At 36.6% G+C, this 68,836-nt stretch overlaps 1 protein-coding gene across 5 annotated transcripts; it reads left to right on the top strand.

Moving 5' to 3' along the window:
* Positions 1-8,108: 8,108 nt before the first annotated feature.
* On the top strand, positions 8,109-38,537 carry POSTN (periostin; the record flags this gene model as incomplete). Of its 5 annotated transcripts, none has more annotated exons than XM_082278081.1 (24): positions 8,109-8,230; positions 9,716-9,814; positions 13,766-13,830; positions 15,082-15,239; positions 15,838-16,002; positions 16,840-16,986; positions 17,876-18,017; positions 18,649-18,861; positions 19,043-19,177; positions 20,646-20,794; positions 21,287-21,423; positions 22,139-22,269; positions 23,840-23,970; positions 24,138-24,240; positions 24,614-24,681; positions 25,240-25,285; positions 27,415-27,462; positions 30,605-30,700; positions 31,343-31,432; positions 32,989-33,066; positions 33,475-33,555; positions 35,693-35,779; positions 37,821-37,862; positions 38,394-38,537. In XM_082278081.1, the coding sequence occupies 24 exons, from the start codon at positions 8,109-8,111 to the stop codon at positions 38,423-38,425; spliced, it is 2,565 nt and encodes an 854-aa protein (XP_082134207.1). The 5 variants fall into 5 exon arrangements, with proteins under 5 accessions (XP_082134207.1, XP_082134206.1, XP_082134208.1 ...); XM_082278080.1 differs by having other exon boundaries at positions 38,385-38,537; XM_082278082.1 differs by lacking the exon at positions 35,693-35,779 and having other exon boundaries at positions 38,385-38,537.
* Between the last annotated feature and the right edge of the window lie 30,299 nt (positions 38,538-68,836).

Below are 68,836 nucleotides of genomic sequence, written 5' to 3'. Positions count from 1 at the left end.
CAATCTGGTATAAATTTCTAAGTACAACTGAAAAGGAAAATCAATTCCTCAAAAAAATGTGTCTGCTTTTGCAATAATTATCTTCAGGGAAGATATAGCATCCAAGATTTATGGTACAGTATTTAGGCTTATACTTTACTATTTTGTGATACAAGAAATCATAAAACTTACCTTTTTCAGATACAGAATAATCAAACAGTAATTCTGTTCATTAGCATAACAAATCCAGTAATTTTACACACAGATCTTTCCATGAGCTTTCAATTAACCTGATTTTTATTTTGCTGAATCTCTGATCTTCTGTGGACATGGATGCTTGTTTTATTCCATGGTTTTTACTTCTAAAAACCAGTATTACAGTCCAGTTCCTATTAATTCATCTTTAATGAAATAAGAGCTTATCTGATAGTGAAATCCTTGCTCGTAATAAATGCTGCGTGCTAAACGAGTAAGCTGTGTTATTGAAAGATTTATCAGGTGAGCTCTGAATTTACCTATTGCATTTTATCTCACTGGTTTGACACCAGTGTCGATGCCAGCCCACACCAATGAGCTGTGTTATCTAATTACAATTTCTAGTGTTCTATAAACACCACAAAATAGATAAGACTCACTGCAAGTTGTGGTCCTAACGACATGAAAAGTGACCACTCCAATGATTTACTCTTGGTTCTTCACAATGCATTCATGAATTCATTAAGTATAGAAGTGAGGCTGATTTCAAAAGATGGATCTGTAAGCAATAAGCTTATTTTGTGAAGCTATGGGCTGTTCTCTGTAATTGTGGAAAAAAAAATGTTCTCTCATATTGATTCAGCTTGATTCTGAATAAAATAATCCCTCCCCTCCAGTGACTAAGATAAATAAGGTGTTTCGAAAGCCATTGGATTTTATTGCTGCGGTAACTCACCAGATCAGTGAAATTATAATTGTGCGCCTGACATTACACATAAAGGTTTAATTTTCCCTCCAAAATACAATACTGATATCCTTAATCTTTTTCTCAAACCTCTACCCATGTCAAGGAGAAAATCAATTTTCTTTTGATTTTGTTTGTGTAATTTTGCCTTGTAAATCATGATCTTTAAACTGAACAAAGTTTCAGTTTAATAATAAAAGCTACAGTAGATGTCACTTCTTATGAAAAGTCACATATTCTAGAAAGGACTGAAAATAAAACTGATGTGCAAATGTTCAAAAACTGCATCCAAATACACATAGTACGGATCGAATCTGACTGTCCATGCTTTGAAAATTCTAAAATGCAATAAATGTACTCACATGATTTGATGAATTGAAATCTGAAAGTCATATCCATCTACTAGTGCAACACTCATTTTCTTTAAGTGCGAATCTATATGAAATCCAGTTAAAAACAGGTTTGATTTTCTTTAAGCTGGTTTGTACGATCTGCTTTAGAAAGGTGACCTTACCCATGTTTTCATGCCATATTAGCTCTTCAGAAGTCAACCTGTGTATTTTTAAGTATTCATGGTGAAGAGAGTCATGTTTTTTGTCATAGAAACATTTACCTTTTGGCCTTATCACACTGTATATGAAAACTAAAGTCTGGCCACATTTGAGGTCTTATTCACTGTCCTTTGTTTCATGCACATTGCAGGGTCTCACTGGCATAAGACAATGCCTCAGCACCAAGTTCAATAAATAGCAGAGCTATTTATTGGACTTATTAAGTGAATGCATAATTTTTTAAAAACCCAAAATACTTCAATTCCTGGAGGAGGTACTTTGTTTCCTAGAAAAGTTAACATGTCTTAAGCTTCTCCAACTCAAAGTAACTACTTTTCGTAGTGAATATTTATATGGAGAATCCCTGATTTAGAACCCATACTGGTTTTTTCCCCCATATTTACAATACTGTAGCTTAATCACATACTAAGAAGGTTCTAAAATTTGTGCCAGGTACTATAGCTGTTTGTAGGAAAGAGACACCAGACAATTGCCCTGTCTCCAGACAGGATACATAGGAATGGAAATGGCAAGAAGGAAGGCAGTGTGTCTTGTCATGTCTGGAATTGGTTCCCTGACTTTCATTTCAGCTCTGGGAAGTAAACACAAACTTGAGTTTCAGACAAATAGAGAGCCTCATATTTTACACCATGTGAGAATCCAGGGTCAAATCCCTCCGTGCTCAGTTTGAGGGGAAGCTGTCACTGTCCAGTAACTCTGCAAACTCAAGATTTTAATCTGTGTTCTATAGTCACCCCTGGAAACAGAATTATAGTAATTTTTGAAATTTATTTTTCAATTATTATTTTTATCTATTTTAATATTTATCACTATTTTATCAGTGATCAATTTTGCATTCAGTTCACATTGCTTTCACTTAAAAAATTATCTGAACAAGAAGTAATTTTAGATTTTGCTAACAATATTGATGATTCTGTTTCCTGAAATCTCTGAGAATCTGACAGAAAATTCTCAAAAAACTTCACGTAGTTGCCTAGACTACTTCTCTTTTCCCACATTCAGCTGACACTACTACATTCTTTACTTAACAAAAGCTCTATTTTGGTATAGCATGTGCACTTGAAACTTGAGAAAAATAATCAATCATCATGAACAATAATTTAATGTCAAATCAATTTCCCTTCCATACATACATACACAAGCTCAACCTGAGCAAGTTAATCTTTGAAGTTTCACTACACCTCAATTTTGGTAATTCTTATTTTCACATCTTCCAGAATGCCATCTTTCTTGTGTTTAACTATATAAAACCTGAAGGTATTTGTTTCTCTTGGAGCCACTCCAAAGTGGTTTTATATTATACTTAATGAAAAGCAAAAGCAGGTCTTTTATTATTATAGTCTTATTGATCAAAGCCCTAACTTAAAAGATCTCTTTCATCATAAATAGTGATTATTCCCATGTTTTTCACACAACACACCCACCACACCACCTCAACCATAAATTCCAGCATCTTTCTAGGTTTTGATTGATGCCCTTGTATGTTCTAGGTTTTGAAGTCTGCCTGTTACAGGAAAGACTCATGACATTAAGGATTATACAGTCTGTAAATAGCAAGAAGCTTAGAATTTTGCCTTAAGTTGACAGTAGCCATCACAAGATTCAAATCAGATGAAACAGCTACCATTTGTGTAGTATATATATCCTGGGCACCACTCCTTAACGTTCATGACAATACAGACACTGCACTAAATCACCTTCTGATTAACTAAAAGTATGGTAAATTTTACCTGCACTAGAGTAGTTTAAATGACCTTTGAAATCTCTAAAAGCTTTCCAGCAGAGTAAATAAGCCTTAAATAGGGCCATTTAGGATGTATATTACTGACAATTTGCTGTCATTTCAATCTCAACCAAAAAAATACCGTTCGCAAGGCAGGTTCACTTACTAAATAATCTGGATGGCACTGGCAGACTCACAGGATTTTTGTTCGTTTGCTTGTCTGTGCTTTTTCCTCTAAGCAGTAGAGAATAGAGGGTGTAGACACACAGTGTAGCTCATTACCATACCGTCTCATTCCAGGGCAACCCTGAAAGATCAATGGGGCCCAACACAAACGCCCTTGTAGCTTCTACCGTGTCTTTGGGACTCTGTACTACATTCTCCTGCTGCCTGAATCGCTTCTTAACCCCTATTGATTCTTCCTCTCAGCTCTTATCTCCGTGTTGGACTGACACTTGCCACGCGCTTTACAAGCACAACAAGTCGAGAATGAGTTGGATTTTATCGCAGGCTGCCTTGTCAGATGTGCTCATTCTCTAAGGAAGAAAACAACTGCCTATGGCAACAGCATCACCTGCTGCTGGATGAGAAATCAACATTCCCTTTTCCTGAGGGGTTAGGCTAATCCTTATTTAATTTTTCAGGGTAACTGAGCTGAATATGCAGATCAGGATTGAGAAACCAGAACATATGATTCATGCTTTACTGCAACATTTTATAAAATTTTGCCATGTTCACATTGCAATTCTTATGTTTGGATTTCTAGTGTCACTTTGACACAGAGAAAGCAGAATATTTTTATGTTTGGGGCTGTAGATTTTTCCCAAAACACATAAGAAGGATCAGTCCAAAGAATGAAAAACTTTTGAGAGATTTATTAGAAGCAATCCCTTCCTGGGTTTGTAAATCACCTTTAAATATGGTTTTGTAAATAAAAACAAAGCCACAAATTGCCATACAAGATATTCTAAGTCCTAGTTTAGAACAACATCTAGGAACATTACACTTTAAATTTAATCATTATGCATAAAAATGATAGAATAATTTCATAATATACAAAAACTGGAGTAGGTACATGATATTTTAAAATTTAGTAATATTTCTTCTTCCATCAGAATTTGACTATAAAATACCACTTTCTAAGAGATCAGGTTGATTTTACAGCTCCTTTTGACTTGCTTAAAACCAGATACCTACAGCTTCCGAGGATATCCAAAGATGGATGTTTCCTTACAATATAGAAGGAACCAAAGTATTGATTAGTATCTTCAGCTCTGAATCACCAGAATGACAACTTTGAGTCTTCCTTTCTTCCTTTCTCCATTTCTTCTTTTCTAAATTCAGATGGCTACGAGCTATCTTCGTGTTTCTCCATCTGGCAATGCTTTCTGTGATTTAATTCCCATTTATGTATATATATACATGTTATGTCACGCACTCACTGGGTGATGTCATAGGGAAAATCATATGAAATTATTTTGACAAACCCCTTAGTGCTGCTAAAACTTGGAAAGACAGAGTAATGTACAGAATAAGTTTAGTTATTAAAAAAAGGTGGAAATATGAGGAGGAAAAAATATTTGACAATGTATGCCAAATGAAATTTAAAATGTAAAACAAAATTAATTTCTATTCAGGAGCAGAATCCTTTTTCTTAAGTCCTGCAGTAAATGACCAGAGAGAATTAAATCCAGAATTAGTACTGGCTTCTTTTGAACGATATTGCTATTCTGTTGAGATTTCATTTTTATGGATTGGTTACAAATTCCTAATAGATAGATGCTTCTGTTGCTTCAATTTAATGCAAAAGCAGTTATTCACAATCCTAAATATTTGAATACAAGGAATTTGTATCATATAGGTAAACTAATCCTGTTTAAGAATAATAAAATGTATTGCTTATGATACAATAAATTCTTAGTGTAATCACTTAACACAGGTTTCAGAAAATGACTTTACAGATTTCTCTCCACTAGAGGTCTCTAGAGAAATGCAATAAACTGTTCAGAATAGCAGATACCTTAGACTTAGCTTCTTGACATTATTTACATTTCCTGGAAGATGAAAATCAACAATTGTTCTATTCTTATACCAGGTATTTCTTTGGATATGCTCCTTCTGTTGTGGATAATAAAGATTTCTATAACTACAATAATAATTCAAATCCATGAGGTGTGTTAATCTATTTTATAATTAGATATTTAACATTTATAAGTAGAACTTCAGCATCACATCACTTAGGAAATAAAATAGCACAAAGCATTTAGTTGGAGGAAGGAAAAAACTAAGGTGGCAGCTTGGTGGGGTAGCCAATCTCTTAAATTAACAACAAATTAAAATAAATAAAGTAGCAATGGGCACAAGTGAACAAAATGTTCGTTAACCAGAACAGTACTTTAGTAGGCAAATTATAAAATGGTTACTCTGGTGTGCAGCTCAGTGTGCCATTATATCACAAGCAAAATAGATCTTGACTCCAATATTGGTTTATATATCTAGTTTAACATAAACATACATGAAGAATAAGATTCATGTAGTTGGATTGTTTTGTCTTCTGTATGCTTTTAATTTTGTTTTGTTATTACTAGTATTTCAATTAAAAGTGTGACATTTTCCTTGGCTTGATATTTTCAAAAAACTAATTTCCACTAAAAGGTAAGCTTTGTACATTTCAAGATCTATGCACTTATACACCACTCACCAGAACAACTCATTCAGGAATTTAGATATTTTTTCAGAAAATGAAGCTTATATTCATTATTTTATTTCCTTATGCTACTTTATTTCCATGAACTTCATATCTACATTTACTATTTTTTGCTAAAGCTTGCCTCATTAAATATAATGATGTCACTAGGCTTGTTATTAGGTGTTGAATTATAGCGTGCTGTACTCAATGCAGAGAACAAACAGAATTCTCTGCGACTTGAGGTAGGGTAACTAATCAGAAAGCTGGAAAAATATAGAAAGAAAAATGGTTGTCCTGCTGAGATTGCTCCATCTTTAGCTGTGGTGGATAGCTCTGTAAACAAGAACTCAATGGATGCAGCAGCATTAATTTCTACATATTTTTTGATGCTATATGGTAAGTGTGGAAGAGAAGAACCTGAGCTATGCTGAGAGGCCAGAGATGAGGGAGGGGCTCCTGAGAAGAACAGGTTGCTGGGACAGTTCTGGGACTCTGAAGTTTTTCAGATTAATTTTACAGTGTATCTTCTGATTTTTTCACCTTTAAATTGAGAACTGCAAAGACTACTCAACTAAGGCCATCTAGCAGCTTGAATTATCACAGCTAGGCACTTAAGAGGTGATATTTCTCAGAGTATTTCTTGCTGCGAAGACCAGAAAGAGATAAAAAGCTCTGAGAGGAATTAGAGCACTGCACTGATATTCTCCTAAAGCTGGTAATATGAAATCACAGAGCTCACCTATCACCTCCATCAGTGGATCTGTCAGTGAGGCTTCAGGCATGGAGTTTACACATCAAGAGGGGCTGACACTTCCATGAGCTATCTTGAGCTTTTTGCAAGTTTGATATGTAGAGGTCATGATAGAAGAGAAGCCCACATACCATTTAACAAAATGTCCCTGCTCTTAATCTTAGAAACCATGAAGGGTTATGGATACATAAGGCAAGACCTTACCTTTAAAATATCAAGTCATCTATGCGTAGCTATAACCACCTTTACCTACAATAATATATACAGAATAGTCACTGTCTGTGTCTGCTGCTCTTTGCCCCATTTGTGCCTGTTCTGTAGCGATAGGTTGGTCCCACTGGTGTGTCAGTCCTGCATCCGTTCCTAGATATTCACCTCACTACTTGCTCCGGTTTGAGAGAGAAACTCAGAGAAGTACAGCCATGAGAACTCACCTTATGTTAATAAAGATCTGAAATAGTCTATGGATTTTCCCTTGAAATTGCATTCATACGCAAACACATCTATATAAATGGCAGAATATTTTCCTTGACATGAAAATTTCAAACTCCTGTGTTGCAGTCCAAACATCAACTGCCCCTTAAGGCTATCACTTCATAGGAGGCTTGAGCCTGCCACTTCTGCCTCAGTTTCCTCAGTTACAGCTCAGAATTACACTTTCCTTTTGAAGAGGCTTTGAAGGACTGACTAACAAGCACAGAGAGGTACACGTTCAAATTTTCAGATACTCTGTGATTTGGATATGACATGTAATCATATATTACATAAAGCTCTGAATAAAAGCCTTATGTAATAGTGCTTGTTAGTACTTTTACATAATAAAGTACTTCTTTAATTAGAATTAAAATGAATATTTAAACTAGTACTGTGTTTGATTGAGCAACTACTTCATAATCAGAATGTGTGTTAATACAGCTTTTTTTTCTCAAGACAAAAATGCTATTCCAGGTTATTGGCAGCTGTACTTGAAACTTTCATCAGCTTCACTGGTTAAACAGCTCATAGCTGATAACTGTGAGGACATGGAAAACAAAGGAAAGCAATGCAGTTCTTATGGGAACAGACATCTTCCTTTGGTTTTGAATAAAACCACGTGCAATGATCATGACCTCTGGATGCCTCAGTGCTATAAATACTAAACCATAAGTCAAAGTCTAAACTTCTCAAACTCTCTCTGTTGTCATGTCAGCAGAATAAAAGGTTAAGCCTCTGTAATAAGAAGAATTAATCAGTTGGGGATTAAAAGAAATTATTTATATGGCTAATGTATGGTACTGATTTAGGTTACTGAAGCTGGCAGCAAAAGCTGCTGTTCTAAGGGGGGTGGTACAAGGTTTCAGGTTGATCCTGTGGTTCCCTCCCACCACCTTCTAACATGTATATAAACTGTCAGCTCTCCAGACCCTCTGCCAGTTCTCTCTTCTAGACTTGCCAGAAGCAACAGAGGACTAAAGATGAAGATCTTTTTCCTATTCACATTTTTGACTTTTTTGTTGTCTGCTTTTGAACAAGCAGCTGCTTATGCTCACTATGACAAGATTTTAACTCATAGTCGAATAAGGGCACGCGACCAGGGGTAAGTAACTGGCTTTTATTTCTAATTTAAAAGGAAGCTTGTTAAACTTTATTCTCCCTTTTCTTCTAGCATTATATTACATGTAATTTTTCACTATGAATTTTTACTGTCATTCAAATGGAGCTTTCTTTTTAAATTCATTTTACAATAATTGTTCCTGAATAAAAAGCTTTTTGGGAGTTTTAAAAGGAGACAGAATACTGTTAAACTTCATAAAATGGAAAGGATCTAAAGATATCTAAAATAACCACTTCTGAATGGATAAAATATGATTCAGAATCACCAAAATTAATTTCAGTTCATAAGTATTGTAATGGGATGTCAGAAAAGTTTAATGTGCGTTTTCAAACTTTTAGAGAGTTGAGAGCTATCCCACAGTATTTGCTCTCTTTATTCCATCCTGATGAAAATCATGAGCTCTATTTACATGTTTTCTAACATGGGAATATATACTGGGAGCCCTTTGTAAAACTTCTGTTCCCACTAGAGCAATGCAGCAAGCTGCTCAGCAGGGCTTCCAAAAGACAATGCTCACAAGCCAGGCTGCTTGGAGACATAATTTGAACAGCTGGTGCCAGGGAAACACATGTGCCTAAAGATATTTTCCTCTAGTCTTAAGCAAAAAACATTCTGTGAATAAGAATTGTTTACTATCCTGTCTTCCCACTGCCTGCTACACACACACACTTTTCAATATTTTTTTAGCTTTTCAAATAAAAAAGCTCACCGGCTTCCCAGTGATGTAAAGTATATATTCTAAGTCCTGAAGTGATGAATTTTTTAATTGCAGAAGTATAAAAATTAATGATGAAATGCCCTTGCCCCGTGGAATTTAACCATAAGAAATTCCTCTTCTGTACACCACCACGCTAAGGAACACGTATTCCTCATCTGAAGTCTGTGACTCCTTTTATTTACATGCCAATTTACCCTTTGGTCCCCAGTAATTCCCAGAATGTTTATTTAGGTGCCTGCGGTACTCCAAATGGTTGGCAATCAAAATAGCTGATTGATTTACAGAAGACAGGGCTTCCTTCTACATGAAGAACAAGGCACTTTTTTTTCCCCATCTCCCCATGACCTTCAGCTGCACAGATGTGTAAAAGACAAAACCTTTAAAGAAAAGGGCCTGATGGTATTCACTGGTCCCTGGTGGCTGGTAATTCACTTTGCAGGGGGAAGGGAGAAATGGATACCGAGACTTGACTGGGCACAGCTAGTGATCACTGCCCACAGAGACACAGGGTCAAACCAGAATGAGGGGGAAGATTCTGTCTCTGTGGGGAGGGTGGGCTTGCCGAGGAATCCAGCTGGGCAGTCCCAAGAGCTTGCACTGTGACTACTTCAAAGCACACCTGTCCCAGGAACTGAAGCCAGATGTTAATTTCTTACTCAACAGGAAGAGTATTTGCTGCTATTTCATGTAGAATTTTTTGAAAGATGTACAAAAACTTCTTTTTAAAATGTTTCTCACTGCACCCATAGCCCAAACGTCTGTGCTCTTCAGCAAGTTATGGGAACAAAAAAGAAATACTTCAGCACTTGCAGAAATTGGTACCAGCAAGCCATCTGTGGAAAGAAAGCGTAAGTATGCTCTGCTTCCAAACTATTCTCCATTGATTAAGATAATAAAATGCACAATTAGAAAACTCCTTTTCTCACAGACAAGCTAACTTGTTATGGTTTATACTAGAAACTTTACTTCTCCTCCAGGTGGCATTGCTATACTGACTTCCCCTTTCCTTCTCCGGGCATGCTGCAAGTCATCCAAAATATTTCACCTTTCAGTGAAGTCTGCCATACCACTGACAACTTTGGCACTAAATTTTATTCTACCGCAGACACATTGGGAAGAAGGGTGTTTCCTGAAAATGCTTAGACTGGAACTTGGATATTCTCACAGGCAGTTCTGGAAAACAACCTACTCCTGTGGTTTTATTCCTAGATAGATGTCATGTCTTCCTATGAGAGAAAGTCTGCTCTCAGAATGAATCTGAGGGAATTCATTGCGTTGCCAAGCTCCAGAAGCAAAATGCATTGAGCAATGATAGATACCTTCATGTGTTAGGAAAAATAGTTTGAAGCAATAGGCAGTTTAGATTCATCAAACTGAAGTCACATGAAGATTTTGTTCTTTTCATGACTAGAATTTAGAGGAATGTAAGTTGCAAAACATTTTACAAATCCTGTGCAAGGTCCCAAGAAGTTTAATACAGACAACCAGTGGAAGACATTGAGCAGTGGGGCTGTGGATTTGGTCGTGGGAGTATACATAAAATTATCACCTGCCCTTTCCCTTCCATTTTAACCCCCCTACCATTGTACAAGCATTCTCAGGCAAGGCTAGAGCAGGAAAAGAATGTGGATGAGAATAAGTTGAGCCATAGAACTCCGAGGGTTGTTTAAGGGGTTTTTGTGGTTATAATTGAGCATCTGTTATAACTTAGTCTTAGCTGTTAATGAGTTTTATACTCTGCATACTAAAACCAGAAATGCACACAAGACTAAAGAGATTACTCCAAAAAGAATGCTAATCCGAAGGACAACAGCTCTTCTCATGTCAGTATCTCAATATTAACAAGTCATCCCTAACTTATATCTATAAAATGTTGAATGTTTTAATTATGGACAATTCCTGTCCACTGCTATAAGTTTACAATGGGAATGTAACTTACAAATTTCCTAAAATCAGCATTTGTTGGACCGAAAGTCTTTCCACTGTTTCTCAGCAGTATTTTATTTCCATGCCAGCAAGAAGTAGAAACAGATGAGTCACAGAGCTGATTTGAATAAACTGAAAACTGTCTCTCTTAGCCAAGAATAACAAGGATTAAGGTAGTGTTGTTCAGTCTTTTTCCTTTGGAATATACTCCTTTGGATGAGATCAGGACAACTGTGTACTAAAAAAAAAAAGACAATAACAACAAAAAAAAAATCCCAAGACAAATAAAGATATAAACCCCACCAAAATGTCAAGAATGCAACATTGTTTCTCATTTGAAAAATTGCTTGCTTTCTTATTTGGCCACAGGCTTATATTGAACTAGTAAGGATACGTATGGGGATAATTTCTGGTCTGGTCTGAGGTCGTACTGCCCCTGTGTGCTGTGCCTGCACATGGGTGGCACTGAGGAACTGCACCTTGCCCCGAATTTTATCTGGTTCTAACCTTCTTGTGGGATGTTGTTCTATACAAACCTTTTTACTCCCATCCCATCTTTCTTACATTGTGAGCACAGCAAACTAACTTAACTGCAAAAAACTGTAAGGGAATATGAGTACTTTAAGTAGGAACTTGATAATTGAAAAGAAGCCTGGGCTGTGCATAACAAGATACGTGGTAAAAAAAGGCACTGATCTTGTAATGCTCGGCTGAAAAAGCATTTTCTTCTTAACTATGTTCTTCAGCCAATTTTCTGTCTTTTATTAATTGTATCATGTTTGGATACGGTATGAGGATTAAACTTGCCATGTCTTACTCTATGCTTATAACTCAGCTGCCTCTTTCCTTTTTCCAAAATCTAATTAAACTGCAATATTTCATAGCTTCCCATGGGATGAGGGAGAAAGATTTTCTGTTCCAGGGAAGGAAAAAATATTTTCTCATGACAAAGCAGTTCACACAGTTGGGAGAACACTTTGATTCCTATTCGGCTACATTTTTTTTTTTTTCAATCAGATAATCAGATTGTTATGTTTTTATTATTAGCTTCTGGCAAGGATGCAAGAAGAACTTGGTTTATTATTAGGTAAAAGGTTTATTATTAGCTTAAGAATCTGTAGCCTAAATTTTGTGCTATTCATGCATTCCAGAGAAATAGCCATTCAGTGAATTTCTTTAAAGAAAGAGATGTACTAAAAAGAACTATACAAATACTTTGTATTTGGCTTCTCAGTTGAAAATATGCACATAGCAGAAGGGTGAATATGTCATGTATGTATATGCATATGAGGAAATGGAGACAAAATATTTTCATAGGATGGAGAAATAGAAGAGTGTGTTTTAAAAAGAAATCTTTAATCTTCCCCACCTCAAAAAGAGATTGGTCTCTTTTACAGAATGATAATCCTCACTTTTTAAATCATGCTGTTTATTATTATTTTTCCTCCAGTCTACTTTATTTTAAAATCTCTTGAAGTACTTTGGATGTTGAAGATATGAAGTCCAATTTTTCATTTGAATAAGCTGTTCATTTTAATGTGGTTGTGGTTAACTTTTTGTCATCTTCAGATTATGAAAAATGAGAGAAGTGTACTCAGCTGCCACCAAAGATTCTGCAAATTAAAAGCTGGACTGTGGTGGTTAAAAACCCAGTAAAAACCTTCAAGGAATTAGTGTTCAGAACTTTTGAACTGCCAATATCAGCAGCACCTATAAAAATAAATCTATTATGTAAAACAGTGATGTCATTATAGTGTACCATATACAGTACAGCGTACCATAATTTAGAAAATAATATATGAAGTTTAATGTATTAAATTTCTCCCAAGGAGCCAGAATACCTCTGTGATAACTTTAGTGAATTTCCATTTCCATGTAAGAAAGGAGAATTCAAACAGGTCTATGGTAGAACTTCATTTCTGTCTATTAATTAAGAAGACATTATATCTTATAAGAAACACAATGTTAAAATGATCATTACATTATAGAATTACCATTCAGCCCTGGTTTGCTGTTATGTGTAGCTTACGTGTATTTGAGAATGCGAGTATTTTACTGGCATAATTATATAACATTTTCTGAGCCCTGGCAATGCTAAAGTCTCTGTATGCTGTAATGACATGCCTTTTTAACTGTGGTTTTGATTTCTTGTATTCTGGTTTTCATCCATGCTACATTTGCCAGTGAACTTACCCTTGTGTCCATCCATCCAGTCTTCAGTGACTTCCTTCTCCGTAACCAGTTTTATGTCTGCTCTTAATTAATTCTCTCCCTCATTCCTGAGCTTCTTCACATTCTTCCTTGAAAAACAGAGGCTCTCTTATCCAATTTTTTTTCACCATACAATACACAGGACCTTCTCCTAAATACTTGTTAATTCCTATAACCAGTAAGTAGGTGACCTCATGTAGTTCTGTCACTTTAACTTCGATTCCATTCATTTAAATTTGTCTTTTTCATTTACAATTCTTCTGCCAGGATTTTATTTTAATGTCCTCATAGGTTTTTTCCTCTTTCTTCAATGTCATATAGTCTGTTCAATACAGAATAGAAAAATTAATGGTTTTCAACTGCTGTTCTAGTCACATCATCTTTTAGTAACTCTATATGAGTACAATATGCTCACCCATGTTCCCTCCCAACACTTAAATTTAATGATCGCAGTCATTCTTTAAATTCAAAAGCTTTACATTTAGTAAAATATGACCAATTTGTAACCAACACAAAAAAGGCTGAATGACAAAAAAAGGATGAATCTGGAGAGTATGCACTTAGCAATGAAAAAAAGATAATGAAAATTAAATTAGACTTAGCTAAAATTAGTATACTTCTCTGGTATATTATTTAATTGTTCTTTTGTCTATATCCCACAGGACTGTCTTATATGAGTGCTGTCCTGGCTATATGAAGATGGAGGGTATGAGAGGGTGCCCTGCAGGTATGAGCTTATTTTCTTATGGATAAGTCGGCATATGGAAAGAAGTATAAATACAGCAGAGTTTCAAAGGTGGTCATGATGAGAAACAATTGCCTCTTTTTAAGAAGTACTGCCTAAGAGTGCACAGCTTCATTTGCATACAGCAAACACAGTCAAAAATCAGCCAGCACTGAATTTGATCGTAGAGTTTAGGTTGAATTTCCCAGCTCTTTCCAGATTCTGGATTGGTGAGAATTGATAGTGTCTTCAGTTCCCAAAGCTGCCAAAGAAGAACTTTAATTCCTATTCCCATCATATCCAAGACTAGTCTAAAGCATGCCACTGTGGTCAGAAAGCCAGGACACAAGGTGGACCATATCTAAATTTTGTATTTTCTTTCTTCTGAAAAAACTTGAATCTAATTTACTTAAAGAATCTTATAGAGTTTATCAAAGAAGGAGTGAAAATGAAGACAAAAATTCTTCATCTCTCTTATTCATGCTATTCTGCTTTGTATAAATAAAACTAATTGCTGCAGGAAAAAGTAGTATAAGAAAGAATACGTTTCATAGTTTTTGATCTGAAATATCTGAAATAATCCTTTTATGTTCAATAATGCAGAGTTCAGTTTGTTTAGATGAATTAATCTCCCTTCAGATGTTTACATTAGGATGAGATCAGTCATACTCTTGAATGGCCTGTCCTTCTCCATAACCATAAAACGAGCCAAGAACCATTAGATTGCATGCAAATGTCCCACTTCTAGATGCCTAAAGTTAGGAGAGGTGAATGCTGTTCTCATGTAGCCATGTTTTAACTGTGAGACTCTGGCCACTCTTACTCTTGGGAGGAATCAGTATACGTATAAACCAGACACTGGAAGAAGAGCAAGAGGCCTCACGAAAAGAACTCTGGTCCATCATGACTGAATGAGACTCACTCCATTGAAATTTTTGTGATTAAACATGGATAGCCTCCCATTTCATGTTGGGTTGGTACAAAATACAACAGGTCTTCTAAAAGAAACTTTACAATATTCAGTATTGTTTGATCTAATTTTTCATTAAGAAAGACACAAAAATTAATAGCAAGCAGATATGTTTAGATGATTTTTGAGTATGTTGACAATGGAATTTTTAATCTAAACATTGTTTAATACTGACTTAAACAGTTTCAGAACTATTCTGCATCCAAAAGACACAAAGTAAATTTGACTGTGATAAACTGGGGGGCTGAGGAATTTACAGTATTCTTACCTCATGTTTCTTTTAGTTGCTCCTATTGATCATGTATATGGTACACTTGGTATTGTGGGAGCTACCTCCACACAGCAGTACTCTGACATATCAAAGCTGAGAGAAGAGATTGAGGGACGAGGATCATTCACTTTCTTTGCACCAAGCAATGAAGCCTGGGACCAGTTAGATTCAGTAAGTGTGTGTGTGTGTGTGTGCGTGTGCACGTGCATGAGTTAAACATTTTAGCTGAAGCAGCTAATGTGGGATAGATTGGAAACAATGCAGAGATTTTAGACATAAAAGGACATAACAGAAGTTATAATGAAAAAATCGGCATGTTTAACATACATTTCTGAAGCTGGAGAGGCTGGGTTTACTTTTAGGAGTACTAAGCAACTGTAATTGCTTCTTATTTAAGCACTTGCATGACACATATTAGCATTGTTAATTTTATTAACACAGTTTTGGGGAAACTTCCAGCAGCTGCATGATGTATGGCTGTACACTGTCAGTAATTCAGGTGTCCTTCTTTTAGCAATGATTTTAGTTAAATAAACACTGAATTAAAGTTCCTCCAATGATGCCTGTGATGAAGCCTCATCTTCCATTTGTGAGCAAATCAGACTTAAAGATCATTTAAGTAGATCCCGATTTATAGGCATCAAAGTCGTCTTCCCTAACAGATGTTGAATATGTTGGAAGCATATACTAAGGTAAAACAATAACTACATCTTTCTGAGGGGAAGAATGTGTTGAAGCTTCTAATTAATTAAATTCCTCTCTTCTTCAGGAAATTCACAGGAATTTGGTTGACAATGTAAATATTGAACTGTATAATGCTCTCCACCACCACATGTTAAACAAGCGCATGTTGACAAAAGATCTTAAGAATGGTATGACCCTGGTGTCTATGTACAATGGCCAGAAATTGCTTATTAACCATTATCCTAATGGGGTAAGTCTCTTCTCTTTTTTCCCCCCTAATATATTTATTTAGTTGTAGCCTTTACTTCCTTTATTTCCTTTTATAACTAAGAAAACATATTCTTGAAAATTTAACATCTACCAAGTCAGTTGCCACTGACAAAAATAAATATTTTCTTGAAGAACTTCTGCCTGCTGTGTAGACTAATCACTAAGAAAGAATAAGAAAACATTGTGCTGTTTGCTGTTTAGAAATCAAAGTTCAAATGAAAATTAACTTTCTTCATAAAAGACAAAGACTTTTGTGGTCAAAATACATGATCATCATAAATTTGACAAAAAAATCGAAACATTTTCATCGTTTTTCTAAATAATATTAAAGCAGGTTTTTTATTTAAATTTGAGTGCATGGTAGGAGCGCTGAAGATTGTAGGAAACACAAACGTCCATTATTTGGCTAGAAAAAAATTATTTTTATAAATGCTAGACACCTCCGAGTTAAGTCACTCATCTTTGTTTTCTTAAATGCATAAAAATGTTTGTGTTTGTCTACAGGTTGCATCACCAAAACCAATATAATCACTGTATTAGCCAGATAAGCAAAACCAAATCAGAATAATTGCAGTATGAAATTAAACATGAATACGAAATCAATGTAACCTGAATAAATCTGCTGCTATCTTTCCAGAAGCTTAGTCAAACTTACAAATCCTACAAGGCTTTACTTCAAATTTAAAAAAAAACAACTGAAATAACAACAGTGAATACACCATGTACAGTACCTACATTGCCAGTCTGTGAAAGTGAGGTTCCAAGCTTATGATCAAAGTAATATTTAATCTTCTACTAATTGATTCTTCAAATATAGGTTGTTACTGTTAACTGTGCCAGGATCATCTATGGCAACCAGATTGCTACCAATGGTGTTGTCCATGTCGTCGATCGTGTCCTGACTGCTGTTGGAAATACCATTCAAGATTTCATTGAAGCTGAGGAAGATCTTTCATCATTTAGAGTAAGCGGACAAAAATAAAAACTCTTCTCTGTTTATTTAAGGAGGGTTTTTCATTCCTTTTCTATTTGTTTGTGACACCTGGAAGTAAGAAGGGTTAGCTCAGTAAGAGAGAGAAATAAATTAAATTAAGAGAGCCAGCTAATATTGCAAATCTAGTTATATAAAAAGGCAACATCAATAGAACAGAATGTGTCCCTGTGCATAAAAAGTGTCTTCTCTTCCAGCACTGAGCCAGTGAAACATGAGCAGGAAGTTACAGTGTCTGGTGCTAGATAAATAACAACAATTTCAAAATGGATGATAGAAAATGGTAAAGACACCAAATTTCAGAACCTGACTCATAGCAAGTTTTAGAGCACCAGTAGACTCACATAAGAAGTTTTTCTTGCACAGAGGAAGTATAATTAGAAACTCACCAAATTTCTAATTTTTCCATCTTCTGAAAAATGTGTCTGCCCGGTGTAATGGGATTTCATGCTCTAAATTTAAAAAATACGCCGTTGGTTTGCAAATAACTGTTGTCCTTTTCCGTCTTCCATCTCCTCAATAAATGCAAAAAGGTATTTTAAATCCAGAGGCATAAAGGTGGAAAAGATCCTCTGAATCCCTCAAATCCAGCTAATGACAGTTACAGGCAACCACAGCATTTAACCTTTTTAAGAAAAATCATAATGTAAAAACCAATCCTTTCTAGTCTTCAGTTGAAAAAGAAAATTCCTCTGTCGATTAAATTTTTCATCTTTCTATAAAATTCATGATCTTTCTTTTTATAACACTGTGATCTCAGTCTAGCATTCAAGTATCTGTGGGCATGAGGTGAAACTAGACAGATAATGTGTTTTAGTAATATTTCAAATAATCAGCATTAAAATAAACAATTGTTTTTTAGGCTCCTGCCATTACATCAGGTGTCATGGATATTCTTGGAAGACCTGGTCATTACACACTCTTTGCTCCTACTAATGAAGCTTTTGAGAGACTTCCAAGAGGAGTTTTAGAAAGAATCATGGGTGACAAGGTGGCTTCTGAAGGTATTTGAACTTTTTTGCAAATGAGAAATATGTATGAGTGGATCAGGAGGTAGAAACTACATTATCCTTATTGCTCTGGAATTAAGCACCTCTACTTTCATGTGTATAGGAGGAGTTATTTCTTCTGTGTTTAATTTTTCCACTTGCCTAAGGATAGAAAGTCATTGAAAACTTAGTCTCCAAACCAGCTTACAGGGAACTATGAAATACAGGCACAGTGACTTTCTAATAGTTCAGCTGCACAGGTCTGATAGACATTCCTGTCTCTAGAAGTTCAGGGTTATCTGAATATGAGATTATCTCACCCCTTTGCATAGCCTATGGAGTTTTGTACTCAGAGGACCTTTTGGAGTGTATCGTATGCAATCACCAGCAGATTGTAGCATAACCTATATAGCTTTCATAATACAAGGGATGCCAAATAGTTTTGACAGTAAGTGTTAGTTAGGGGCCTACAGTATCATTAAATTTCAATAAAGTATCTGGGAGTAAAAATATGCTAGCTAAGCTAGAATAATATTAAAACTAGAGTAGCTGTAATAATTTATTCCACACCCGTGTGTGAGGCATACGTATACAAATACGTGTCCTAACACCTGCATCTATTAAATTCCTGTTCTTTTTTCTGCAGCTCTCGTGAAGTTCCATATATTAAACACTCTCCAGTGTTCCGAAGCCATCACAGGTGGAGCTGTCTATGAAACCTTGGAAGGAAACACTGTTGAAGTTGGTTGTGATGGTGAAAGTCTGACTGTGAATGGAGTGAAAATGGTGAAACGCAAAGATATTGTGACAAGCAATGGCATTATCCACCTGATTGATCAAGTGCTAATTCCTGATTCTGGTCAGTGATATGTATTAAAAACTTGTTACACTGAAGATATTTCTTATCCTGAAATATCTGAAGATATTTTCCTTACCCAGATTCCTTCAGATATATAGTTCTGGATAAGCACAAAGAATCCAAATCAGGAATAGGAAGATATTGCGTGTTAAAACACCTTTTCTTATTTCTTTATTTGCAGCCAAACAAGTCATTGAGCTTGGAGGTGCCCAGCAGACTACTTTTACGGACCTGGTGGCACAGCTAGGTCTGACCTCTTCTCTAAGGCCAGAAGGCCAATACACTCTCCTGGCACCTCTGAATGGTGCTTTCTCCGGTTAGTAGCCCTAAAAGATTGTCAAAATAAATGAGAATGTGTGATACCCTGACAGTTTTCCAAATAACTCCCAGTACCTCTTTTAAGTCTCACTGCAAGAGCACCATAGACAAATGGAATTACTTCATCCTTTCAAATTACATACCTCATAGAAAGACAAAACAAGCCTAACCACCAGATTGCACAGCTTTTTTTCAGTAATATCATTTGCTAATGGAAATAGTAACACTTAAATAAGGTACAAAATATGAACAGATAAATTGTGGGAATGTAAATATATTAATGAACTGCCAGTTAACTGACTTAATCTTTACATTACTTCCATTAGATTCAAAACTTATTTATTCTCAGAAAATGTATGCAGTGGTTTAATTCCAGCCAACACCTAAGTACCAAACATCCACTTGATCACTCCCCTCTTTTCCCCACTCTGGGATGGGGAGGAAAATCAGGGAAAAAGAAAAATAAGAAAACCTCATAGGTTTAGAAAAGAACAATTTGGTAAGTGTAACAAAGTAGAATAATAATATTAATAATACTGATGTTACTAATAGCAATAATAATAATAACAGATAATTTAAACCTAAGAGAAACAGGTAATGCATGATAAAATTGTGCACTACCAACTGACCAATGCCCAGCCAGTGACTGGCATCTCCTGGCCAGCTTCCCCCGGTTTATATACTGGGCATGACATTCTATGGTATGGAATATTCCTTTGGAGAGTTTGGGTGGTATGGAATATCCCTTTGGTGAGCTTGGGTCACCTGTCCTGGCCATTCTCCCTCCCAGCCTCTCGTGCACCTGCCCATGGCAGAGCATGAGACAATGAGATGTCCTTGGCTTAGGGTGAGCACTGCTCAGCAACAACCAAAACATCAGCGTGTTATCAACATTATCCTCATACTGAACCCAAAACATATCACTGTAGGACATAGTTAGGACGAAAATTGACTCTATCCCAGCCAAACCCAGGAAATACAAGAAAGTTAGTATTTCCCAGTACATTAAAGCAGAGAGAAACTGATACAAATATACCGTAAAACAGGTGCTTGTATATTTGCAGAGGTGACCTCATGGGCATCTTGCCTTTCCCCAAAGAATTAGAATGTTGTCTCATCACCATAGCAGAAAATTTGGATAGATTTTAAGGTGTGCATGCAGAAAGTACAAGTTATAATACAAACTACAGCAGTAACTCAGAAGATGGCACAGGCCCACATATCAATCATCAGACATATTAGTTATAGTAATTAATCATGGCTATGTCAAAAGTTCTTGACTGAATTTGAGGAATGGTCACACGCAAGAGCTACAAAACAATTCATCTTCAGTATAACCAAACCTGTCCATGCTTTAACTGAAGCATTTCAAAGAGAGATTCAGTATTTCCAGAGTCTTTTAACTTTATTTGAATAAAAATTTACTATATAGATTACTATATATTAATATCTAAATGGCTTTGCAGATGACACCCTAAGGCTGGATCAACGTCTTCTCAAAACAATCCTGCAGAATCACATTATAAAAGTGAAAGTTGGGCTCAATGAACTGTACAATGGACAAGAGCTGGAAACAATTGGAGGAAAACTACTTAGAGTCTTTGTGTATCGCACAGTAAGTGAATGAGTCTTTCTAAAAATATGCATGCAACTATGAAAATGGACAATCAATAAAAGGCAAAGCTGAATGAAAGCCACAATATTTACCATTACGAGAGTCTAGCAAAAAATCCTTAAACTTTTAAGATAACAAAAAATGAAAATCTGATCATTATCAATCTGAGCTTTCTTTGCAAGGAAAGCTCTTTGGGAAAATGCAACACAATTTCAAATTGGGCACTCAGTCGATTACAAATTTTTAAAGCTAATTTTTAGAACATTTTTAAAACATTAGAAAAGTTTTTGAGAACATTCTCAGGGGAAACACAAAAAAAATCAAGTTTGGGAATATTTGCACCATGCTATTTTATTCTAGATTTTGCTACTTTTGCTTTCTCAAGCAATGGCAAATTTCCTGGCAAGAACACATGATTTGACTGTAGGAAATACATATGGTTGTTATTTTTAACATTGTGTAAACAGCTACACTTGTTTCTCTTTCAATAAGGCTGTATGTATTGAAAATTCATGCATGGTCAGAGGAAGCAAAGAAGGAAGAAATGGTTTTATTCACATCTTAAGACAGATCATCAATCCAGCAGAAAAGACATTGCATGAAATGCTGAGAAATGATAAGCGTTTTAGGTGAGTAGCAGTTTTCACAGAACTGAGATTTTCCTGCAGAGGGTAACTGTATATACATCACAGCTGGTCTGAGAAAAAGTTTTGGACTGTGAGTCTGTGAGTTGTTGGGGTTTGGAGAGCAGGGAGGACAGAGAAGGGTTTATTACCTACACAAATAACATAAAAGGAAAAAAAATGTGGGGGAAGAAAAAGTGTCCTCCAGCTGTATGCAGAAAAGGCCTCCACACTCTATACTAGGATGGGTTTTTATGGCACAAAGGGTTATAAGACACAAGAATGAGAGGAGTAAGAGGACAGAAGGAATTGAATGATATATCCAGAGCTATAAATGCAGTGGACGCAGGATTGCATGCCTTTCCAGAACTTATTTCTGCCTCTTTCCTGCAAGTATCTCAACACTCCTACAGCAAGAACTAACCCTGGCATCCTCTTTTCATCTGTTTGATCTGCAGGGGTTTTTATTTGATTAATCCTGCTCTGATCCAGGCTCCCAATATTTTTTTTTTGCATAGTTTTTCCTCTGTCTGCTAATTTTAAGACTGTATTTTCCCTTTTTTTTCCTTTTTTTTTTTTTTCTCATTTTCCTTTTCCACAATCTTTTTTTCTGGGAAAGAGTGAAAGTGTTTGAAAATTGAGGGACTAAGTACCTGGACCCAATTATAGTTACCACATTTCAACAAAATGTATTTGCGGTTTGTCTCTTTGCTGTAAACAGCATTTTCCTCAGTCTGGTGAAAGCTGCAGATTTGGATGATGTTCTGTCATGGCCTGGACAATGGACTCTGTTTGTGCCAACCAATGATGCTTTTAAAGGTTTGACTGATGATGACAAGGACATACTGATAAGTAAGTAACATAAGAACACTGAAATTATAAGCAAAGTAAAATTGATTGGAATGGAGACTAATGTGCCTTTCACACAAAAGCTGTCTACTGAAGAAGTTCACCTTTTACATAGAGCAGGTCATAGGAATTCCCTAAATTGTCTATATGCCCTTCTTGGGCATAGAGAAAATATCTTTTTGGAAAGAAGAATCTAATCTGATTTTTAAATTTAAATGTCACTGCTCAATATCTTATTCAATGGTGTTACTTCCTTTGATTATTTTTGTCTTCAATTCAGAACTTGAAGTTGCCCAGGGCCAATGCCAAATAGAATTAATTCTGTCTTTAAGAAGACAATTTTATTTGACATTCTGGTTTTCAAGGGGCTTTATGCCCCTTTTCTATCATTGTGACTCAGTTACTTAATATTTTCTTGGCCCTCACAATTTTTTTTTGCAGCAGAATGTCTAATTTTTTAGTGCCAGATTATGTTCTAGAATTCTGCCTTGGTTTTCTAAGTTATGATGTTGCGTTCTCCATAAAGATTAAACCTTAACGTATATAACATTTTTAAAAAATATAAAGAAATACTTTGTTTATCTGTAAGAAAGATACAAACCAAAGATTATTTTAACCAGTAGCTCTAGTGGCATGTTTACGAAAGGAATTGATAGTTTTTGGAAAAATCTTTGGAGTGGCCATGTTTAGGCTTTGTATGTAATTTAATGCTATCTATGAGTGACCCAGTCACAAAATATCAGTGCTAATTTTACTAGGAAGAAAAAGATCATTTAATTGCACTTCAGTAGTGAAATAAATGGCAGTACTATCAGTGATCAGAGCAAAACACAGGAAAAAAAAAGGAAAATGTTCACTGAAAGAGACATCAGGAAAAGAATATGACCAGACAGGATCTCCCTTGCAGTTTCATCAAGGCTGGAACTCCTAAAAACAACCAACATCAGTGTGCAATTCTAGTATTAAACTTAGAATGGTCAATATTCCATGTAATGGCAAACAGACATGTTTTAAAGCTGCTCTCCTTGGTACCCTTTCTCCTCAGATATTATGGGTTTTTCTGCAGCCCACCCTATGATTGTCAGCCTCCATAGACCCAGAGAGACCTATCAGGATATTAGCTTGGGCTAGAGGATACATTTCTTTTTTAAGACAGTCTTGAAAACATTGGATTTTTTTTCTTTTCATCCCAAATAGGAATTTCAAATTTTGAAATATGGAAATCATCCCTAAAATAAGGTGGTTTCCCCCTTTGCCAACTTCTTCAAGCTGCTTCTGTCCTCTGTAAGAACAGACAAAGCCAGCATTTCTAATTGCTCCATTGACCCCTTTTATGTTCTTTTCCATAAGATTTCTCATAGGATCTTTGTGATTATGTTCTGACCTTTTTGTCATATAGTTGGGCTTTTTCCCTTTGTCATAATTTTAACAAATACAATTTTTATGTGTTTGTGGTATTTTCATACATATTATGTTTCATTCTAGCTCAAGTCTATGTGAACCCTTACAATTCCCACAAAGAACTATCCCCTACCACTTAATTTTTATTCCTACTTTTTTTATTTTTACATAGGAGACAAAAATGCTCTCAGGAATATTCTTCTTTACCACTTGACACAAGGAGTTTTCATTGGAAGTGGCTTTGAGCCTGGTGTAACAAATATTCTTAAAACCATCCAAGGAGGCAAACTGTACTTGAAAACAGTTAAGTATAGAAAATGTCTCCCTGCTACAGCCTTGTAACAGAGATTTGATGTTCTGTGTCTATCCACATCATAGAATGGCATGCATTTCTCCAGATGTTATAATAGGGTTTGGGGTTATTTTCTAATGTCCCTCATAACTCGGGTTCTCTTTTGATCCTTTACCAGGTGAATGATACTCTTCTGGTTAATGAACTGAAATCAAGAGAATCCGATCTCATGGCAACAAATGGTGTCATTCATGTCATTGACAAACTCCTATATCCAGCAGGTATTATTCCATGAAATTTATACCCACTGTCTTAAATCTGTTTACATGCTGTGTAACCGCAATAACCTTAAGAAGTTAATTAATTTAAAGATACAATTCTTAGGTGGAATTTGAAACAGAAAATTTACCTCACTGCTCATTTTGTGGAAGAACCTTGCTTGAAACCTTGCCAAGATTTTGAAATGTTATGAAAGTAAAGTATAGGAAAGACAAGAGTAGCCATAGCCTACCTTTTCCGCTGCTATGGAATAATATATATTGAGTACACACTTGTGTGAGTGTTTGAGAATGATTGTATCTCCTGATCACTGTAAATGAAAGTAAAATGCATACAGTTGTATATGTCCTCTTACATGCCTGCTTCTTTTGTCAGAACTGCCTGTTGGAAATGATCAGCTGCTCACAATACTGAAGAAGTTGATTAAGTACATTCAAATTAAGGTACTCTTTCAGTAATTATCCCTCTGTCTTTCTGGCAGGGTGTGTGAAACTGAGCACTTCATAAGTCATAAGTGATTCTCTGATCCTTGCTTTCTTCAGCAGACAACACATTCAATAGCTCCCAGTTACCCAAATATAATCGTGAATGATACCCTGCACTCAACAGTTAGAATTTAGGTTTTTCAGTGCCAAATAATTGTAGAATATTTGCATTTGGATAACTTCAGTGCGGACTGGCCCAAATCTGCTCTTTGGTTCAATTTATCACTCTTGGAAAACAAATCACTTATTTGAAAAAAACACTGAGTGACTAAATTCTTATGTCATTAAAGCCAGAAGCATCAATAGCCTGTGAAGAAAAGTAGGCATTCTTATCTGTCTCAGTTATCCTCTTGAGATTACATTTTCCCTCAACAACGAATGAGAGAACCTAGACAAGTAGCATCACCTAACTTTTAGGTCAGTGAAGCAGTAAATCCTACCCACACTCACTAGGAAACTATAAGGCAAGTGGTATTTCTTTTAAAGTTTAAGTAAATTGCTTTTCTGTTTTTATAGTTTGTTCGTGACAGTACCTTCAAAGAGATTCCACTGACATTTTACAGTAAGTTCATTGTAAATACTTCCAGATGGGTTTGATATTGCTTTTTAGTGTTGCCAATTCCAATTTGGAATTGTACATCTCTTTTTCAATAAGGAAGAAAGCAATTTCTGGGAAAGTAAGATGTACCCATGAAGAAAAGGAAGAGAAAGACTCAAAGTAGAATATTTCTGGCTGCTGTGCTACTGTATTTTTCCCTTTCCAGATGTGTGACTGGAAAGTAACCCTGAAGTAAGCTGTTCAAACTCTTGGGTTAGGCAAGATACATATGGAAAAGATTGTTTTTCAGTTCTTAGCCAAGGTTCAGGGCTCAGTGCATAGCAGAGCTGTATTCTCTCTCTCTCTAAGATGTAGCATTGTACTGTACTCACTCTCCAAGATGCAGCATTGACTGTGCACTGAGATACTTTCTTTTTCATAAATATTTCCAGAGGGACAGAATGTCCCTCTTCTGCCTGTTTCCCTTATGTGCAAATATGAGGCTTTTATGAGAGACAGTTGATCAGAATGTTTTCTCTTTAGGGAGTAAATGTAAAAAAAGACCCCTTTAGCTCCCTTGCAGCCTCTCTCAGAGTATGCATTTAGTTTCTGAACATAGAATACGTGTTGAAACAATCTGTTAGAAGACAAAGGTCCTGCTGTAACTCAGTGAGGCAGTATGAATTTAGACAATTTTTTAAATTCCTATGAAGTTCTACCCGTATTTCACAGTAGAAATGGAAACCATCCCATCAGACTTTTGAAAATTGGGAATGGACACACTGAAGTTAAAAAACCCTTGGAACAAAAAACTGAATAATTCACCTTGATGACAAGTTGAACATGAGTCAACAGTGCCCCAGCAGCCAAAAGAGCCAACCCTGTCCTGGGGTGCATCAGGCACAGCATTGCCGGCCGGGCAAGGCAGGGCATTGTCCTGCTCTGCTCTGCACTGGGGCAGCCTCACCTCAAGTGCTGGGGGCAGATTTGGGAGTCAGTTTTGGGCCCAGTGTCCAAATGAGGGTGACCAACATGGTGAAAGGTGCTGAGGTCAAGACTTATGAGGAGCTTATGAGGTCACTTGGCTTGTTCATTTTGGATAAGAGAAGGCTGAGGGGTGACTTCATTGCTGAGCAGTGACCCCATTGCTGCCTATGCCTTCCCCAAGAAGGGGAGTGGAGGGGGATGTGCTGGTTTCCTTTATGGTGACCAATGACAGGACACGAGGAAATGGAGTGAAGCTGCTTTGGGAAAAGTTCAGGCTGGACATTAGAAAAAGATTCTTCACCTAGAGGGTGGTCAGTGACTGGAACAAGCTCCTCAGGAAAATGGTCACAGCATCAAGCCTGACAGAGTTTAAGGAGCTTCTGGACAACACTCTTGGTCATATGGCTTAGTCTTAGGTAGTCCTTTGAGAAGAAGGAAGGTGGACTTGATGATCCCTATGCATCTTTTCCAGCTTGAGAAATTCTATGATTCTACCTCCCATGGCCAGTGAGAGTAGCACAAGAAGCAGTGTAAAAATGAAGCAAGAGAGGTCAATGTGGACATCAAGAAAGCTGTAGCCATAGATTTAAGTACAGGACTAGGAAGGCTGGAATTTTTATCAGTGAGGGCTTCTCCACCAGTGAATGGACATGAGTCAAATAACTGAGTTGTTCCATGAATACTTGCGTCTGTCCTAGGTGTAGAGGGACAACTTGACCTCCCAAGGTCATACATTCTGTGATGTTCTATCTATAGTTCTGAATGCCAGAAGGTTTCCTGTGTTTGCCAGATCAGCTCCCTAATGAAAAGGCCAATGCTCAGATATAAGGTATGTCAGGGAGTTGTGCAAACCTTGGTGTGGGTAATTGTACAAGCCCTCACTCTTATGTACTATACACCATGGCAGGTCCCGTGACCCATGGGTTTCGTGAGGCTCAAAGGGAAATAGCATATCAGCAGATTCTGCCTGCAGGTGACCTGAGTGTTTCACCATTCCATAACCAGAACCAATATTCATACTCTAGATCTTTTCGAGCTGCTTTTCCACCCATTAATATCTATGATACTATCCACATCCTTATGAGCAGACCAAATCTAACTGATCGTTGCCACAAAGAAATTGTAAGAATGGAATGTACTGCATATTCCATTTTCTATATTTTCAGAAATTAACATAATTGAAAGCAACGTCCAGCCTATCGTCACAAAGGAAGGTAAATGAGGCCTGTGGTCTATATATATTTCTGCATATGTTCATATGCATATTCAGAATATATATTAAATATATTTCTTTAATGGGATGCACTTTGTACATAGCAACTCCAGGATGCTAAGCACTTTGCTGGAAAAGCAAAGATACAAATATTGCAATTAGAACTGACTGAAACATTTTGTATTAAAAGATTACCCACAGTTGTTCTCCCCAAATGAGTTTTCTCCTTTTTCTACAGGCTTTTAAAATTTTTTTAAATAATTTTTTTCAAAACATTTATTACCTTTTTTTTTCAATTAAGACATTTCCATTTTTTTTTAATTAAAACATATATTTTAAAAACTGAAGTAGATATATTTCTCATACTTTGAAGAAGAATTGGTTCATTTTTCTATCATTTTCAATCAGTTCTAACTACCAATATCTGTTGGATGCCTGAAAAGGATATCTAGCCAAACTTTGTTTTTTAATTTCTTGAGACAGAAGCATGATTTAAAGATTAGTGCTGGGGCTGAAGAGAACAAAATGTGGATGGGACTGCTAAAATCACTTGTGATTTATAACTTAACTAAAACTGATGAGATCCAGCTTCCCATTGAAATAAAAATGCTGAAAGGGAACTTGTTTGAGCTCAACTGAGAAAGGCAATTAAAAATTTCATGCAAAGAATTTTATCCAGATTGCTTAATCAGTATTTCTGAGAGGACTTTCTTCCAGAAGAAGTAACAAATGCTTATCTTGTCAGGAGCTTGACTGCGCTTCATCCCATTTAGAATTAGACGGCATTTAACATATATGCTGATCTTTGTTGCCTAGTCTCCATCATTAAATCAGATCCACAGTGCAATATAAATGGATAGATTATTTCATATGGTGATTCATCCAAGCTATTTTAGAAATCTTCCTATGGTGAGGATGAATCACTCTCTGAAAGTACTCCTCCCCTGTTAAACCCAAAGAGAGAGAGTATACAGGCTAGGTGATGTACAGGATGTTTAGAAGTTGAAAATTAACTGAAACAAAATTGTCTTTTAAAGAAAAAGTGAAATGTCTGAGCACTTGTATAGTCAAATGTAGAACTATATTTTATTCACCAAATAGAGTAAAAATAACTTTAGACATTAGTGAGTACTGAAGGGTTAGTCCTTTCCATTTCCAGTACAGTATTTCTGCTTTGGGACACATTCCAGGGAGTGATCTCTGGCCAGTGAAGCCTTTCTGTTGATGATTGATTCAGATATAGACCCAATAAAGCCAATTCTGGCCCTTCTGAGCTTTCTCAGTAATAGTAGCAAGTGGCAGATCCCATCAGAACCACATAAATCCACAACTGTCTGTAAATAAATGCTGGCAAAGTTACATGTTAATTTTTTTGCCAGGAAGTTCTACCAGATCATGATGGGAAGGAGATTTCCATTAAAAAAAAAAAATTACACCTCTCCTCGCCAAGTGTAGAGGGGAATATGTGCCTTTTCCTTTCTCATTGTTTTCTACTTGTGTTGAGTTTCCATTGTTCATACATAGGCATGTATGGGATCTAAAAGATTAAACAGATTTGAAGAGTTAAGTCTGTCTGAAACCCAAATCTTAACAGGTTAAATATTCAAAGGATTGATCCTAGACTAAGCGATATATCTGGCTGCACCTTCACTTTTTTGGTTTGCATACATCTGCTGTACCAGTCACATGGAAAGGTACAGTTTTTGAGAAATGTAAAAATAAAGTATTTATAAACTTTCATAAATACACCTTTTACATTAATTCATTTGTATTCTTCACTTGTATCAATGTAAATTGATATTTAATGGATTCTCAACATAAGTTTAAAACAGAAGCAAGGGAATGAGTCTTCTAAGATGGTTTCTTTAAAATATTTATAAATGGTTTTCATCCAGACCTGTTAGAAAATAAAAGAAGAGATGGCTTGTTCAGCTGTTTAGAACTCAGAGTAGATAAATAGAGGTCTATAAAAACAGAGAATCTTTATGATCCCATCATATCATCTCCTCTGCAGCAAATAAATAAATTATTTACCTCTAAATTCTAATTTATGCAATCATTTGCTATTGCAAATGAAAAAAAAAGTGCATTTTTTTTTTTTTTGCTATTAAACTTAGCCTAAACTGGCTGTTTTCAACAATTCACATGAGGCACACATGTTTAAAAGCTGTTGTTAAATTCTGATCAGTAATTATGGAAAAAAAACCCCATGCATAATCAAGTTCTACAAAAATTCATATAAAGATATTTAAGGGATTTTTAAGGAAAGTATAAAAGATGGATTATGCTAAGTCTCTGTCTCTGAATAATGATTAAAGGAAGTTTGTTTTACAGCAGCTTTGTAAGTAGAAGGAGTGCCATGGCACTCCTTAGAGAAGAACCATGTTATTACTGCTAATTGATGTATGTTCCTAATTTATCCAGTATCTCCTGCTTTAGATACATTTAGATACATTTGGATTAGTTTAATCAACATGACTTCACTCATGATAATGATAGCCAGTAATGCTGATAAATACCCTTACAGACATTCCAGCTGACCTCAGAAATCTGTTTTTTGGGGTTTTTTTTTAAGCTGCGCAATCACTAGCCAAGTCTTAAATACAATGGGGGGGAAAAAAAAGCCACATAAAAAACCTCAAAGCAAAAAATAAAGAAACTCCAAAACAACAATTAAAATAACCTCCAAAACAACAAAAATAAAAATAATTTAAAAAATAAAAGGTCTCACTATGTAGATTGCATGCTGATCACCAGTGGAGCAATAGCTATAAGATACCTGCAAAGATGCAGAGCAGCCTTCTTACCAATATATATAGAAAAAGGCTGAGGATCTGGTTTATTGCCTGAAACTAGTCAAAAAACATTAAAAATATCATATACACAAAACTGAAAAATTAAATTTTATTATATTAAAAAATATAAAGAGTTACTGTACAATAGGATCTATATTTGAGATCATGTGTGAGGAAACAAAGGATTGTACAATGCTGCCACAAATAACCTCTCAGATTTAAACATTGATTACAATCATCTGGTTTATCTAGAGTAGGGGGAGAAAATGCAAGCTTCATCTCACCCCCATGCAATACTATAACTATTTTATGACTATTTGTAACGTGTTGTTTTTTCCTATGTCACAGACCCATCTATCACACAGCTCACTAAATTTATTGAAGGGGAACCTGAGTTCAAAATAGTCAGGGAAGGGGAGACAATAACTAAAGTGATTCATGGAGGTTGGTATGCTTTCAGCAACTCAATTTGTATTTGCTTAAATTGGAAGCATTCGCTATTCCCCGTCAATTTCTACTTTATCTGGGTGATTCATGTTAGACAGCTGTTCTGCTTTTAACAAAACTTTTGTGAAGTGCTGTAATTTTATTGCATCATTTATTTTTTAATTCTCATGCATTTCAAAATGTTTTTTTTCCTTAGTTGTGTTCCATAGCTATAGACATGACAGTTTTAGAAATACTCTGCATGCTGACATAACATATGTCTCAGTTAAGAATTATTTGGTCATTGTTGTCCTGCTATCAAATATGTAGTATATGATTCTGTGAATAAAAGGCTAATTTGTCAGAAAGCGAGGTAAACCTTGCCTTCTCTTTGCTAAGGGCATCGAGATGTTCACATCTAGGATGTTTTTAAAGGAAAAATCACACGTGATCATCCAAAATTTTGGGTAGAATTTTTTGAGTAGAAGAGTGATCATCCAAAATTTTGAGTAGAATTAGTTCCTGGTCTCTGAACACTTTTATTTTTCATAAGATATTCTATGGTATCTCCTTGTATGCTTCAGTCAGTTTCCACATCTCAAAAAGAACCCTTGAAAGTTCATTACTTGATTAATGTCTTCAATTTAAAAATCCTTGTAGAACCAATTATTAAAACATATACCAAAATCATTGATGGACGGCCTGTGGAAGTGACAGAGAAAAAAGTAACAGAAGAAAGAATTATTCAAGGTAAATTAAGCTGAGATATTCATTCTTAGTAAAGTCCACATTTACACACAAACATAACACATCTTTAGTTCTGTCCTAGTGCCTAAACTGCATTTCCTTGATGGATGAATTTTCCTTAATGCTTCCCACTGTCTCTGTAAGGCTGAAAAACTGGCCATGTGTCCTACACACATATACAGAAATGGCAACAATATTTTAACAGCATGAAAACTACAAAAATTTGTCTTCTTTTTTTGGTTTTTATTTTCATATATTAGCTAAGTGTCTTCTTTTGCAAAGTTCTTGCTACCATTTCACAGTGAGACTGCTTTTATTGTATTTTTGTTCTCGGTCTTCCTTTAGAAGGAAAATTTTTTTTTCCAGAACTTCTGTATTATATACCTCCAGGAAGGTTTCATTTTACCAAACACAGATATTTAATGTGTAGATGCCTACTTTTGCATGTCATCCCAGGCTCTCTTGACAGCCATGTCAGAAAAAGATCTCTATTTCTCTGTAAGGTGGGGACTTTATCTGACATCCACAAGTTAGATACTTGGATACAGCTAATGTGAGAGAAAATTAATGTGCATCTGCATCCCTTGATTTGCTGACACAAAAGCTCCCAAATTCCTTGGCCAATTTCAGTTGTATTTGACCTATTACAGAGATATTTCTTTAAGCATCCTAGAAATTTACGAGTGGAGTGAGGTGTAAGCATAGTAGGTGCTATATGGAGTTCTTTATTGACGCTTTTTGATCACCTTGTTTAAATATCAGTTTGAATGCTGCCATTAAAATTCTGTCTGCCAGGGAGCTTGCAAGGAAAAGACACTGTTATAACAACATATTGAATTAGCTGTAAGTCTTAATATTCAGTTTATTTAGAAAATATTGAAATTTAACTGAAGTCATTTGAGCAAGACAGAAATAAAGACCCATGCTTAAGTTATTATCATACAACTTTTTGCTATGGTGAAGATAACTGAATGAAAGGCATTAGTGGTTTCTGAATAAAGCTGGGACTATTTTCTGGAAAAAAATTTGGGGGAGATGAATAAAATATAATTTTCTCAATTATTGGATTCAAGTTTCACTAATATCCCACAGGAAGTGGTAAATATAACATAAAATGCCAGAATTTCTGAGCTGATATCTCCTTATTTTTAACCTGTAGAAACTGATAAGGAATCTCAAATGTTAAGCTTTCAAATGAATCATAACAGTTATAAAAGCAAAAATGTCTATTTGCAACAGTCAATTAAGACTAATCATGGGACTTCAGAAATATCTGATCTATGACCTAATACAGAAGTGTTTAAAATTGTCTTAGTCTAAGAATGTAAGCAGGTAATTACTCTAATTATGATAAATTTGCCTAATTACTTTCAAGAATAGTTTTAACTACTGTTTTTAATGCTCTTTCTGTTTAATTTGGGAAATTGTAAAAAATAAAGTTATCATATAAGGAGATTACAGCATGTTAACCATGGAATCACCACATGTATTAAATAGGAAAAAATAATTTAAAGAACAAACCTGGTATAAAAGCCACTATCTTATAAATTTTATTCCAGGTCCTGAAATAAAATACACCAGAATTACTGCAGGGGATCCAGACAATGAAGAGAAGTTAAAGAAAATCTTCGAAGAAGGTTAGTTTGCTTGTTTTGTTTAATTTCTTTCAGGCATATATATCATTCTCTATATAACTTAAATAATGAATAGATATTGCATGTTTTAAAAAATGATGCTCATACTGCTAAATCTTACCCAGAGATTAAACCTCAGAACCACCCAAACGTAATGTTCTGGTTTGAGTCCTTGACCTTCACATTTCTGTCAGCTCTAGAGTTTAGGCTGCCTGGGTCTATTATATAGTATGCTATGTTTATCATAAGAATATGGTGTTTCCAGTGTTTATGTGGAATTTGATATCATAACAGATGAATTTTTCAATTCAGAACAATGATATGGCAAGATTAATTCATTCATATGCTCTTTTGGGATTACCAAATGTTTTCTGTAAATCAATTTTTTTGCCATAACCTGTATCCTATCAGAGGTTACCAAGGTGACCAAATTTATTGAAGGTGATGGTCATTTACTGGAAGATGAAGAAATCAAAAGACTTCTACAGGGAGGTAATTCAGTGTATTATAACTAACATTTTTGCAACAGGTTATGATAACTGAAACTCCTCTCAGATATGTTGAACTCAACATTTTAAAGACTGACATAGTAGAAGTGGAACTTTAATGGAAAAAAATAGAATACTCTATTCTAATGCCACAAATCTGTGAAACGGAAATAAATACCAAAGTCTGAGTTATCAATATTTTTAATTACATTGATCACAGAAAATAAAATATTTGGGTTTTTTCAGTCTTTAAAAAGTTACCTAATTAAAACTCAGGGGAGCAATGAAGATTTATTCCTTTTTTTTTTTTTTTTCAGTAAATTTAAATCTGTGAAAAACACTTATGAAATGGAACATATTGTAACAGGCCAAATTCATCTTACTTATCAGTTCTTCAGAAATGAATGTTCATTGCCCTCAAGTTAATAATTAAAGGCATGTTGAATATCCTTCTTTAAATGCTTACAGGTGATGGATATCAAGAAATTAACTTTAATTCTCTTCAAATACAGCATTCCAAGGAATGGTTTTCTTTCCTTCTTGCTCTCTTAATTCTAACAGTTTTGGCAGTATATAACCAGTAGCTGTAGAAACTTAGTAAAAGAACTTCTGCTTATGAAATTAATCTTTATCTATGAATTTGGAATGTTCTCTGCTTAATGTAGATTAGAAAAACTATCTATAATAGCAATGGGGAATAAAAAAGGAATTTAAGTGACAAGGTTTTTGTAAATGTTAGTTTAAACCTGAGTCAGAAGCTCAAAAATATGGATGGATGCTTCTCTTGACATAAATTAAATGAATCCATTTCATTTTATGTTCACTTTTTAGTAAGTTACCAAGTTGTATACCAGTAAAGTAACTTGCAGCCACATTTAGTTCAATGAACTAAATCTCGTAGTTTTTTAAAAAAACTATTCTGTGGATGTGAAAAACTTCAGTCAAGTGAAAAATTTCCTGATGGCTGAACAGGTGAACAGCTGCCTGCCAAACTTAAACATGCTGGTTGATAACCCAGCTAGTCTTAGAGAAAAGCCAAGGTATGGCTATGACTCCTGTTGACTGTAATTCTTTGTTCTGTTTTAAACATCTGAATCTTAGTTTTACAGACCTAAGCCAGAATTTGCCTATAATATTGGACAGAAACCTAAACTTCCAGAGGATTTTTAATTTTATCCTAAATATCCACCTATGTGAAAAGATTTGTTCTCTGGAGATGCCTATTTCTGGATTGAATATTTAAAAGAAAAGCTGGAAATTTAAAAATTGCAGCAAGAAAATTCCTCCATATACTGCCCTATGTTCTACTGGTTTAAACCAGGCAACAATGAGCAGGATCAAACTTTATCTGTAGAACTGTTCAAAACTGACAGATCTGATGCCAGAATCTAATAATTATAACTGTACCTGTAATCATCTTCAGATACAGAGGTATACAATTAAATAGGGATAATCTGTAGAGATACCTCTTAGAGCATAGGTGTATGGAAAAGAGATAAATAGTTTCTCTGCAGGAAATTTGAAAAAGACAACATCATCTCTTGAATTCTTGCTATTTTCCTTGCTATTATATGTTAGTTTGCCTAAGCATCCTGCTTCACAGAATGGACCGAACAAGTAGATTTGTCTTTTGCTTTAATTTGATTTTTCTCTATTTTTTCCATTTTTTATCCAGTCAGCTACCCTTGGCTGCCATGATAATACCTTCCTAGACATTTAGCCAATAAAAGCAGATACACATGCTGCTTTAGGGTTGTTGGTGATAATGGTGATAATGCTTTATGGCCCCCTTGTCTACATAAAATTATTTTTTACTGAGAATTTCCTAATCATTTAAATTTGAGTACAGTCACAAACAAATGTATTATCACTGTCTAAATAAAGGAAATATTTCATATGGGCTTTAATTCTGCTCATAAAATATCCAACACTGCTTAAAACAATTAGCAGTGTGCTGAAACAAAACTTTAAGCCAAGACTGCAATGAACTCATCCTTAGAAATAACATGCCTGATGGCATGAATAGCATGGCATCCTGCAACATCTATGCCCAAAAATAACATTGTTTCCACTGAAGGCTCCTGGTATATGGAAAAATGCTATGCCAGATTTAACTCATTTGTTTTTGATGCTTACCGTAGCCGGAACTGAGTACACCAAGGTTACTAAAGTAATTGAGGGGGAGCCACAGATTATCGAGAGAGAAATCAAGAAACTTCATCTGGAAGGTTAGTTTGTTAAAAATTCTGTATCACTAAGACCTGCTTTGTCTAAAGTGATCATTCCAGGTGAGGTTTTATAGTATCTGTTCACAAAAATTACTAGGTCTGAAGCCAGCATTTTAGCAAGAATTTTGTAATTGTTTTGGAAAGGAATCCTTTCACTGACGTTGCAGAGAAAAATGCTGAGGCTTACCTTGCGGCTAAAAGTAACTAAATGGTTTGGCAAGCATAGTAGACAGGAGGAAATGCCCAACCACAAAGCTTAGGTAAAACCTTTGAAGAAAAATGCACCATATAGAATTGACTTTTCTTTAAGCAGCACATAAAGAAGAAGACCACGTGAGTTGCTTTTAACTTGAGTTATTTCTTGTCAGAGTAAATGTGATCTGTTGCTGTGAGGGTTTCTCAGTGTTGTGAAGGAGTGGGTGGGGTGCAGGGAATATAACCTCTGGGGTTGAGTAAATATCTCACAGTGTCTTGGTATTTCTCTACCTTTGCCCTGTTGTTAAATGAGGGAAGCTCTTGGATTTGAAAACCCAGAATGGAATAAAGGTCCAAAAGGACCCATTTAGAATTCAATCTGCTTTTATACCAGCAATTTGTTCTTCAAGTTTAACAATCATTGTTTAAGGATCTTCATTCAAAGTTAAGAAGTAATTTGCTTACGGTTTCTTTTGTATTTATGTCTTTTTCTAATTCTAATTCTAATAATGCAGAATAGGTTATTCTGTCAGCCTTTGAACCAAATACATAGGAGAAAATATTATGGCTTTTGGAGAATGAAATTAAATAAATGCGTTTCTACCTTTTTAATTTGAAGTCTGTGCCAAACAATGAAGGTTGATACATAGTGTTTGTACAGCTTTGGTGCTGAATAGTACAAGTCAGGCTGGGGAGTCCCCTATTGCCTGAAAATGACAGATGGGTGTGATCTTCAAACATGAGGCTTATCTGAAAGAATAATTGTACAGACAGCGCCTAAGTATGGAAAGCATGGTTTGGATGAATCATATTCTGTCCTTGTCAGGGCAGTGCAGAGCTTGAAATTTTCTGCCATGGTGGGGCAGATACCCAGTGTTTAGCCTCAGCTGGAATGAGGTCCAGCCTGTATCTCAGGGCTATGCATTGGTATATCCTGTACCTCAGGATGAAAAGAGAACTGGCTGCAGCTTGTTAAGTGAATACATAAGTACTTCGTGGTCGTAAAGAAGGAAAAATCACTGCAGTAACATTTCTGTGACAGTAACAGAAGAATTACTTCTTATGCTTGTGATGTGTTTTTCCTCCCAATGAGGAGACATCTGGTTAAGAAAAGTTTCAAGGTTTGATGAGAAAAAGAAAAACATGTCCATAGTTTCACTGAATAAGTGAAAAAAAAAAGGATATATCTAATCGGGGTGGTATGTATTCAACAGCCCTTGCTCTGCTCCACCTTTTAAAGCGGAAGCCTGAGAAAATTAACTGAACTCTAGATGTGGAATCACACGGTGGGCTCACAATGCAGTTACAAATCAAGCCCCAAACACAGCTGGAAATGTGGCCAACATCTTGTAACGCTTTCAGGCATTTAGCTCATGAATAATTCCTGAAGTAATGGCAATGCAACAGACCTGGATATCCTCTGCTGAAAGCTGAAACGGAGTCCTGTGCCTTAACCTGAGCTTTTACCTCACTGACAGTGTCACACGGCTTTTGACGAATGAAGAGCATAGACAAAATGCCCTGGCACCTGCCTACATCCTGTAACCATCTGTCGAGGATCAGTGCAGATAATGGATTCATTCATATGTTTAAAATGCAAGAATACTTTTGAAATGTTACTAAGCTTTAATGGATGACCGCACATGAGTGAAATGTGGGAATTGTATTGTAAGCATTCATGTTTCAGGTGATCAAGCCAACATGCTACTGGAACAAAATTCTTAATTTACTGAAAAATTTAAAGAACAAACTTCAAAAGTCAGCAATGAGTTTCCAATATTCCTAATGAGTTTTAATTCAAAGGCTTCAGCAAATAACTTCTGACTGCAAAATTTCTGTTTTCTAGAAGCACCTGTACGGAGAGCACAACCAACAAGGAGGACACAAGGTAAAAGCAAAGCATACATTTAAACATATAGCACATATCAAATATTATTCTCAGTTATCTTAAGAGTCAGGAGGGGAAAAAAGCTCTTAAAAATACAGACTTCAAAAGAAAAAACTTGTATTTCTGCTTGAACAAAAAACAACAAAAAAAATCTGGAATTGCTAATTATGTTTTTCTGATATTTGAAAACAACCAAGATTATGTGCTTTAGTCAAAAAGTGTTTCAGATGAAAATAAAGCCATCAAAGTGAAATCTGACTTTGGAGTCTTAACAATGGGAAAATGGCAATCTGGGATTTTCCACCACAGGACTTATAACTCTCAGAATCTATGTTATTATGATTAACGAAGAAGATGGAAGATCCATTTAATTTCACAGCTGCCAGCACAGGAGAGAAATGTTCGCCACCAGGCTTCATCTTTCCTTTTCACGTCTGTTTCACAAGTAAATACAATATATAGTGTTACTATGTTATACATAATTATAGGTAATAATTAAAGTTCTTTTTCCGTGTTTTGCAGGGGGAGCAGCAAGACGGAGGACAAGACTAGCTCATTCCTAAAAGCTTGCCAAGACAGAATTCACAGAATTGCAAATTAACAACATGGTCTTTGAGAGGAATTGTTGTTTGGGTTTTTTTTGAAATGAGAACATTAGAAAATGACGTTGTTTTGATGAAGTAACGTAAACTGAACCATGAATCCACAAAAAGATGTGAAGCTGCAGATACTCACTGCCAGCACAGTGCTCACTAGGAGTAGTCCATTGGAGGTGCTTTTACTGCTCTTGGTAGTAAGGACTGTGCAAGGTGGGGTCCTGGAAGCCCAAAAACTTCTGTAGAAACAGGATCCCTTCTTATGCTGGCTAGTAAGTGTTTGATGGATTGGATTAAAAATGAGCCGGGAACAACAGAGAGTGTATTTTTTTATTATTATTATTTCCACTAAATAAGAAATATAAATGAATTAGATAATTTCTAGGAAAAAAAAATTATCACCTCAGGTGACTTTTATAGTAATCTAAGGAAATAAGAGATGTTAACATAGCACTTTTGGTTCAGTAGTATTGTATGCTTTTTTGTAAGTCAAAATTCATCATGTGTTTAAATTTGTAATGGTACCAGTAATGTTACCTTTTCTAAGCAAACAAATACGCCTTATATTAAATGTATCCTCTTTTTGTCCTACATTGCATATCCAAATACCTCCTAGTAACTTGGCTAATGGAAGCTCTTGAAAAAAGGGAAAAAGCAAACATTATGAGCTTCTTGCAATGTATTCAAGATCATGTTGACTTCTTTACCTTTAAGAAAAATCATTCCCATTAAAGGAATCTTATAACAATACATATACTGAGATTCTTAAGTGTTTTCCCACTTTACCCTAAATGTGTCTTTTGATTATTAAAGTGGATTGTAAAAGGGATAAATAAAATGCATGCAAACAGTTAACTCAGCATGGAAAAAGGTCTTACAAAAATGAGGCCAGGTCCGAAAGCTTTTGTAACAAAGCATGCTTTGCTAATATCTGGTATAATGTGGAGTTTTCTGTAAATTATGTCAATTTTATAACTCTAGTTTTGTATTCATAGAAGTTTTCTGCTTTTATCAACAAAAGGTGAAAGGCAATTATTAATGGAGTAGAAAAAACATATTCAAAGTTCCTTAATTTTGCAGACCAAAGTTTCAGAGGCATCGTCTAACATGCTTTTCTACTTCTGTTTTGAAACAAATACTCAATAAAGAATTTGGCTGAACTGTGCTTTATTTCATTTGTAAATATTTTTTAGCAGTAAAGCAAATTCTAAATATTCTTAAGATTTTTAGTCTATCTGGTAATTGCAAATATGCTTTCACAGAAGAAAACTAATGCTTCCCTTCTTACTTAGCATGTGCTAATGGACTTAAACTGCATCACTCTCCTTAAACAATTAAAAACTTTCCCTAATTCCATAATGACATATCCTAAACACTGCTCCTAAAACAATACAACTATCTGAGAATGGGATTGATAAGTTGTGCAGCCTTACTGGGCCATCAGATGTCACTCAGGTAACCTCAGTATCTACTATGATAGCGCTTTAGTGGAAGGACAGCTTTTAACCCCGGCAAGACCTAGATGACTTTTAGGTCAGCATCAGAGGTCTTAGGACTATCTAGAAGGTGAACTGAAGCTGTCAGTTTGGGACACTTTATTGTCATCAAATCATTGGCTTTAAACTTCTTCCTTCATTGCTGTGCTACCATAAGCTCTCAGTCAAGCAAGATTTTAAATGACAGGAATTATTTTAGTTGAAGAGTGTGTCTGTGTTCTTGCCTCAAAAAAGTTTAGAAGATAACAAAAAAAAATGGAATGGTAATGACAGATAAAGAATGGACAGAAAATGGGAAGAAAGTAGAAGGTAGCAAAAAAATGATTAAAACCTATCCTGTGGTAGGACAATTTTACCTTTTCAATTAGGAATAAATTGGTGACATACCATAACTTTGGTATGTTTTCTGCTTTGATAACATTTTAAAGCATCTGGTATTCACTAAAATACATTTCTGTACTTCACTCTTAAATAGAATCTATTAATAATATGTAATGTATAATATAATAGTAATATATAATACAAGTTAAATACAACAGTATATAAAGGGTACTTCTCCATGAAAACTTGTTTCCCTGGCATATCGTCCCTCTCAGTCCTTCTTAGACCACAGTAGATGTCTGCCCAGCTACAATGAACAGTGACATTTCTTTTAGTGGAGTGGCTTTTTCTTGCTATCTGAACAAGAATCTTTCCAGGACCCAATGCAGAAAGAAAATAAAGATCTTCTTTTATTTGCTTTTTATATGCTTAGCCATTTCTGTTTCAACACAGATAGTCTTTTACCAAAGAGCAAATTTGGAGAACTGACAACTTCTCCTGCCTTGCTATTTATTTCCCCTCACCTCAGAACAATTTAAATTAATGTAATGTGATTAAACAGGGGGTTAGCACACTACCAAGTCAGAATAAGCACCCACTTATTTATTTTGTGTTTCCTTGTAGTCACTCAGGTATTTATAAGCAGGAATGTCCAGTTGAGTTGGTGGTGGAATTCTCAAAGCATTTCTACTGCTTCCTTTGATATCCTGTATAAAAACTAATGCAGAAGAATTTTTAACTGTCAGTGTTCCCAAATCTGTCAGTTTTGCCAGCAGTAAGTGCACATAAATAATCTACACGATCACTAAATATGGGGATTGGACTATAAGATCTAAGTAAAATAAAATGAGTCTTTTGATTCCTTTATAAAGAAAATTGTGTGAAATCTGAAAAAAATATGTCAGGAAGGATTTTTTTTTTACCATTTCCATTTTGACAACTGAAAATGTGCTAAGCAAGTGACCCTCTCAATGGCCTTTCATGTCATTTATCTCTCATAAGACCAGAATAGCAATACTAAACTAAAGAATTCCACTTTTTGTCCACAAAGTATTTTAATAAAATAGTGGGTGGAGGCAGTAGTCCTGCCAGATCAGTTGTATTGTGATTACTTCTTTTACTGTCTAAAGCTCAGAACTGATAAACACCAATCCCAAATGGAGGCTGTGAGGAGGGATACCAAAGCCTAAGCACAACTCAAATCAAAGAAGAACTGATTCCCTTGAGTACTGAGCTGCAAAATTCCCAGTGATAGCATAAGATGTGTGATTGGATCATCTGGGATTTTCTAAGATTTATAGTGGCACAGAGCTTCATCTTCAACCATTAAAACAAGATTTGCCTCCACTTCTCTTCTGCCTAAACCCCAAGTGTGAAGGTTTCAAAGGTTCACTTTCTCCTTTGTGACCCCTTCCTCCACAGCTATGGTTTTTATACCATCTCAAGAAAATGCAAGCCTATCCCAAGGGTTGTTTTTCAGTATAGCATTAACCTTTTTATAACAGATGGGAAAAATTTGATTCAGTATATTATTTTTTCTTTAACCAAGACTAATTAAAACATTCAGTGATATATGGGATTTTTATTTAACAGCTGGCACAAAAGAGGATAATTAGCTAATTGTTCTACATGGGGAGGAGAAAAATTCCGTGTGGTACAAGTAATTAGGATCAGGATGACAATACATCATTAGGAGCCAAGCATGTTATTGACTGAAAGTAGAAGCAGTTTCTATTCAGACTTTTCAGTGTCCTTTACAGCCATACTAATTTATTCCTTACATCATACTAGATTAACATGTTTCTTTTCTTGCTGTTTTAACTAGCGTCTTTTGAATACCACAGAGATCAAGCCTTCTTTTATGGATTTCTTTCTTGCTAAACAAAAGTAACCTCTATGATAGAATGTGTAAGTCAGAGGAATGGCATCAGCACTTACACTTTGGATCACAATGTTCGTCAATCCTCATGTGTTAGGTTGCATTCTGATCTGATGCATCTCCTGTCTGCTCTGATTTCTTGACTTTTGATTTTATTTCTTATGCTACTAAGTAAAAACATAACTAGACACTTTACTTGTGTATTTAGATCCAGTGGCACAGGCAGCCTTCATCCACACTACCAGCACTTTGTCCTCAGCTTCTTTTACCACCTAGTGCCTAATGCAGGTGCAGCCCTTGCACTTAGACTTGTTAAACCTCATGAGGTTCTTATGGGGCCACTTCTCAAGTTGCCCTGGATGGCATTCCATCCTTCTATTGTGTCAACTGCACTGCTCAGCTTTGTGTCATCTGCAAACTTGCTGAGGGATATACCACTAAGAAATGGAAGATGCTGCTTGTCACGGTGTGTTGGGTGTTTAAGACAGGAGGAGCACTGCTTTCTGCATGCCTGCTTTATATTAATTCATTTCAGGATAACTCCTGCTGGTACATTTTAGGGCTGTTTTAATCATGTCTGGGTTGGATTACAGGCATTTATGCCTCTAATTGCTAGTCCAGTTGTATTTTAATCTTTTTCTTAGTGAAATACTTAACAGCTTTTCCAACAGCTGTATTTCTCACATGGAACAGCTGTATTTCTCACCAACTCAACATGTGCCCTGAGTCAGGAGCACATTGAAGCCACGTGATGTGATTGTAATGCTAAACAGAATAAAAACAGCATGTTTGTTAATTGAGAAAAATGCATCTGTGCAAAAAGCGCTGGAAAGAGACAGGGATGATTTCAGGCATAGACAGGAGTAATACGGGGTATGATTTGCAGAAATTTACCTTCAGCTTGTTGACTAGAGAAAAAAACCTCTTAAGGTCATCAATATCCCTGCAATCCCCCAAAGCTCATGTGCCTGCCTGTCACTGTCACCACGGTCCATAGTAAATCCAGATACCACACCCATCTTTCTACCTAGGTCCATTTGTCTGGAGGACCTAGTAGGACTGGTTTCTGTCTTCTGTGAAGACCACGATTACAAGGTGCCCGGATGGCGTTTGAAGGTATAGATGTAGTGGTGAGGAGACTGCTGTGCCCTCTTGTCCCATCTCTAGAAAAAAAGCAGTTGAGACATAACTGGGAAGGTCTGTTCCTTCCAGGGAGGGCAGAAGGAAAACTCATTTCTGGATCCCAGGTGGACAGAGGAAATGCACTAAGTACAATTTTTAAAGAGGAGTCCTGGCAGAGACCTTTTTTAAAATAAGAAGTATATTGCTGTTGTTTTGGGGTTTTTGTTTTGAATTTTCATATGAAATTGGATATGGATGAGGTTGTCTTTGGAAAGACTTATCCCATAGTGCCAAGACCTCACTTCATGTGTGTAAAAAAACCCCAACTCTTTTGGGACAATACCTCAATGTGTACACTCCTCCACCTCCAGTCCTCAGAAAGGACTCTAAAAGCATGAGCCATGGATATGTCATGCCACAATCCAAATAGAAGCGAGTCTGGAACAAAGCTGCTGCATATCAAATGTGTATTTATTGTTTCTCCACCTATGGATCAGAGACATTACAGATGGAAAAGTCTTACTAGATTATGTTATCAGTCTACTTGCCAAGACTGGATTGCTCCCCACTATTACATTCCATAATGCTTTACCCAGATGAGTGGTACCTTCCCACAGTCATTCTCTCATACTCTCCTCAGAGCCACTTTCCTATATTTTGTTCCCCTTCCTGTCTTACCTGCCATCAAATAAAGCAGATGTATTCCACCAAGTAGTCCTTTAGCGAAGTGACAACTGCTTTAGCTATACCAAGGGTGAACATTCCTGTTAATGTGACAATAAACAACCCATATTTTCCTGAAACATCTGCACCATTGAATAACTATTTTGGTTTTGAACAAACTACTGACTTTGATTTAGTTTGTGGATGGTCTCATAGGTCTGACACTTTTTTCTTTTTTTGCCATCATATGATGCCATATAAGTTCAGGATGTGTGGTTCATGAAATCACAGAACCACAGAATGTTTAATGTTGGAAGGGAGCTCTGGACATCATCTGGTCCAAACCCACTACTCCAGTAAGGCCAACTAGAGCTCTAAAAATTATTTAGAGACTCTATTGCATTTGTGAATAATTTCTTATGAACTGGAAATAGCTCTAGGTATTTTCCTCCTTGTCCTAAAATCAAATTATTTTTTCAACACCATTCAGTGAAAAACTATTTTGTGTAATTGTTGACACTTCTCATGAATCAAGTAAGGCTATGTCAGTAGGAGTGTGGCAGCAGATGAGCATGCTTTTCAGTTTCATCATTGAAAATCTTACTGGTCTGAAAGTCTTCATCCATTGGCAGCCATAATGCCAGGACTGTGCCCATGAATCAGGAAACCATTTCAACTCATTTAGCTCTTGGCATCTAGACCCTGAGTTTCAAAGTTCAGAAAGCCCCTAGGCTTATGGTTTGACAGTCAGAACTACCTGTGAGTAGGAGCACTGATAACTGAAATAACAAGACAAAATCAGGCTGTATTAGCTGATCATAGACAGAAAATAAGCTATATGTGCATCTTCACTTGGCTCAGTGGGAATCTTCAGAATGTGCCTGCCTCATCTGTCCATATAAGCCATGTACACAGTCACTGTGATTTCCCCACATGTAGAGTTCTGCACATTTTTAACTGGGTACTCAACTGGAAATGTCAAAATTTGGAGCCTGGTTATATAGTACAATTTGAATTATCTTAGTACAGCAGCCAGCCACTCTGAACTGCTATGTGAAAAAAAAAGCTCCTCTAAATTTTATATAAGCAACCAGAGTCACATGTTACCTATGAGCCTGTGGCTTAGAAATGCTAAAGTACCCAACCATGCCATTAATCATGGACTGTCCTCCTTCTGCTCAGAAGGTAGTTCAATGGTAAATTCTGTTTTAATCATAAAATCATTTCAATCATTAAAATTCCCTACACTGATACCTTCACCACTAAGATTCTAAAACAAGTGCTAAACAGCTCTTTTGGATAAGTTGTTTTCTCCTTGTCCAAAATTCCATACTGCCATATAATCAAATTGTGAGGTTGTGATCTAACTCTGTGTGGTTTTTGTGTGAATGCTATTAAAAATATTTTTACAGTGAAAAATTACCACATAAGTCATAATGAATATTGAAGATACAAACCAGACTTTTTGTATGTCCATTCCTGGATTCTCTTTTACTCATTCATGGGTGATGAGGCACTATTAGAAGCCAGTCTGGCTTCACTCTCCGCTCTGGTCACCATGTCTTCCCCTCAGGGAAACCACAGTGTGGAGAGGAAATCCTTGCATGACCCAGGCTCACCCAAACATCAGGGTGATGGCAGGTCATGCACAAGCCCTGCACTTCAGAAGTACTCTCAGGTCACACAAGAACATAATGATAAAATTAACCAACCTCTTCCCCATTTAGATATATCCCTATGTTCATTTCTCTGCATTATTTAATGTGGTAAACTTTTACTTCTGCAATTTAATTATTTAATTTTCCTTCACTGATACCACTATTTCTTTTTATTCTCCTAATCTTTTCAAAAATCTACAGGAAAATAAGATATTTTTTGGTGGCTATGGCTATACCTGCAACAATCTTTCAGCTACACAATCATTGGGGCTGAAATTGAATATTCATTAACTGATCCAGTACCAGATGTAATGGTCACTTTATCAGATTAATTTTAAATATGCAAAATATATCACTGGGACTCATATTTTAACAGCTGTTTCATCACAGACATTAGGTGGATATAATCTGGGAGGAGATGCCCTTCCCCTGCAGACACCAGTGGGGGTTTTGTCAATTTTACTGGAGGCAGGAGTACACCATAATATTTTCCTTTCTTTTGGCACTGTCTCTCCACCCATAATTTATTAAATTACCTTACAAAGAGGAGTTGTGACTCTGAATCTGAATAAAACTTTTAAATACATGATGTCAGTGGCTTGGTACATGAGATGGTCTTCCTTCCAGCATTTCCTAGCAACAAAGGGAGCTGCGAGTGGAAGGTCCTGAAGTGTGGGTGATTTGGACCTACATCACTCTCCTCTTGGACTTTGAAACTAAGGTAGGTACCTAAGTCTGTCATCTGCTCTACAGTAAATAGATAGATTATGGTTCTTGTTATCTCAGTATCCAGGGAAAGGAAAGTCTGCAGTTATGACTATCACCTAGATGAAGCTGTGGAAGTTACTGGCCTCAAAATACCAGTATGCAAATTGGAACACCTGGGCTATGGTCTAAGATGCTGTTAGTTAAAACACAACTTGGTGTAAATTACTCATGGCCAGGGTTTTTTTCCAAGGGAATGACTGACAAACAGAAGTGTAATTAGGGAATCTGGTTTACTGGTGTTGCTCTAAGAAAGGAGTCGGTTTTGGATAATGGCATTCCAGAGCTCTCTGAAACAGGCTCAGCTTATTCACTCATAGAATTATTTTTCCACCTAACCCCATCATCCTCTTTGTCACATCAGATATCCATAGCAGTTTGGCAGTACATCACTTCCAAATTTTAAAAATTATTTTTAAGATGTTAAAATGAACACACAATATTTAGATCAGAGGACACACATGGAAAATTTACCAATTTGTAAATACTGGATGCAACCTCTCTATGGGAATTTCATGACATATTGTTCTGCAAGGTTGCAACACAGGTTTCATGTTATTTCTGACACTCTGGACAGGCACAGACCAAAGAACTGCAGGGTTGAGAGAAGGCTTGGATTCATGCACCGTATGGATGAGCCAATCCACTTGTACAGGAACAGCATGGATACAGCCACTGTCCTCATATGGCATGATGCGCCTGAAGCAGATTCACTCACTTACACATAGATACCAGCTATCAGCAGAGTCAGAAGGCTGCAGACTGAGAAAACACAGGTGCTCACCCCTGATAAAAAAGCAGCCAGAAGGCTGATCAAGCAATCACACAAGGCAAAAAAGACCGCCCAGTGGAGACCTGCCTGTTTAAACATTCTTCTCTATTACAGCTTTCAACACAATAGATGTTTGTCCAGCTATTTTTTAGCACTTTTCACTTATACTAGACCTTATTTCTGCTGATAAAATTAAGAAATGCTTTGCTTTGGAGAACATCACACATATGCCTGAACCGGAGAACCTTGGAGAGAGTTCTCTTTCCAGAACTGGGGGCAGATTTGTGACAATTATGGTAACCATCATCTCACCAGCTCGGGTTTTCCAATAGAACACCCAAGTACATGTGCACATGAGCAGCATGTGCTGAATTCAGTAAGCCAGTGTGGACAAGCAAGGAAACAAGTCTTTAAGAGCAAAGATTCCACCCGCACACTTAAAATTCATCTCTACCCACAAAATCAGGAGAGGAAGGGTCTCAGGGGCAAAACACAGCAGAAGAAGTTAGGTAACCAGAGCCTGATCTAAAGTTAGGTGAATCCTATGAGTCCTCAGCAGAAGACATGAAGACATGATGTTCACATGATTACAGGGATACTTTCAGGCACACCATAATGTAGTCAGCCAGACTCTTAGTAAAGAGACCAAACAGATCATCCACTACAGTCTTCACATCCATGGAATGTTCCAACATAGTAACAGAAAACTCTGGCATAATACTTTACCCTAGTTTACTGTTTTGGTTTTTGGTGTGGTTTGGTTTGGATTGGTTTTTTTGTCAGGATAGATTTTTAATACTGCAACAAAAGCAAAGGAAGTAGAAACTATGGCTTTGACCCCATACTTCACTGCAGGTTATATTGTGAGATATAAATCCCATTGCTAAAGCTGCACCTCCTTCCCCAGGCTTCACTTGGGAAAGGTTTCTATTCCCTCTACCCAGCCCAATCTCAATATTTTAAAATGCTCTTATCATTATGTTTTTTGTTAGTAGTAAGCTGAGACTCAGTGCACAAGTTGTCTCAGCTGAAAATGCACTGATGTGGTGCTGGCTGAAATACCAGTTCTGAGTGGTTTGCAGACCGGTTCACACAATGATTCCCCAAAATGTTCAATTTCCAAAGCTGGTGGAAGCGCAGCTGCTAGTGCAATCAGCCCAGGTGCTCCTGCCTGCAGAGGCACACACCCCGGACCACAGGAAAGTCTCTGGCACTTTGACTTCTGGCAATAAGGCTTTTTGCCACGTGTAAATCTACGCAAGAGTGAAGATCTCTATAGTGGATTCAATCTCCTTTTCAGTAAGTACAAAAACACTTGAGTTATCCAGGGGATATTTCATGTTTCTAAATTGGGAATTTGCTTTGTTTCACTCGGCCTTAGTGAGTGTTCTTCACCCAAAAAAGGAAGAGTCATTGCAATGAATGTAAGCCTGATGCATAGCGTGCACAGTCTTTGGCTATCTTCATTAAAGTCTTTTAAGGTATTCAGTGTTAGAATTAATCTTTGGTATTTAGACTTCATTGTCAAAACATTTAGGCAGTTGCAGCTTTTAACTAGCTGTAAAAGCATAAAAAAAAAATTGTGGGAGTCCTTATAATTTCAAATTATACAAAGAAATATAGCCAATATATATAAACCCTACACACATAATTAAATAATAATAAAGAAGCATTTTGTCTGTTGTTTCTGGTAATGAGTATAATCTTGAATGTAATAATAATAATGATAATAACAATAAATTTTTTAATCCTATAAAAATGCTTTGAGGTCACTGATACAAGTGCAACTTTAAATACATATTATATGTGGAGTTATATGTGGAGAAACTATGATATTTTCTGGTTCATGCATTCTCCTATCTCATTAAAGAGAAAAAGTGTAAAAGACACTGCTTGCCTTCTTATTTAAAGGAAGTTATGAACCATTCAAAATACGTGAGGTCTTCATTCTAAGAGAGCATATGCCACATATAAGGGGAAAAGACCTGTGTTTACCGTCACCCAAGAAAGTTTTAATCATGTTTATAAAAAAACCAAGCTGTTTTTTCTGTTTTGTCAGACCATGTCTTTTAAGTGTGGGGTTTTTTTATGATGATAATCTATTCTTTTTTATTACATTTTTTCCCTTTCATAAACTGTAAATATTTATCAACAAAATTAATATTTCTTTAAAAAACCACAAGATTAATAGTATCACTAATACTACTGTTACTACTAATAAAAAAACCCCAAAGTGTTAGAAAACATGGACTGGTAGCTGGGATCCCTGAAGCTTCATATGGCCATTGAGTAACTTGAAGCGTCTCATTTCCATACTTTCCCACAACTGTCCATTACCTTGTCCCTAAGATGTGCAGAAAATAGTGTCCTTCAGGGTTCTTTTTCTTTGTCAGTGCAGAAGACAGAAAAGTCTACAGCAGGCAGAATCATTCATTATAAATGACTACACACATTGTCTCCATAGCAGTGAACTGTACAATAAAGGAACCACCAAGAAGGAGTCAAAAGCTGATTACAGAAATGGATTTTGTTCCAATGCTTTGTGGGTTGTATGAGTCTATTTTCCTGACCTTGGCTCAGGAGGACAGTCATGTGAGGTACCTGTGTTCACTTTCCAGGAGAGATTGCCATGGGAGTTTTTCAGTCAATGTATTTTGAGCTTGTGCAGAATTAATAATTTTTCCCCCCTCAAAGAAATTGAAACTTTCTATGAGAAAATCCATTTGTCCAGCTTTATTTTTGCCCTACATTTTAGACAACTAAGTTGTCACCACATGTGGCACAATTTTACACTTTGATAGAACTGTTCTGTTTAATGAAGCCTTTTCCATCTTTAGACACCTATTATACCTTATAAAACACTGCTTTGAACTGTGTTGAAGTGTTCTCTGGAATTATTTATACATTGTCAGAGAACATAACAGGACTAAAATATTTCTGGTAGGTATACATCTGCTTAAAAGCTAGGATTTGTGAAGCCATTATGAGCTGTATATTTGTTCCAGAGGGTTTTTTTGTTTTGTTTTTTTAATTATTAGCATGAATTTCTGTGCATTTCAGTGCCTGAAATTCAATTATGCAGTTCCAGGAAATAGACAAAAATAAGTCAGTGGCCTAAAGATTCTTAGTGCTTTAAACTTTTCCTTTATTATTTCTGATTTAGGACTTTTGCTTAAATCAATCATTAAGTCTTCCTATCACTGGAGAGCAAAGAGAGAGAAAATGTCTTAACTATTTTAACAATAAAGGTGTTTGAACAAAACCACACAGTTTGCTTCTCCAGGCAGGCCTAAACCAGTGTAATTCTTCTGTTATGAATTCAAACATTTCCTTCTCAAAGAGAGTAGGTTTAGATTAGGTATCAGGAGCTGGATGAAACTCTGAGTTCTGTCCCAGGCCATGGCAGCGAGATTGTAACTAGATGACTCTTAAGGTCCCTTCAAACCCAGGCGATCCTATGATTCTATGATTATTCAGGAAAAAAAATATGGGAGAAGGCCACAGAAACCAGGACTCAATCGTCATACATTCACAGTACATTTGCCTTGCCTCTCCATTTCTAACTTCTAGGATAAGTGACATAAAACATCTGCTTACATCTTTGTCAGAAGTCCTTGCTTCTGTTATGCAATGTGATGGGTACCTTCAGCTGTTCATGAAACACCATCTGGGTCTTTTCAAAAGCTCTCATTACTTCACATACTTTCATCATCCTCTTTCAGCTTCTTGAAAAGCCAAATCTGGCAGTGTTCAGCAGATTTTGGTTTCCTTTGTGTGAGTGTATTTGCTGGCTTAAAGATACAGCGCACATATATTATGATAGAAAATAACAGTGCAATTTAATGCTTTGCTGCATTTGTTCTGCCTGTTTTGGGTTTCATGGCTCCCTAAGTCATAAAAATTGCTTACTGAGCCATGTTATTTTGGGGTTTTGTCCAATATTCACATTTAAAAGCATTTTTCCTGTTTGTTGCCATGTGTTATTTCATGCTAATAAATCCTTCACTGTTAAGGATTTTCATTTTAACTCTTAAGTTGCTTATCAATAATTTTGTTTACCCCTTGGGTTTCTATTCTTTTCTCAAAGTAAGCAATGGCAACACCCACTTACTGTGGTCAAAAAATCACAAAAGGACACATGGGCTGAAGCTGAAGGTCTGAAGATCTGAAGGTCTAAGTTTAATAACTGCAGAGCAATGTCCTTGCTCCCACTATTTGAATAGCGACAAGTTGCAGTATTGTTAAATGAAATATAAAAATGTGAAACATTACCTAAAAGAGCTGGCACTTCCATAGGGGAAATAAAGAGATCAACAAGAGTACAAATTATGCCTAATCTTGAAAAAACAGGAAATGCAGTAAGAAAGTAATTTGACTTGCATATAAATGCTTCATTCCCCTTCGGCACAAAAAGCAAAGACACAGAGATAAAAGTTCTAACAAGAAATAAATACCAAGCCAACCATGCAGAGTGGGTATCAGAAAAGTCAAGGCTAAAACCTAAATACGACTAACACCATGAGAGTACCAGGGTGTAATTGATGAGTTCTTAAGTAGCAAAAAGACCATTAGAAGTGTTGTTTAGCAGGAACACTGAAAGGGAAAACTGCCAACCAACTTGATGCTTTCTGTAACCCCTTGAAATAGTGCTCCCCAGGTCAGTCAGACAAGAGTTGCTATCAAAATTAACTCCAGTGACAAGGAACAAAGGTCTTTCTCTAGAGTAGAATGAAAAAAAATACTTGGAGAATTCAATGGCTTTTAATTGGTTGGATCTGATGAATTCTGTTCTAGGAGATAACAGAAACTGACCTAATGTCAGAAGAAAAAGATATCACCTCGAAGAAGTTTTTGGAGAAAGGAAGGACAGGAACATTTAAAGAAGTGTTTCTGAAAAGGGAGAAAACAGAAAACATGATTTTTCAGTCCTATTGATTGGGTAGAGTTCAGTATGATCCTAGAAAAGGACTGCAATCCTGAAAAAGTTCTGGAGGAAGTAATCTTTCAGCACATGTAAATAACAAAGAAAACCATAACTGAGAGAATGGTCAATTAGAACTCAGGTTAAAAACATGTGTTTTTCTTCTAGGTAATAGACTTTCTGCATACAACGAAAGGGAACCATTAAAAAAACCCCATTGCCACGAGTCTCTTCTAAATTGTCTAAATGTTCCTAAAACAATTGGCCTATGTTACATATATAGAGTACAAAAAACCCTAGGGTGGTATGTTATGTAAGAAAATTTATATTGACATACATTTGAAATAATCTGCACTGAATCAGTCTCAGACTTAGTGTTTGGCTTTTGTAATTAAGGTATTATATGGGCAGCTTGTCAACCATGTGAAAATAGGCTGATTGTGTCAAAGGCTAGCCTTAGCATGCACCCATTAGATCTTACACATCTCTTGTACAGGCCAAACACTTTGTCCTAAAACTAAAGCTCTTCCAAATGTTGTATTTATCCATATGTCTATTAGTTTACAGAAGTAGGTTGTAAATTTCACAAAGTATAATATTTCTTACACATTTTCTGGTAGTTTTATTCTGAGCTGTGAAAAAGCTAAATAGAGCACCTTACACCAAATATTTCCTCTTTTGGCACCAATCCAAAATTGAGAAATGAAGAAGTAAAACTCAACTCTTAAAAGTGCTGAAGAATTTTCAGTTTAATTTTGCTTCTGGAGAAAGAGAAGGAGCTCTTTATGTTTCTCTGGCATTCTGGTCCAGACACTAATGGTGACGGATATATTCCATCCTGTGAAGAGAATTGTTCTTCCATAGAGAAAGGTCAGTTGGACATTGCTGGTGGATATTTCTGCCAGCTAAACCTCAGGGGGTTTATTTTAGTTTTTCAAAGGATGTCACTTCATTTGAGGTTAACTGAAGCTCTCGTGGATTTGTTTATACTGATTCTGATAATTCCCTGGGAACCAGAGGAAGCTAGGGCAGTTCCCTTTGGAACTTCCCTTTGGGAGCCTGCTGTTATTTCAGTCATGCTCTCTGTACAGCCATTACTCAGTCCTTCAGCAATTCGGCATCAACACAGATGTGGTCAAGAAAAGCTGACACAAATTGTTACACAAACAGTATCGTTGCTGCATTTAGCTGTAGCAGATTTATAGCTTCACATAATCTCATAAATCACACAAAGAGCCTGGAGTTTCTCAAATTCAAGGAAGAGGTTTCAGCTGCAGCACTTGCAGAGCCAGAGGACCTGGTGAGCAAAACAGCAGGTGTGAACTTCAGCAGATCCCTCTCTCCTGCCTCTGGTGGGCAGCTGCCTTCTCCCATGGGGCCATATAACTGTGGAGGTACAACCATCAGGATTAGCAATGTCTTCCAGAGTGGGGAGCTTGCTCACCCAGCACACACATCCAGTTTAAAACAACGGTTGTATGTTATGACTCTCAATGGGGTAAACAAAAAACCAGCCTGAGAACTCCTGGTCCAGACAGGTCCCTTCTCCCCCTGTAGGGTCTAGTGTCATAACATCTCATCCCACAGCCAGGAACCAGACTTTTAGGCATTGCAGCACTGAGTACCACAGAAATTTTTCCAGTTTTGGTACCTATGTATTTTTCAAATCACTTGACAATTTTTCAGCTAAAGAGGAGGGAAATGTTTTAAAAGCCAATGTCTACCTAATAAAATAAAATTTAAACTATACACTCCAAGCTCAGGCTATAGAAGAAAATGAAAGAAGGAAAAGAGATCAATATGTAACCTGAATTTCTTCACTACTGATTTGGATTCTAGTTCATGTGAGCCTCACCAAGGTTAATTTTCTTAACAGAAACTGTAGTGATTATAAATAAAGCACAGAATGCAATACGGATTCAAAAACTATTTTCACAAAAATTGGTTGCCTACTAAAAAAAAGAACCTGAAATCTCAGGTGATGGATTGTAATGCTCAGACAAACACTTCTGTCTCATTTGTTCCATAAAAGAATGTGTTGAGATATAGAAAGCATCATGAGTCATTTGTCCTACTGTTGTTTAGGATTCTTCATGAACTTTGTGATCTCTTATCTCCATGTGTTTGTAGTCAGAGCAGCTAATATGTGCATTAATGATTTGATCTTAAGACTTCAAAGAACCAAAATTAATGAAGATACAATTATGTTTAATGGAATCCAGGAGAATAACAAATGTATCCAGGAGAATAACAAATATATTATACCAACACTTGATATTTTATTTTGATTAATCATGTATGTTAATCCATATAAAGGCCACAGAATAATTTTGACTAAAAATGGAAGAAACAATTATCCCAGCATTTTTGGATCTTTCAGTTGGCATTTTAAAATGAAATTTCAGAACAAAATGGATGAAATGGGCTGAAATGTGATCAAATTACATCCAAAAATAATGAAATGTTTTCTTATCATATATTTTTTGAAAAACCTTAACTTTCTCTTTTTAATTTTTCATTTGACAAAGAAAACAAGAGGATATGTGTTTAACATGGATTCATTCCTTAAAAATTTTCAACACAGCTTGTTAGGCAGAAGTTGGTCATTAGGAGGGCTGTAACTGCATTTTCATAATAGCATGTGAGAAGATACCCAACTGCACAAACTGGTAGAAGATCTGACTGCTATGAAATTATATTAAAATGATTGTTTATGCAATAGTTATTGGGAAAAAAAATCAAGTTATGTTACCCTATGACAGCAAGTACAGTTTTAGGTACTTTAGTCACTCAGTAACTCACTCAAGAATTAATTGCTGGTTCCACCATAGTGATGCCTGAGATGGCCACCTAAAAACAGAGACTAGACAAGAATAAGGGAATAAAGGTAGGTATTTATTTGAAGGGCCTTCAAAGGTACACCCTGGGCAGGCCAAAGGCTACACCCCGGATCACGAGTTCTTCACACTTTTATAAGTTTGGTCCATTTGCATATCAGGGTTAATTGTCCAATTATAACTTCAGTTTAATGATGTAATTTCCCCAAGTTTACCCCCCTCTCAGAGGCTTTTAGTTTACACATTTTGGGGCCTGGTGTCCTTGAGGCGGAAACTTAGAGAGGTTTTGTTATGTCTAACCTTCATGAGAGAACAGCAGCTAACAGGCCACAAGAAACTTCAGAGTTACACACTAGGCAGTACAGGATTTGAAAAATATTAAAGTTAAAACCTGAGACATCAATAGTCTAATTGACACTTCACCTACAGAATGAGCAAATTTCTGGACAGAAAGCTGTGTAAATACATTTTAAGTGCATTGACCTCAGCTCAGCATCACAGGTTTCAGAGATTCTTTACAGAGTTGGCAAAGACGATATTTACGTCTAGATTGAAAAAATCAAAGGTACAAACTTAAAAAATATTCTAACCTTTCATAAGGTAACAATTTTACAAATATTATCACATTTCCTATGTACTAGTAGCAAGGAAATCCATTCCTTTCCCATTTAAAGAGTGATAAAAACAGCATTTACCCTTTTCCAAGCACCAGCAAAAAAAAAAAAAAAAAAAAAAAAAAAAAAAAAGAACTAATGACAGTGTAATTAACAACATTTGCATTTCTGGCATTGCCTGCCAGCCTTTTCTGAAACATTAGCAATATAACTCAGAAATCTCTATGCTGGCTCACACTTTACCTGTATCACTGAACTCCTGATCAACAACCAGCTTTTACATAAGTGTTCACTCTTGGAAAATGGTGCTGGAACAGAAACTAGGTGCCTTTATCCAGAGTTATCATTCCTACCTCCACCTTAAGTTCCTGCTAAGTATTGAAGGTTGCTAAACTGCACAGTAATATTTTGCCTTACAAATTGACTATTCCCCCAGCATGTGAAATTCTGAGTTGATCAAAAGATGCCTCAGACCTGGCAAGATAATTGTCCCACAGCTGACTCTGCTGTGATACAGGGATGACATGTTCCTTCTAAACACCCAAAAGACCCAATACATCTGAGTCAATGTGACACATCACACTGAATTTCTTCCAAAATACGCTGGCAACTGCAGCTTTTACTTAACAATTGGCATCACCAGCAGGTCAAGGGAGGTGAACCTTTTCTCACTGGAACAAGTGAGACAAATCTGAAAAACTGGGCTTTTCAGTATAAAAGAGACATGGATATACTGGAGACAGTTCAGTGAAGAGCTATGATGATGATGAAGGTACTGAAAGATCTCTCCTCTGAAGAAAGGCTGAGAGAGCTGGGATTGTTCAACCTGGAGAAGAGAAAATTTCCCACAGTGAAGGAAAGTTGCTCCTGTTTAATCTGGGTGTCTTACATTGGGAATTTCAGAAAATAAAAACATACATTTGGAGAGAGCTCAGGTGTCTCAAGGTGTCATACCTGTGTGAGCTTACCAGGATTGCCAGTCCACTGAAAACTGCTGCAAAACTTTATAGATTTTAAAAGTATTCATTTAGTATTTTTGTCGGACAAAGGCACTGCTAATCTTCAGCAGGCCTAGCAAAGTAGCAGGCTAGTGAAACAACAAGTTTTTTACACTTTTCTTCCTTTTATCACCCTCGGTCATATTTAACAAGTTCACCAATTGGGAATCTCCCTCTTCAGCTTTGGTCTCTTTCACCTACATTATAGTGAGCTTCAGATGTTCAAATTGTAAGTCCATATAAGAATGAGGTCAGAAGCTTTTACTGCTGACATTCCTCTCAGAAGAACCTTTAGACAGACCACTGCATAGAAGAGAGATCTGTGCTTTCTCAGAAATCAAATAACTTCCATGCCATTTCTTTACACAGCTGTGCTCAGGGCTACTCCTTGGAGTGCATCACTGAAAGCAAACTCTGAGAGGTAACAGTTTGTACCCAGCACATCACTGACGTACACGTTCACCAGAGCCATGCAAACAGAGCATGGCAGGACTGGCTTTGGATATTAACAAGCTACCTCTTCTCTCCCCATTATAACTTTCTCACAGTCTCAAACCATGACCTATTAACATTTTTGTTAAGCATGAATATACATCTTAAGCATATAGTAATTAGCTCTTATCTTACCATTTATCAAAGCAATGCTGTAAATTAGCCCGCAAAAGGAAATTAACTCCCGGAGGAAAGTTCCAAGTTGCACCAATGTAAATGTTACAGGGCTTCAGGAGGTTAAGGAAATTTTTCTGTGAAACTGAGAGAACTTGGCTTACTTATTCTGCTTTACAGCATGCTGAAAACTTTCACATAGTAAGATACCCATTAAACCACTAGGCCAAATAGCTTCCTAGCCTGGAGGCTGGCTAAAATCCAGGAAGACACTTATGAATTTAATATGACAATTAAATGGAATTTAGCTTCATAAAACCTAAGATGTGATTGAGCAAATGCCATTTCAATGCTCCGACCACCTAAAGCTAGAAGTATGCAGGTTCTATGGGTAATTTATTCTTTTGCTTTGAAGATCACTAACCATCTGGGTTCCTAGTCCCAGAAACACTTCAGAGCTCAGTAACTGACACCTATCCTATCACTCATCTGAAATCCACATGTTCATCTGCTTAAGCTGACTGATAGATCTGATCTGTAAGGTCTGATAATTATGCATGTGTTTTGGCTAAAACATGTTAAGGTGGAATAGTGGCATTTCTTTTTTAAAAACTGTAGAAGGAGTCAAGGAAGACTATGATGGTGGCAGCCATCTCTTACCTAGCAACTGTCCTCATTGAGGAAAACAATTTCACCTCAATGGATTTCACCTCAGTCTGCTGAGGTTTATATCAGCAACTATTCTGAGACTTTCTCTGCTAGAGTGAGGTACTCTACGCCTGTCCTTTTGAAGCTTTACCACGTTAAAGTACACAGGATGCTGGAAAGAGAGCAGGCAAAAGAAAATACTTTGAGCCAGTCGATGGGTGTAACACCCCAATGTGCATGGCCCTGCACACAGGGCCGTGCTGTCAAATTCACTTTCTACATATTTGACACATATTCAGCATAGCCTGGACAAAATAAAGGAGTGATTGTAGAAAGTCTTCCCTTCCCAGTTGAATGCAGCGCTGATCTACACAGCTCCTCCTGATACTCGTCGAGCACAGGAGCTCCTCAAGCCTTTGTTGCAAAATACTAAGTTGTCAGCAAAAAGGAGGAGAGGGGAATAAATCATGAGTCATTACACAGAATACTCTGTACCCTCGTGCTTAAGACCTCTGTTCAGAAAAGTAAGCATGGGTTTGTGTATTTGTGTGATCTGCCCTGCAGCGGTGACCCCTGGAAGCAGTGCAGTGCAAGGCCAGGGTTGCGCCTGCCAGAAAGCTGATGAGTATTCTCTTAAGGCACTGGGCTTCAACTCAGACAGAGCACTTGGACTCAGTCCAGATTGTTAATTTATAAACTGAAAAGGATCTGGGAATCCGCTCCATAAATCCCAAGCTAGCAGTGGAATATTCATATGTACAAGCTACACATATAACAAACTCCTAAAATTAAGTGTCTTAGATCCAGTTTCTTTCATATACAAAATTCAGATATCATGCTTATTTCATTAATCCCACATGGTTTTCTCATACCCAGTCACAGAGATTTCCCTTTTACTGGTGCTGAATTCAGTGGTAGGAATGTGCCCTTGCTGCTTTCCCATTCTTTGGCAGCCTACCTGACTCCACTGCAACAGAAGTGCTTAGATAACCAAGAAGCCAAGCAGTTCCTCTTCAGTGTACATTAAAACACAGAGGCATCTTCCACCCCCCCATACCATGCCCTCAAAATAAGTTGTTGTACTTACCTAAGTTTCCTGAGCTTTATGACCAATGTTGTAATTGAATTCTGTAAGGCAGAGATGCCAGGGCCAAGCACCCTCTGTTTCCCTGCCAACATTTTGTCACCTTGCTTCTTTTACTACGTTATCCAGCCTCTAGGAGGTGTCAGGTCACCTCACAACACTGAAGAATGTTATTAGTTTTACAAATTTATGGAAGTTTTGATGATTTTCAGAAAATAAAATTTCCAGGAAACACATTCCACTTCCTTAGATGTATGTCACAATTTGCAATGTGATCTCTGAATTTTAGCAGTATTTAATAAATAATAAAATTAGATAATTACACGTCACAAACAGCTACCATTGATTAACTGCAGCAACACTACAGCAGAATGGGAGATAAGCAGAACCCTGATACAAAATTCAAATTATGTCGAACATTTATAGAGTGACTATTCCCTTCTGGACAGTACCTGGACATTTAGAGGTTTGAAATTATTACTTGTATATGTGCATCCAAAAAAAGGTCCATCTCTGGATACAGATAGTTTTAGAATCAGAAAGATCAACATTATAGGCCTCACAGAGCAGAAAGATGACTGAATCTGAAACAGTATCTAGTAAAAACAACAGCAACAACAAGCAGCGACCTGGTAACTGTGTAAGATAGAAGAAAAAGTGGGGTATAGAAACAATATGGAACATTTCTAATGGGTCTTGTAGAAGTTGATTCCAAACTCAAAAACAGTTGCGGGAAGAAAAAAAAGAAGCTCTGGAGATTTAATGGTGTCTTTGTTGATAGTTATTTTCTGTAAAAAAAAAAATATATATGAAACATAAGACTAAAATGTGGTTACAGTTAAAGGCAAATAAACTACCAGAATATATAAAAGACCAAAAAATTAAATGAAACAGAATATTTGCTGTGCAAAGCAAAACCAGATTGCAGGCTGTACTTGGGTTAAGTTGTGATTTATTCATTTTCTGTTGGAAGACTTGCATTGCTTTGGGGACAACATACCAGTGGGAAATCAGAAGGAGTCTGGAATTTAAACTTATACCTAATAAAGGAAGGCTAAGAAAAGTTCAACTTCATTTTCACTAGAAATATGTTCCTAGTAGTCTTACAGTAGTAATATTTTTTAAATTAAAAAAAAAAAAAACAACTTATGAAAGATAGAATTTTTGAAGACTTACACTGTGCATGATTGAGGAACTACCTTCCAGAATATTCTGAACAAGACTATTAAGAGCAAATGAAGAATGATTTGTCTGTGACTACAGAAAGTGTGTGGAACCCATGGACAGACAGCTTATACTAAGCAGAAACATGCAATAGCTCGTGGCCTTGGACACTGAATCATGTTCAAGTGTTATGATTTGATCAGTCTTACATGTAACAGCAGCGTGTTTGCTTACCAAATCCTATTTATAGAGGTATTTCAAACTCTGTCTAGTGGGATTAAAAAATGGCCTGTTGGTTCCACAATTTTGGATATTTGGATACAGGCCAGATTTGGTGTGGATTAAGCTGATCTGTGTCAGTGTCTCACTGCAACCCAGCTGGCCTCTCAGGCTGAGAGAGCCTAACATAACCTACCTCTGATCTGAGGTAGGTTATGTTTGCCCAGACACAGCCTTGCACACCATGCAGGTATGTCCAAAGCACCCAGAGATGCAGCCAAGCATGCACAGGGATTTGGAGTGTGCCAAGATACCCTGCTGTTGGTGGGCAGAGGTCAGGTGAAAAGCACTCTGGAAAATGACACAACATGATAGCTACAAGTCTGAGTGTCTAAAAATCCTAGCAATCTTTGGAGTCTTTGGAGTGTATTCAGAAGGGTTGGCTTGCTTGCCCTTCAGAAAACGGTTAAGCAGCTTCTTCACTTCAACACATATCCCTGGGGAGTTGCCTCCCTGCTCTCAGGTAAAGGATGCAGGAGGAGAAGAGAATTAAAAGCCTGGGACACTTGCTCTGTACCTACTTTCCATTTCATGCTCCTTTACTATGTCACTTTCCATAATGATAATGATATCTGACATTGTATTTGTATTGTCTTTGGAGTCATAACCACTAAACTGCATCATTTTCTGGAATTGTTATGATTTATAGGGTAAAAATTTCTCCAAATATTCATCTTGTCATACACCACTGTATATGAATGTACTTCTGGAAGAAGTAGCAGATGTTCACATATTAGCATGATCCTATTTAGCTTAATTTTAAAATATTTGAAGGTTTATGACCTCCTTTTTGCTGTTTTTGGGCTTCTTACCTATCTTGCCTTTTCTCTTTCTTGAAGGGAATAATAGAGATGCTGTAACATTTTGGGAGACAGATGAGGAAGCAGGAAAACACATAGTAAAATGAAAAATGTTTGGCTCATGAACAATGCAACAACATAAATTTGCACAGAACAGTTATTTCAGTGAATATTTTATATAAAATAATAAAAATTGCTGTCCCAAAATCCCAGTTTTGGTGTGAAGCACTTTCAGCAAATCCTGATTGCTTCCAAGAGAGGATAATTTAGATAATGTAAACACTGAGAAAACAGAAGATTATCTATGATAATGACAGGGCTTTTTAAATTAACTTCTTGTTTAAAATTTACTGCAGCTTCAAACGCTTCGGAGGCTCACTTTTTCTTAGCTGCAACTGTGAAACAATGCTTCCTTCCCATCCTCTAGTACAGCCCTCAGTCATTGTTACTTTTTTTTTACAGTAATCTGCATGGTGAATTTTTGCCTAGTTCTGCACTCATGGCATGGAAACCCTTTTATGATTTTGTTTGCAGAAAGTTTGTTGGGGAAAATTGCATAATATCATAGGCAGCCTCCCATTCATGACAAGGATTAACTGGATAAAGGCTTCTCCTGCAGCCTAGGCAATAGCATTAGGCTACTCCTAATTAGGAATATATGTCCTCCAGTTGAAATTGCTGGTTTACCATAGTTAAATAAAACCATATGTCTAAGAAATGTGGACAACAGTCATCCCCAGACCTCTAATGACAGGGCAAAACACAACATGAAGAGTGTCATTTACATTATTACATTGTGCTCCCATATTTGCCATTTGCTGGAGAGGATCAAAGTTTGGTAAGAAAGTTTCACAGATATGTAGGCTTGGCAGAAAGATCTCTGAATGTAGAAACTAAGGGTGAGATAGAAATGAAAGCAAGTTTTGATGTAGAGTAAAAGATGTTTTGCTGAAACACTGACCACTGAATAACTGAGAAGGCAAAGGTTGGAGATCAGTTGGAAGGAGATTTTTATGAATAGGACAAAGGTATGTGACTACAAACAAAGACATGTTTTTCACCAAGTAAGTAAGTCTCAAGAAGAGCATAAGTAAACAGAAAACACGTTTTTACCAAAAAGAGCTATCGCAGGCAAACAAGAAATGTCGATGTAGCAAGGAGAAGTCTGAGAATTTTCCATTGTAAACTTAAATTGTAACTTACTTACTCTTGTGATTGGATAATAATGACTATAATATGGTGATGGTAGTAGTTATGATAGGCTATAGGCAAATGTAAAGGTATTGTGTATGGTGCTTATTGGTTGTTATGTGTTAAGATACTCTGCAAAGAAAAGTATATAATGCTTTGTAACTTGAACAGAAAGCAGCTCCAGGTATGCCTACAGCTGGAGCTGGCAGCTGTAGGGCTGGCTCTGGATCCCCACTCCCTGAAATGCTGTAACTTCACCTATGCAATAAACAGCTTTCCAGAGAGCCGCCTGAAGTCCAGACATCCTTCGTGAAACTTTCTCCGATAGCCATTATGCTTTTCAGCCACTGAAATAATTCTCCTCTCTCTCATGGTGGATTGTTGCAGTGGCTAACTCCACTTTACACCCCTCAAGTTGCCCTAAAAGTGCTCTCTCCCTACAACACTGTGCTAGAAAGTTCTCCCTTTGTCTAGATTCTGCTGGTCACTGGCCCTCTCCCCCCTCCCATCCCTTCTCCCATTGGCCCCTGTTACGTCACTCAACCTTGCCTCTGCCCCCCAGCCCTCAGACTATTGGTTTTGGATGATCTTCCCACCTTTGTGAGTTTTCAGGATAAAACGGGCGTGGACTTTTGTTCTTGGTTCTTTTGCCTCTGTTTCCCTTCAGGTGTGTTGGTTCCATTAAGCGCCTCAGAACTGCACGCAGAGAGCCCCTCTCACCTCTTTGTCTCTGGTTCGTGCTTAGACTGTGTGTGTGAGTGGCTACTCACGGCTACCTGCGAGGTGAGATTGTGTGCACGTGTGGGTGCTGGCAGAGTGCTGCCTGAACGTCTCCATGAGGGACCCTGTGGAAAAAACACAGCATCGATCCACTGAAGCCCTCATTCAATGCCGGATGGTAAAGGAAAGCCAACACATGGTATTGTTTGGCTCTAAGTCTCTATTATCCTTTTGACACTGTTGCGGTGAAATTTCCATATGCAAATCAAGGAAATGTGGAATAGAGGAAATCATCACAAGGTGTACATGTTTGAGAAGTCATTCTCAAAGCCATTAGCCATGATTTTTCCTGAAGGGCTTGATACATTTCTATTAGGATCCCATAAATATATATATTGTGTTTGGTTAATAGTTTCCTGGAATACTAGGAAAAGAATAAAGTTTTTCTATAAAACTGGTAGGTTACACCAAACTGAGAGGCTGGAAAACACATTGAAGGAATTAGGTACATGACTAGGCAGAAGAGTGGCAGATTAGGACACAGAAGGTCACTAAATTTTAAAAAGTTAGTAAATATTATTCTCCTATTTAAAAAAAGGCAGATGCTGTGATTCATTAAAACGTATGGAGCAATAAGACATGCAGGAAAATTATTGGTTAATTGGTTTTTAAAAAGCAAACAAAGTATGAGAAAACTGAGAAGGAACTAGGTTTGTTTTTTTGTGGAGAGAAGGACAAACTAGGGGGCAGCTGGAAAAGAAGGGAGAAAAGGAAGACACTGTAATGGTACTGTAAGGATGACGACCAGTTCTACTGGTAATCCACAGGACTGAATTTACAAAATGACTTCATAATTCTCAGGGGAGGAAAGCCCTGTAGCAGGCTATCTGCAAACGTCATGAAATCCATTTCATGGAAGTAGCAAAGACCTGCCTGCTCCTTCTTCAGCATAACAGGCAGACCAAAAAGGATTAGTTTTCTTCTTTTATTTTCTGAACCTTGTGCCCTAAAAGCAAAAGATAAATATGCAAATAACAGAGTTAAAAAACCCTATGCCTAGATGAGCCAAGAGGTTTCTTTAATGTATTTGAATTTTCCATTGTTCTAAACTCCCTAGAACTTATATGGGTATTGTAACAGACTTTCTGTCCATGCCTACCTTTAAAAGGCTGGGGACTGTGCTGCTGTCTCAGCCATACCAGTAGCACCCAAGCTGCTGCTTCTCATGTTCTTCTTCCTCGACACCCTTTCAGATGGTGCATCCTTGAGTGCAAGGCCTGCTGATGACAAAAGCATCAGAGACATGAGAAAACAGCCAAGGGCTAGAGTTAAGCCACAGAGACCACAACAGCCTGTAGTACAAGATGAAGTCAGTGTCAGGGAATGCACTTTAAGCTGGATTGGGAAACCACCTTTTGACTTCCTTTTCCTTTTGAGTGTAGTCACAGAGCAGATCACTCAGCTCTGGGATTCAGTTTATACAGAAATGATACTGCAATTCTACACCAGCCTTTTTCACATCCCTGTGCCATCTGTGGCTGCTAATGGCCTTTGTTGTGATGCCAATGTTCTAGTTTGTCTCATTTCGTTTACTTTCCTCAGTGGCTTTTCCTCTTGTTTGAATATCTAAAAAAGCCAGCAGAAAAATCTTTGTTAAAGTCAGTGTTGACAACTGCCTGTGTGGAAACTTTGTGAGGATTTCCTATTTGTAGTATTTGTCTTTTTCTATTTGTATTTCTCTATTTCTTTTACTAGTGAATTAGTAATCCCAGAAAGTAAACTTGTATTGTGAAAGTAATGAATATGGCGTGAATTAGATAGATGTATTCTAAATGCATGACCCTGGTTCTTTTTACTTAGCAGCCCTATAAAAAATTAAATAATAAAGCATTGTTTTAATTGAAGATTAAATGCATGAGTTATTTCTTTTCTACTACTACTGCCATAGTCTAACCAACCTCAGAAGATGTAAATCTCTTTTTTCTAAGATGATAATTAAGTACTTAATTTCATTCAGGATTCGAAATTAGCAGGATTTGGTACTGTAATTAGATAAATGTGCAAAGGTACTAAACTCTGGAGAACAACCACTGGAAAAAATACTCAATCCCCACATTTCAGAGGAAGACTATTTATTTTTCATTGTTAAGACCAATCAAATATTTATTTTTCTTTCTCTCAAATGAATTGTGTTGGTGGTTTTTTTCTGGTAATTCTGAGTTCAGTCACACAAATTGTCTATTCAGTATTCAGCCCAAGGGACATAAACATCTGGAGAGGGGAGTGGAAATGAATTGCCAAAAAGGAAAAGAGAATTTCTTCTCCTGCTGAAGAGAATTCCCTTTTTAGAAATGTCTGAATACATTTGCATCCATTCCTGCCTACCCTCTCTCAGACCATGCCTGTAAATGAACTGTTTATGTCTCTGTCTTCTAAGTGTTGGGGCAGAAACCTCCACCTGAGGTGTGTGAAGAAGGTTCAGATGGCTGGAAGCTCCAAAGGAGGAAAGTAAATCAGCAAAGTAACCCTCAAAAATGGCAATTAGCAGGTAAAGTGCTTATCAATGACAACTGATAAACAAATTTTCATGCACCAACTTGTATTCATCAGTTGATTTAAATGGCCTATCACAAAATAAAGAGATCTGTAGAATTGTTTTCCTTTTTTCTTTAACCTGTGCTTCAATCACTGGGCTCATCCAGTACTGTGAGAAGCTTCTATGGAAATGACCTGGTAGAAATGTTACATGTATGCAAATATCGTCATCTACACACAAGCAGTATTTCTCTAAGTTTATAAAAACAGTATTACTCTAAGGTTAAGGATGTCCCTGCAAGAAAATGATGATATGGCATTCTGCCTATGAAACCAGTAAAAATGTTGCATCCCGCTCCTATATGGAACAGAGCATCTGAGGTGCATAGATACCCATGGTCAAAAAAAAATGGCAAAAGCCAAAAGAGTTCCAAAAGGGTTTCGAAAACCAAGTTTGCTACATTTTATTGACAAACTACACACTTGGCATGGAAATTGGTATATGTCTTGCCCTTATCTTCTAATTGTAAGAGAAACAAAAGAATAAAAGGATATAGGCAAGAAGCAGAGTGTGAAAGAGAGCTCAGATAAGAGAGGAAAGAAAATCACCAGTCCAGGGCCTGCATCAATCCTGTGGATGGGGTGTCCAGCGTCCTGGGGACAAGTTTTCCTTGTCCTGGGATTGAATTTCTTGCTCTTCATGTAAATGAGTGAGCATGAACAGTCTGTTCTTGTGGCCCATTCTGTAAATGGGTTGTGGGGCTTTGATGTTGTTTTGGTGGTGTTGATCCCCCTCTACTGGATTGAGTTTCACTGTACAGTTCATGCCCACTTCTTGACCTCACTTCTGTGCTTGCACTGTCCTTTCTGTTGTGCAGTCACCATGAACTGGAACAGGGAAGCTGGTGCCAGAAAGCTGCTGCCATACCTCTGTACAGTCCCCCTTTCCACCCACATCCTGTTCAAACTCGCCTGCTTGATTGGCCATTGGTGTTTGAGGCATAGCAGTGCATTAACTCCATACTGCCCAGGTTACTACAAGCCTGTTGCCAATGATTTTTGCAGTCAGTCCAAGTCCATTGGGATGTTAGTCTATGCTGAAACCTGAACTGTTGTATTTTTTCCTGGGGTTATTTGATTAAAGCTAGCACAAATTGTGACCACATCTTCATTTGCATCTTCATTTTCTGAGCAGATTGGTTTGGTTTAATTTCAGTCCCCTAATAAATCCATACCTACTGTAAAACAATTATACATCTAGAGTCAACTTTACAGATTATAAAACCTACTGAAGATTAGCAAAGGCAGAATCTGTCTTTGGAGAAGTGCAGGGTCCAGATGCTGGGAGGCTGCTCTGAAAAAAAGAGAGGGGAAAAGTAATAATGCCCTTCTTAAGAGAAAGAAATTATGTGAACCTTCAGAGAAGGCAGGCTAATCTCTAATTTCAAAATAGACCCTTTAAAGGGATTTATATACTGCTGATTTCAGAAGACAACTGAATCATCTGCAATGTTGACTTGCTCAAAGGAATATTACAACTTAAAATTAATTTGTGCAGTAATATTTTTACTGTACCATCTCACAGCAAAGTAACCATATATAAATAATCAGTTATGTCATTACACTTGTGCTGCCTCACTTGCTTGACATTCTCTTCAATAAAGCATTACACAATGTATGAACAGTCCTCAGTAGTTCACAAGTGGGGCACGGCAGTTTTTTGATTATTTTTCTTTAGTGACTCATGCTATAAGAAATCTGTGTTAATATATGGTGCACCATAAAAATTATCTGTGGTTTTGAAAAATATTTTAAATTTTTCCATCTAAAGAGGTTGAAAAAGATGTCTGAATATTCCATTTTTTACTAAGGCACATGATCTGTTTTGAGCATTTTATAAGGACTTGGCATGGTTGACAGCAAGTGAATGTAAATAAAATGTACATTGATCTAAAAGAAAAGTAAATTTATTCAATAATGCCATTAATATTTCTGTGTCATTGCTTTCTCTTGATACAGCTTCCAGGTAAGCTGAAAGTTTAGGACAAAATAATCAAGAAAGAAGAAGAAAGAGGGATAAATGAAAAATTTTACTAACTTGTCCTTACATAAGGGTGCCATAAATTAGAAGACAAAGCCAGAGAATTTGAGACTAAATGTACAGAGATATTACCTCCCCACCCTCTGGAACTGTGCTGTGCTTTAGATTGCAGAAATAGGAAAGAGAGGAAGGTACATTGCTTTCTCAACCTAACCACAGACGTTTCTCAGCTCAATAGGATTAAAGGTTATTTCCTGACTGTCTCTTGGGGAATTTGGAGGTGTTTTATGGCTAAATACCTGACTTAGGGCTGTGCCTAACAGATACATGTTTGCCTTGAATTAATAAAGAAGAATGTTTTCCATTTAGTAGCTCCAGACCGTTGCTCTGGCCATCTGGCAACTATTCCTGTACATATTTAACATTCTATTTTCTTGATTTTATGAAAGGAACTATTTGCATAGTAGTTTTCAAAGTACAAATATTTTAATGTGCAAATAGTATTTCAAATGTATTTCAAAAGCTCATGGGTAGAGAAAAACACCATTGAAGTGTTCAAGGAGTGAGGTTTTGCAGACAGATTTCTTTTAAACCACTCATATTTATTTCCACAGACTACAGTTCTTCAACATGATGAAGACCTCGTGGATTTCAGATACACAGTATGCCAGCAATAAGGCGGGACACAAATTCCAATGTACAAATAGTCTTTTGAAAGCTCATGGGTGGATTAAAAACTGCCAGAGAACTGTTCACTATGGTAGAATTTACAAAGAGATTTTTTAAGTATTGTTATTTATTCTTATGGATTACAGTAACGTCAAGATCTCCAAAATTATTAAGACCAAGTATTATGGCAGGTACTGAAGAAGATGTTCAGATACTGTCAGATAAATAAGGCAATCGGAAGTAAAGTAACATAGTGCAGGACCATAGAAATGTTGTCTGGAAGAGATCTGTAGACATGACACAATCTAATCTCCTGCTTAAACTGGAATTATAGCCAACACAATCAGGGTTTTGTACAAATTCTTGAAAATCTCCAACAACAGAAATACTACATCCCTCCTGAAATGAAATTTCTTCTTTATGTTTAATCTGAATTTCACGTGTTACAACTTATCAGCATTGTACCTTACTCAAGATAATAAATGAAGTAATTGATGCTACCACAAATTAAGTTTTACAGACTCATCTCTGTATATGGAGCAAACTCCCTTCACTGAGTGCTGATTGCAATATGGCAAAGCATATTTTCTCAAAA

The sequence above is a fragment of the Coloeus monedula genome (assembly GCF_965178545.1).
Source record: "Coloeus monedula genome assembly, chromosome: 3".
Classification (NCBI taxonomy): domain Eukaryota; kingdom Metazoa; phylum Chordata; class Aves; order Passeriformes; family Corvidae; genus Coloeus; species Coloeus monedula.
This window is presented reverse-complemented; position numbering and strand designations above follow the sequence as displayed.